This window comes from Meles meles, chromosome X (assembly GCF_922984935.1).
Source record: "Meles meles chromosome X, mMelMel3.1 paternal haplotype, whole genome shotgun sequence".
NCBI lineage: Eukaryota > Metazoa > Chordata > Mammalia > Carnivora > Mustelidae > Meles > Meles meles.
In genome coordinates, this window is record NC_060087.1 from 98,405,854 (window position 1) to 98,477,942 (window position 72,089).

The 72,089-nt window shown below is 41.8% G+C and overlaps 1 protein-coding gene across 1 annotated transcript; it reads left to right on the forward strand.

The window, feature by feature from the left end:
• Positions 1–7,061: 7,061 nt before the first annotated feature.
• Positions 7,062–43,933, forward strand: LUZP4 (leucine zipper protein 4). The gene is made up of 11 exons (XM_045994811.1): positions 7,062–7,089; positions 7,877–8,008; positions 9,355–9,470; positions 9,724–9,979; positions 10,022–10,138; positions 10,224–10,386; positions 20,429–20,534; positions 21,164–21,219; positions 32,862–33,024; positions 34,378–34,433; positions 43,861–43,933. The coding sequence occupies exons 1-11, from the start codon at positions 7,062–7,064 to the stop codon at positions 43,931–43,933; spliced, it is 1,266 nt and encodes a 421-aa protein (XP_045850767.1).
• The last annotated feature ends 28,156 nt before the right edge of the window (positions 43,934–72,089 follow it).

The following is a 72,089-nucleotide window of genomic DNA, read 5'->3' on the forward strand; positions in this document are numbered from 1 at the left end:
ATTCAGGGTAACTATTGAAAGATATGAATTTAGTGCCATTGTATTGCCTGTAAGCTGATTGTTACTGTATATTGTCTCTGTTCCTTTCTGGTCTACTACTTTTAGGCTCCCTCTTTGCTTAAAGGACCCCTTTCAATATTTCCTCTAGGGCCGGTTTGGTGTTTACAAATTCTTTTAGTTTTTGTTTGTCCTGGAAGCTTTTTATCTTTCCTTCTATTTTCAATGATAGCCTAGCTGGATATAGTATTCTTGGCTGCATGTTTTTCTCATTTTGTGCTCTGAATGTATCATGCCAGTTCTTTCTGGCCTGCCAGATCTCTGTGGATAAGTCTGCTGCCAATCTAATATTTTTACCATTGTATGTTATAGACTTCTTGTCCCAGGCTGCTTTCAGGATTTTCTCCTTGTCACTAAGACTTGTAAGTTTCACTCTTAGATGAGGGGGTGTGGACCTATTTTTTTTTATTTTAAGGGGTTCTCTGTACCTCCTGGATTTTGATGCTTGTTCCCTTTGCCATATTAGGAAAATTCTCTACAATAATTCGCTCCAATACACCTTCTGCCCCTCTCTCTCTTTCTTATTCTTCTGGAATCCCAATTATTTATTTATTTATTTTTAAAGATTTTATTTATTTATTTGACAGACAGAGATCTGAAGTAGGCAGAGAGGCAGGCAGAGAGAGAGGAGGAAGCAGGCTCCCTGCTGAGCAGAAAGCCCGATGTGGGGCTCCATCCCAGGACCCTGGGATCATGACCTGAGCTGAAGGCAGAGGCTTTTGACCCACTGAGCCACCCAGGCACCCCTGGAATCCCAAGTATTCTAATATTGTTTCATCTTATGGTATCACTTATCTCTTGAATTCTTCCCTTTTGGTCTAGTAGTTGTTCGTCTCTCTTTTGCTCAGCTTCTTTATTCTCTGCCATTTGGTCTTCTATATCATTAATTCTCTCTTCTGCCTCATTTATCCTAGCAGTAAGAGCCTCCATTTTGAGTTGCACCTCATTAATAACTTTTTTGATTTCAGCTTGGTTAGATTTTAGTTTTTTTATTTCTCCAGAAAGGGCTTTTATTTCTCCAGACAGGGTTTCTCTAATATCTTCCATGCCTTTTTCAAGCCCAGCTAGCACCTTGAGAATTGTCATTCTGAACTCTCGATCTGACATATTACCAATATCCATATTGATTAGGTCCCTGGCCTTCGGTACTGCCTCTTGTTCTTTTTTTTGCGGTGAGTTTTTCTGCTTTGTTATTTTATCCAGATAAGAATATATGAATGAGAGAATAAAATACTAAAAGGGTGGCAAAGACCCCAGAAAAATGTACGCTAACCAAATCAGAAGAGACCCCAAGTTGGGGGGAGAAGAAAAGCGGTAAAAAGAAATTTAAAAAGAATTTTTTTAATTAAAAGATATATATATATTAGACTGGTAAATAGAACAGAGCCACCCACTTGATTTTGGGTGTATTTTGGTCTTTTAGAAGAAACTACCTCCCAAAATTTTTTAAAGAAGGAGAAACATATATGTATACAAAAATAAAGGTAAATACGATGAAGGGATGGATTATGACTGTAAGGATGAAAATTAAAAAAAAATTCTAAAAAAACGAATTGGTAGATAAGTTGGTTGGAAAAAGAAAGAAAAAGTGGAGAGAATTTGCTCAGGCTGGAGAATAGAACAAAGCCCTGTGCTAGATTTAGGGTATACTTTGATCTATTAGAAGAAATTGTATCCCAAAAATTTTTTAGAAGAAAAAACCCTATATGTATACAAAAAATAAAGTTAGATACAATGAGGGATAAAATATGACTATAATAATGAAGGTTTAAATAGATTTTTTTAAGAAAGATATTGTTAAGATAAACTAGTTAAAAATGTTAAAAGAGGAAAGAGGAAAAGTTAAAAAAATTAGAAAAGAAAAAAATAAAGTTAAAAAAATTTAATTAACTTTGCAAGACTAAAGAATCATGGGGAGAAAGCCATGAATTCCATGCTTTGCTTTCCCCTCCTCTGGAATTCTGCTGTTCTCCTTGATTAGTGAGCTTGGTCTTGGCTGGATGTTCTTGCTGATCTTCTGGGGGAGGGGCCTGTTGTAGTGATTCTCAGATGTCTTTGCCTGAGGTGGAATTGTGCCACTCTTGCCAGGGTTGAGCTAAATAATCTGCTCAGGTTCGCTCCCAGGAGCTTTTGTTCCCTGAACACTTTCCGTAAAGCTCTGGAGGATGGGAATGAAAATGGTGGCCTCTCAATCTCCCTCCTGGAGGAGAAGAGAGCTCGGGGTCCCACTCCTCAGTGTGCCCTCGGAGAACAGCGCTTGAAACTCCCGTCTCCCTGGTCTCTGGCCGAGCTCTGAGCTCACCCGGCCTATGACCAAGCATTTCTGTCTCGGGCACACAGTTCCGTTTGGAGTCTCCAAACCCAGCAGATTCCTGCCTCCAGAGAAGGAAGGTGAGTCTCCCTGAATCTGCCACTTGTGGGGTCCCTGCTCAAAGAGCAGTGGCCTCACTGTGCCACAGATTACAGTTCAGGGTATCCCCGAGCTGAGAGCTCACTCTTTGGCTCCATCTCTGTAGCCGGCTTCTCCACTCTGATACTTGCGAGCTCTGCAGCCCCGATCCTTCTGTGACCCCACTGGACCTGAGACCATATTGTCCCGTGAGGACTTCACCCCCACTTAGACTCCAGAGTGATGTCCCTCAGTGGAGCAGACTTTTAAAATTTCTAATTTTGTGCTCCATTGCTCCACTGCTTACTAGCCGGCCCCTCCCCTGTGGTCTATCTTTCTGTCACTTTGGATTCACTTCTTCGCACGTCTTACCTTTCAGAAAATGGTTGATTTTCTGTTTCTAGAATTGCTGCTCTTCTCTTCGATCGCTTGTTGGCTTTGTAAGTGTTCTGAATGGTTTGATAACGATCTAGCTAACTCCTGCGGCCTGATGTCATCTCAGTCTGCTACTCTTCCACCATCTTGACTCCTCTCCCTCTTAGCATGACTTTAAAAACCCTTTGTGTTGAGCAGATCTCTGTTCTAATCCCAGTTCTGCCATTAGCTAACCTTGGGTGCATTGTTTCCCCTCTCTGGGCCGCAATTTTCTCATTTATAAAATAAGGGATAATTGCTTTTCTGCTCAGTTGTTTCCATTGCAGATTCAGGGTGATTCTGGACTTCTTTTTACCTTTATATTTTAGTGAATGTGGTATTTTAGTTGTATATCAGGAAAGCTGATTTAGGAGGCAGTTTTTTGGGGTTTTTTTTTTGGGATGCAGTTTATTTTATTTTATTCTTTTTAAAATATTTATTTATTTTGAAAGAGAGAGAGAACACGCACGCACAAGCAGGGGGAGGGCTAGAGGAAGAAGCAAACTCCTTGCTGAGCAGGGAGCCTGATGTGGGACTGGATCTCCAGTCCCTGGGATCACGACCTGAGGAGAAGGCAGACGCTTAACCGACTGAGTCACCCAGGCACCCTAGGGGGCAGTTTAAATGAAACATACATGTGGGTGATTATTTTCAAATCTAAAACATACTGATGATGTCCTTTTCAGCTTTTAAACAGTTTCATTTACGTGTGTTATAGATCGTCAGAACAAATTCCTGCTATGTCCTGTCTGTGTTTCCTGCATTCTACTTTGGTGTGCCTGTCTTCCCTTGCACGAGTGAGCCCTTTGACATGAAGTTTAATTGTGGGAAAATATAACAAAAATGGAAAAATATCAAAGCCAAAGTTGAATTTCCTATTAGTTAAGTGAATTAAAAAAAAAAAGATTTTATTTATTTGACACAGAGACAGAGAAATCACAAGTAGGCAGAGAGGGAGGGGAAGCAGGCTCCCTGCTGAGCAGAGAGCCCTATGTAGGGCCTGATCCCAGGACCCTGAGATCATGACCTGAGCTGAAGGCAGAGGCTTAAGCCACTGAGCCACCCAGGTACCCCTAGTTAAGTGAATTTTATATAGCAGCTATGGGTTTGGTCATTGAACCAGAACCCGTATTACAGCACTGCTGATATTTTAAAGATTTGTTTATTTTGGGGAGTGGGCGAAGAGAGAGAACATGCGAATGAGAGAAAGGGCAGAGGGAGAGAATCTTTAATCAGACTGCCCACTGAGAGTGGAGCCCAAAGGACGTGGGGCTTAATCTCAGAACCCATGAGATCATGACCTGAACTGAAACCAAGAGTGAGATCCTTAGCCCACTGAGCCACCCAGGTGCCCCAGGGCTGCTGATATTTAAAAAAAAAGCCAGTACTATCACTTATGAAGCTGAATTGGTGAAAGCAGTGACTATTTTTATGAAAATGTAAATGTCAGTACCATCACAAAAGACTTAAGGTCATAAATAACCTTGGAGTAAGGCTAAATAGGTGAGAAAATGATGTATTTTTCACCCAGAGAGTCTCCTGTTTGTAGATTTGGATGGATATCATAGTTTATTTCTACCTTCTCTCTTCTAGAATAATTACTCTAAGTCAAAATATCTTGATGCTGTTGGCCAAGTAACAGATATGAAACCTATACCTATTTGTTGAATGTGAACAATGACAGTTAATCTCTGCAAAGCCTGTTTGGAAATGGCATTTCTTATTAAAAAAAAAAAAATCTTGCCTGAAATGTACAACATTTTGCTTCCTATTGTACTCCCACTATTCACTAATTTTTCCCCCGGTCATTTGTTCATTCATAGTACTAGGGAGTTATATGATATTTGCGTTGGGTCAGATTGCGATGGGAAAATGCTTCCATGTACTAATATATTCAAAAGGAAAGGATTCAAAACATCCTGTGGCATTAATGTGGCACTGTCAGAGTGACACTAAGACTGAAGTCTTTATAATGTTATCTATAAGCACAAAGTAAACTGAGATGGATTTGCTTATGGGGGAGGAGGAGCCTTGGTGTTTCTAGAGCCATGTTATATATATTTCCCTCATGAATTAAAAAGGCTTATGTGAATTGCAGGGTGATTGGTTGGAAAGATCAATGGACTTTAGTCCTATTGTGCAAATGTGGCCACTGCCCAGATCTGAAGTCTCACCATAGCTATCCCATGGCACTCTATGGTTCCCAACAAGCCTGAGAAAGGTTGTATACCAATCTGAGACTGAACAAATCAAGGGGACAGGGCAAAGCGAGTGCTCAAATAACTGTGTTAGAAGTAGCCTTATACTACCTGAGTGCTAAACTTGATGTGTAATTAATTGGAAACAGAATTGAAAGGAGAATGCTATTTTAATAAGAATATTAATTCAAATGGAGGTTACTAGCCTAGGTGCTGCTCTCCTCATTCTTGGGGTAGCCAAGGGTTTTTTTTTGTTTGTTTGTTTTGTTTTTAAGATTTTATTTATTTGAGAGAGAGAGAATGTATAAGCAGAGGGGAGGGGCAAAGGGAGGGAGAAGCAGACTCCCTGCTGAGCAAGGAGCCGGAAACCAATTCCAACTCCAACTCCAACTCCAACTCCAACTCAGTGCTCTATCCCAGGACCCTGGGATCATGACCTGAGCTGATATCAGACACTTAACTGATTGACTCAGACCATGATCCTGGGGTCCTGGGATCAAGTCCCAAGTCAGGCTCCCTGCTCCGTAGGGGGGGCCTGCTTCTTCTTCTCCCTCTGCCTGCTGCTCTCCCTGCTTGTACTCTGCCTCTCTCTTTCTCTCTGTGTCAAATAAATAAATAAATAAAATCTTCAAAAAGAAAAAAAATAAAAAGTCATGTAAGTCTATTTCATTCTTTAAAAAGTGAGGATAATCTCTGCTGCCTTTTAAGGGTGGGGGTGCACTACCTCAGATCCGTGAGACCCTTGATAAACATCTGTTCATTCATTGTCTCATTTATTGAGTGTCACACGTATGCCAGGTACTGTGCCAAGAGATTTTATATGAAAACGTTTTATAAATTTTAAAGTACTATCCAACTTAAAGATGTTATTATGAACCCACATGGTTTATCCATTCAGCCGTCCCTGCAACAAGGTACTGGGTTGATGTTTCTCAACTGTAGCTGTAGTCCTGCATGAGCCCAAGACATTTTCCAAATTATTTAATCCTCATGGGATTCTAAGACAGAGCTTGCCTTATTTTGGGTGACTCAGAAGTCAGGAAAATGAAGTCACTGAAAATTGTCCGTGAGGACCACAGGACGGACTGGTCCTGGAGCACTTCCTCATGGCTTCATGGCCTTGTGAAACCATTGACTCAGGGAGGATCTTGCTCTTCACGTTCTCCTTTCTGAGGTTTTGCTCTCCTATTTAGGAAGTCACCCATCTCACCCACAAGTCTGGTTGGCCATCATTTCAGGGCTGACGAGGAGGAGGGGTTGGAGGTTAAAAATCCTTTGCTGTCCCAGCACCCAGCAGCACCTGGGCTAGTGACCCTCCCTTTAAACATGATATTCTTATTAAAATAGCATTTTCCTTTCAATTCTTTTTCAAATTCATTATACAAAATAACATCCTGAAAGATGTTCTGATTATACTGTAATCAGAACTCTCTTATGATGTAATGAGGAAGAACACTGTATAGAGATTTGCACAGATTTTAAACATCAAATACAGGGGAAGGAATAGAGGGGAAAAATAAGAAGGTAACAGAATGCAGAAGGAATACAAGGAACAGAATGTTAAAGGCTGTGTCTTTGCAAGATGTTATAACCATTGGCTGCCAACAGGCAGAAAGAACAAAGACTTAAAATGAGCTGGTCAAGAAATGGTACTCAACTGATTGTTGAGATTTACCCTGACTTTTACGTTTGAAGATGCCAGCCATTTCAAGATTTTTGGAGAACCTGAGGCAGGACTAGTAATAAACAAAATAATGAAGGAATTAGTTAATCTCTGGTGTAGAACCGTATCCTCTTTTATACCCTCCCCAGCTCCCCCTCTCTCTTCTAGTATTTCTAGCTCTTTCCAAATACCTAGCTTGTGCTTATCTCGAAGGGTCCCTTGACCTAAGTAAGCTTTCATCCATTGATAGAACATTAAGCTTTCATCCATTGATAGAACATCCCACCGTTAAATCTTCCCATCCCAGATGTTAGGAGAGGTGTTTTAAAGTAGGTTGTACATGTCTCTCATCCTTCAGATCATGCCATGTAAGTGTTCTCTGCATGAGTACATAAAAACATGCCTGACTACAAAGTCAAGTCCGATTGCTTCCTGCTACTACACTAATCTTACTTCCTTGCCTCTTTGTTATCTCCTCTGAGTGTCCATCACGACTGCTTCATCATCACAACTTTCTTGCAGCTCACAAAAATAAATTCAACTAACTGTCTAGCACTTACGTTTCATCAGGAATGACACAATTGCTCTATGTTTCTCTGAAATTACAACATTTAGTAAAATCATCTATTTAAATGACTTCCCCTTTAGGCTACTTTACTCTGAAAGTATTTTATTTATTTATTTATTTAATTTTTGCGAGGGAGAGGGAGAGAGCATGCACATGCAAGAGCATGAGCAGGGAGAGGAGCAGAGGGAGAGGGAAAAGCAGACTCCCTGCTGAGCAGGGAGCCCCATTTTGGACTTGATCCCAAGACCCCAGAATCATGACCTGAGCTGAAGGCAGACACTTAACCGACCAAGCCACCAGATGCCCTGAAAGTATTTTATTTTTTCAGGAATGAAGTTTCTATAAATCTGTTTAACAGGAATCTTTCTCCTTATTGCTCTGGGGATCTAACCCTAAACTGTCTGCATTGTTTGGTCTTTGTTATGGTTTTACAAGTTAATTATTATTACACTGTTATCATTTTTCAAGGCTACCAATTTTTACAATGTTCTGAAATATGATGAGGTAGAATATAGATTATTCACTTGAGACACGCTGTAACTTGGCTTTTTCTATTGTCTTTGTTTTTCATGTGTTTCCTAATACAGATGACATTATAATCCTTAAAAAGTTAGAAAGTAAAAACACTGAATCAAAGAAGAATGGGACACAGAACCGTAGAAAAAAGAAACCAATTTCAAGACAGCGAGCAAATGCTCGTAGGCATCGCAGGCAAAGAGGTAAAGTATACTAAAAATCAAACGGCGCAAAGAATCTGAAATATTTGTTAATAACTAGGTAAGCAAATTTGCAAACTTGGAATGTATTCAAAAGTTGCATTATGTTGCTAGTTTTATTTTTCTTGGAAATGTAGGCATATAAGGTCGGTAAGTATTTATGCCATGACAAATGAAAACAATTTTTAAAATTTATATGTGTTTCTTCCATAAGGGAGAGCAGGATGAGAATGACAAATGTTTTATACCTGTTCACAAGCCTGCCTGGTTAGTCCAGTTCCATCCTTAGAAGGCAAAACAGGAGGTGTAAGAGCATGGTTAATAATCTGGGCACCATGGCCTCCACGTTTTGAAAAAAACAAATACTGTACGGCAGAGTACAGAGCACGAAGAAAGCTTTTTTGTATTTCTAATCCGATGGGTCACTGCAGTCTGCATATTTTAACAACACTGTGCTGCAGACTGCCGTTGTAGAGAAGTCTTCCCAACAATTAAGGCTCTCCATGGTTTAGTCAGCTGGCTGGAATCATCTTGACAGTGTGCATTCTACTCCAAGTCCCTGCCAGTTGCGCCTTCCCTGCCCCCCGCCCCAGCTTCATTATAGTCCTTGTTTGAATCCTTCAGTGGCTTAGCGGGTTCTGAGAAAAGGAGGGATAGTAGTTACTATAGGAACAAAGCTGCCAGGAATGGTGAGGTGGCCTATTCTCATGTTTCTTTTTTTAAAATTTATTTTAGAGAGATAGCATGCAGTCGGGGAGGAGTGGAGGGAGAGGGACAAGCAGAGTCTGCTCTGAGCACATAGCCAGTGTGGGGCTTGAGCCCACACCCGGAGATCATGACCTGAGCCGAAACCAAGAGTCAGATGCTTAACCGGCTGAGCCACCCATGCGCCCCACCCCATTCTCATGTTTCTAACTAAACATAAATTTGATCTTTGTGGGCCTTTTGGAGATCCATCTTCTTTATTTCTTAAACTACCTTTACACCCGAATCAAAGCAGACAACTGAGGCAAATATTCACATGATTAATACAAAGTAGACAGTTTTTCTCCATCTCTTTTCTTTCTAGTAGATAAAAGATATGCCCCAACTTTGTTGGCATATGAAAACAAATTTGAGGTATGGTATACAAAGAAGACTACTATACTAAGTTATGCGAATAGAAACAGTATGGCAAAGACTTCCCTGGAATTTGGTGAGACTCTCAGATGATATCAGACTAATGAAATGTCAAGTTTGCAAAACCAGTGAATAGCCTTAAAGCAGTGAGATCACAGATAATACTTCTGAGAGATATGTTGAATTTACTGACATATTCTGAAAATACAGAAAATAATTATTTTTCAAAGGATACTCAAGATTCAGAAAGAACATTGAGGGAGGAATTGATACAAAACCGTACCAAGAACCTTCTGGATTCAAGCCTGGACAAAGCCCTTTAAACAAGCAGCCTGTAAATAAGCAGGTAAATAAACACTGAGAATTAACCAATATAAAAGGTCCTAAATTTAATATAATTCTTAATATTAAGTAATGATTATTTTAAATTTCATTGAGAGCAGAGGTTGTTTCTTAGTATTCCCTCCTGGTGCCTTGAACAGTTCTGAGAACTGTTTAGTTTATAAAAATAGGTGCAATGAAGTTCTAAAAAACATTGCCCATAGAAATGGCTTTGACAAAATATTTTATCTGTTTTGAAAAATTGTGATTCTTTGCAGGAGAAGTGCAATGAAAATTCTAAGTCCCAAGCAGAGAGGAGTGGAAGCCAGTCAGAAGGGAACCAGAATCAACTGGAAGGATCTCAAGGCCAATCATCAGAAAATCGACATCATTCAGAGAGATCTTGTGGCCAGTCAGAGAGTTCTTGTGGCCGGTCAGAGAGTTCTCAGGGCCAGTCAGAAAGATCTCATGGCCAGTCGGAAAGATCTCATGGCCAATCAGAGAGTTCTCGTGGCCAGTCAGAGAGATCTCGTGGTCTGTCAGAGAGTTCTTGTGGCCAGTTGGAGAGATCTCCAGGCCAATCTGAGAGATCTCGTGGCCAGTCAGAGAGATCTCCAGACCAATCAGAGAGATCTCATGGCCAGGCTGAGAGTTCTCGTAGCCAGTCCGAGAGTTCTCATAGCCAGTCCGAGAGTTCTCGTAGCCAGTCCAAGAGTTCTTGTAGCCAGTCCAAGAGTTCTCATAGCCAGTCCAAGAATTCTTGTAGCCAGTCCAAGAGTTCTCATAGCCAGTCTGAGAGTTTTCGTGGCCAGTCTGAGAGATCTCGTGGCCAGTCTGAGAGATCTCATGGCCAGTCCAAGAGATCCCAGGGCCAATCAGAGAGATCTCGTGGCCAGTCAGAGAGATCTCGTGGCCAGTCAGAGAGATCTCGTGGCCAACCAGTGAGATCTTGTGACCAACTAGAAAGGTCTCGAGGCCAACCAGAGAGATCTCATGGCCAATTAGAGAGAGCTCGTGGCCAGTCAGAGAGAGCTCATGCCCAAACAGAAAGATCTCGTGGCTACACAGAAAGATCTCGTGGCTACACAGAAAGGTCTCGTGGCTACACAGAAAGATCTCGTGGCTACACAGAAAGATCTCGTGGCTACACAGAAAGATCTCGTGGCTACACAGAAAGATCTCGTGGCTATAGAGAGAGATCACGGGGCTACCAAGAGAGATCTCGTGGCTATAGAGAGAGATCTCATGGTTACACAGAGAGATCTCGTGGCCACACAGAAAGATTTCATAGCCAATTAGAGAGATCTCATGGCCACACAGAAAGATCTCATGGTCACTCAGAAAGATTTCATGTCCCATCAGGGAGATCTCATGTCCTATCAGGGAGATCTCATGTCCTCTCAGGGAGATCTCATGTCTCATCAGAGAGCTCTCATGCCCCATCAGGGAGATCTCATGTCCCATCAGGGAGATCTCATATCCTATCAGGAAGATCTTATGGCCAATCAGGGGGATATCGAAGACATTCACCAACAGAAAGAGTCAAAACATCACCCAAAACTGAGTCTGATTTCGACAGGTAAAAACATAAAAAATACTTAATCATTAGTACAATGTGTTGAGTAATGTGGAAATGTAAGGGCTTGCTTCTTTTATAGATCTATATTTTAGTGACTAAATAGGTTTTTGTAACAGATGTTGTATTGAGACTGAGATATTAATAGAATGGAGGTAACATATACATGGCGTCAATTATCTTTCAACTTGCTGACTACCTCTCCTATCATCCAGTTTTCCAGTGGGCCCTCATTAACTTGTTACATCTAGGTTGGCTTTCCCTGGCGGAGCCCCATTTACTCAGCCTTTCCTACTGAGCCTTCCCCACAATAAAAATATATTGACTCAGTGTCCCATTCCCTTTGAAACTTCCAGCTTGGGGGCGCCTGGGTGGCTCAGTGGGTTAAGCCTCTGCCTTTCGCTCAGGTCATGATCCCAGCATCCTGGGATCGAGCCCCGCATCAGGCTCTCTGCTTGGCGGGGAGCCTGCTTCCTCCTCTCTCTCTCTCTTTCTGCCTGCCTCTCTCCCTACTTGTGATCTCTGTCTGTCAAAGAAATAAATAAAATCTTTAAAAAAAAAAAAGAAACTTCCAGCTTGTTAGGCTAGCTAATCTAACAACAAACTGTGCTAGATTCGATAGTACATCATCTCTGATAATGAATTTCTGTGCTTCTTTCCTCTGTCTCCTTCCTAAAGAGTATTCTGAGTTCTCAGCACACAAATGATTGTTGTATCTTTCGGCAGCTGAACTTTTCTGTTTTCTTCCAATCAGACCCTAGGAGAGCATGTTATTCTATGCATAGATGCAACACTAACCTTCTGAATATATTTTGAATATATTGTGTATATTTACTGTTACCGTATAAAACTGTTAGGTTAGGTCTGTCTGCCCTAGGTGGGGCCCATGGTGGGGAAAGTAATTTAATAGTATTGCAAATTTGTTGAGTTTTAAAAACCACAAGACATCTTTATTATGATTAACTAGGTAATTGAGTAAAAGTTTATTTTTAGTGTGAAGTCCTCAGTAATTGCTTTCAGTTTGCATTGCCTATAAACTTCTAGTCAAGTATTTTAGAACATATTAACAACTGCATGCAATTACTAGTTTTAGCTAAAAAACTAATTTTCCAAAATGTATGTGTGGGTTATTGTGTATATAGACAATGTCTGATGTAGGCACCACTTTAATGCCAAAGGCCCCATCCTACTTATGTTAATAGTATACAAATAATTTGCTATAAAAAATTAAAATTTAACCCTGATGACACGTAGTTAATATTCCTGCATTTCTCAGGGATTTTCATGTTTTACTTCATTTTATACAGTAATTTTTGTTTGTCAAATGGCATAATACTTCCCCTGAGGTCCAATGCCATATTTCTGCCATTTTACATTTTAAAATGCACTGAACAATTCTGTTCATTTTTTTTCTCCTTTATCTTCTATTATTATAAGTTTTTTTGTAGTCTCAGCACAAATAAATAGTACTTGATCAGTTAAGGTTGAAGTTATCAAATGCTGAACTATTATAGAACAGTAGAAGAATGCATAAAGTACAGAAAATTCATATACTTTTATAATTGATCCCTTAGAGATGAATTCTTCTACTTCGTAATTTTGCATTCTCATACTATACATAAGTTGACCAATTAGGTGTAATAATACTCTTCAGATCTGAAGTTGGCTTCTCCACCAGGTAGAAAATGAAGATTTCAGTGATTTCATGTCCTCACACCAAATCTTCCTCTCAGGCCAGCTTCACCAGGAGCTAAAGACAAACCAGAAGTTCTCCGTACATTTCTGCCTTAAACAAGCCACCAATGTAGCCACCCAGTGTGGTCTAAATAAAAGTAGTTGTGCAAATATCTGGTATAAAGAATGATAGCATATTCAGAATATTATTTATTCATGGAGATTTACAATAACTTTTTTCAGTTTTGAAATACCAGTATGATTCTCAAAAACTCCAAACAGAGTTTATTGTAAACAAGGTGTGGATTTGGATGTTTCACACCTCCAAATACTGGATTTCAGCTTTTGCTCCTTTTTCCTGATGCAGTAATGATATCCAGAGACAGATGCCTGCTGTGGCCAGGAAAGTGGTGTGTAAATAGAGAAGCAAAGCAGAACAAAAACTGTCTTTTGTACTCTCCACTAAATAATTTACATGAAATGAATGGCAAAATGCACATATCTTTACATTAGTTGGGCTGTCCCCCAGACCAAAGCTTTTCTAAACATAGATAGCAGCTTCAGAGGAAATGAGGTACTTAGTTTTGGAGTGCTTGCCATTTACACTCCAATTATAGAGTGACAACTGACATCTTATTACCACACCAGCATTCCAAGTAATTCTTGCAACAGATTCAAACCTAAGTACAACTGACAAATCAATTTTGGGTCTAAAATCTCTAATTTACTATGTATTGCTCTAAAAACAGAAGTCTTTTCAGACCGATTGATTTCCTTATCTGTATTCCCAAAATCTTCACTACCCCCTAGCTCTGTTTGTTACCCAGTTGTTAGTATTTTTCTTATTTCTTGAAAGAAGATGCCAGTGAGAATCTGATCTATGTTTTTTTAATGAAAGGTTCCTAATGGAGTATAAGTAGCATGGGTGAGTGGAAACAACATAAGAATATGAAGACATGACTTTGTGTCCCAACTCTGTCACTAAATATATCAAGCAAATTACTTCCTCTTTCTGGATCTCAGTCTCCTATTATGTGAAAGGAGAAATTTGGACTATGTGACAGGATCTATGGCAATTGGCAACATCTTAAGAGTTCATGAGTTTCATCTTTTTATTATTTTATTTTATTTTTATTTTTTAAAGATTTTATTTATTTATTTGACAGAGAGAGATCACAAGTAGGCAGAGATGCAGGCAGAGAGAGAGAGATGGGGGAAGCATGTTCCGCACTGAGCAAAGAGCCCGATGCGGGGCTTGATCCCAGGACCCCGGGATCATGACCGGAGCCGAAGGCAGAGGCTTTAACCCACTGAGCCAACCAGGCGCCACTCATCTTTTTATTTTAAAAAATTGTAATAAACAACATGAAGTTTACCATCTTAGTCACTTTCAAGCATACATTTGAGTGACTTTAAGTATAGTCACAATGTTGTGAAACAAATCTGTGCAGCTTCTTCATTTCACAAAATGGAAACTCTGTACCCATTAAATAATAACTTCCCATTTTCCCTCTACCCCTAACCCATGGTAACTACCATTTTCCTTGCTGTTTCTGTGACTTTGCTTTAGATACCTCCTGTGAGTGGAATCATGTAGTATTTATTTTTTGTGACTGGCTTATTTTACCTAGCATGATATTCTCAAGGTTCATCCGTGTGGTAGCATGTGACAGGATTTACTTCCTTTTAAAGGCTGAAAGATATTCCATTGTGTGTATATACCACACTTTATTTATCCATCAATGGACATTGGGGTTGCTTCTACCTCTTCAAATAAACTCTCTGCCCCCATCCCCTTTTGGGATTCTCGTAATGCGTATATCGGCCCTCTTGATAATGTACCATAAATCCCTTGGGCTCTTTTCATTTTTCTTCATTTGTTTCTGTTTTCGCGCCTCCAAATCAATGATTTCCAATGACCTGTCTTCCAGTTTGCTGGTTCTTTTTTCTGCTGAATCCAATCTCCTGCGGAAACCCTCTAATGAATTTTTCATTTTGGTTATTATATTTTTCAGATCCAGAGTTTGTTCGGTTATTTTTTATAGTCTCTGTTTCCTGGCTGATGTTCTTATTTTGTTCATGCACCATTTTCCTGATTTCCTTTAGTCATGTACCTGTGTTCTCTTTTAGCTCATTGAGCATTTTTATGACCATTATTTTAAATTCTTTGTCAGGTAGTTCATAGATCTGCATTGCTTCAAGGCTGATTTCTGCTGTCTTATTTTGGTCCTTTAGTTGGACCAGGTTTCTGTTTCTTTGTATGTCTTATGCTTTTGGCTGAGATTTGGGCTTTTTTGTGTGTGCGTGTGATTTTTTTTTTGTTTGTTTGTTTATTTGAGAGAGAGAGAGCACAAGCACAGGGAGACAAGGGCAGAGGGAGAGGGAGAAACAGACTCCCTTCTGAGCAGGGAGACGGATGCAGGGCTAGATTCCAGGACTCTGGGATCATGACCTGAGCTAAAGGCAGGCAGACGCTTCACCGACTGAGCCCCCCAGGCACCCCAAGGAATTTGGGCATTTGAAACAATAAATACCTTCCCTAGTTTTTTAATACTGGCTTCATGCAGAGGAAGACCACCAATCTACTGTCTGGGGGCTCTAGCACCTTTCAGACCTTTTACAGTCTTGTGCCGCTTGGCATCTGCCTACAGAACTGCTGCTCTACTGTGCTGTTTGCCTCTGTTTTCAGTAGCTTCCAAACTCTGGCACCGGTCCCACGAATGTTCTGAATCTGGTGAGACAAAAACCAGTCCCTCAGGCAGCCCCCAGAGAAACCAGAACATTGCAGACATGGTCCACTTCTAGTTTCCATCCCGCACAGGGGGAGGGACACAAATGGGCACATTAAATGTTGCGAATATTCCTACCCCATTCCTTGGAATCCCTTCTTGGTTTTATAATGGCCTGGGTGCTGTAGCTTCTCAGCTGGTCTCTAGAGTTCTCATAGAGGCATTCTAGTCAATATATAGCTTTTAATTCAGTGTTATCTCTCAGGCAAGGAGGGCCTATAGCTTCCTAGTCTGCTGTTGTCTTAGTCGGCTTGGGCTGCCATGATAAAATACCTCAGACTGGGCGATTTAAATGACAGGAATCTATTTCTTCCAGTTCTGGAGGCTGGAAGTCTGGCATCAGGGCACTAGCATGGCTGGAGTCTGGTGAGGGCTTTCTTCCTGTCTTGTATCCAGCCACCTCTCTCTGTGGTCTAACGTGATAGAGAGCAAACTGATCTCTTCCTCTTCTTATAAGGACACTAATCCCATCATGGGGCCCTGGCCTCATGACCTCATCTAATCTTAATTACTTACCAAACTGCTTCCGTTCCACATAACATCACATTGGGGGTTAGGGTTTCAATTCAGGAATCTTGAAGAAACAAAGCATTGAGTCTATAAGTATCATCTTGCTGACATCACTCCTGAAGAAAATTTAAACAAAAATAGTCACCCAAATGCCTGGTTAACTTCTAATCTTTGTTATGCATGTGGTAAGTAATAATTCACACCTAAGCTGAAAAATCACTTATCAAAACACTCTTTTGTATTTTAATTAAATCTAGTATTGTCTTAGATCAGATGTTGAAATATGTATAATAAAATAATATTGCTCGAAAACATACATTTCACATAACTTCTTTGAAAATAAAAGTTTGCCTTTTAAATTATCAACATTTATGATTTGTATCAGGCTTTTAGTAATGAAAAGAAGGAATGAATACTTCCAGAAGCAGACGCGTCAAAGACATGATCAAATGGACAAGAATCGAAGGGTAACTATCAGTGCTTTCAATTTTATAGCACAGAGTCTCTGTAGTTTTTTAATATCATTTTCATTTGAACAGGCTTTTCTTTTTGAAGTGGCTTTCCTTCTGGTAGTTAGTTTTGACATCTGCTTGTACTGATGATTACTTTAATACATTGTTAAAGCCTTTTTAAAGCTTTTTAAAGCCACGTATGCTACACAGGTCGGCTTGACATGAGTCAGGTATTTCTAGCCTTGTAGTATAATTGCTTGCAAAAGGTTTCTGCTTCCATTACCCTCATTCTACCTTACTTAATGAGCCTCTAAGTGGGCACTAGCCACAAGGGAGATAAGATGATACAGGTAAGACTTTTTATTTTAAAGATTTTTATTTCTTTATTTGACAGAGAGAGAGAGCACAAGCAGGGGGAGTGAGAGAGGGAGTAGCAAGGCTCCCTGCTGAACAGGGAGTCCAATGCCACACGGGGCTCAATTCCAGGATGCTGGGATCATGACCTGAGCCAAAGACAGATGCTTTACAGACAGCCACCCGGGCGCCCCACAAATAAAATTTATTAATAGAATGTATTACTTTTTTTTAAAGATTTTATTTATTTATTTGACAGACAGAGATCACAAGTAGGCAGAGAGGCAAGCAGAGAGAGAGAGAGAGAGAGAGTGGGAAGCAGGCTCTTCGCCGAGCAGAGAGCCTGATGTGGAGCTCGATCCCAGAACACTGGGATCACGACCTGAGCCGAAGGCAGAGGCTTTAACCCACTGAGCCACCCAGGCACCCCAAGAATGTATTACTTTTTTTTAAGTAGGCTCCACAACCACCATGGGTCTTGGACTCACGACCTTGAGATCAAGAGTCCCACGGTCTACCGACTGAGCCAGCCAAGTACCCCTATAGCATGTGTTATTTTAAATACTCTTTACAATCTTTAAATACTCTTTACTATCCCTAGGGTATTGTCTTTATTTTATTTATTATTTATTTGCTGAAGTTCTATGAATAGCAGTTACAAGAAATGCTGTCTATTGATTAAGCCAATTAAATCTATTTTGTGGGAAACTTCCATCTTTAATACAGAGCCCATGTGTTTCACGTAAATATTTATTTATTTATTTTTAAAAGCTTTATTTATTTAAGTAATCTCTACACCCCACATAGGGCTTGAACTCACGACCCTGAGATCAAGAGTCACATGCTCTTCCGACCGAGCCAGCCAGCTGCCCCTGACATAAGCATTCTGTTGAGTAGATTTAGCTCCTACATAAAATACCTAATATTTATTCTTACACATGGCACTCTGGTATTTTTCCCAATACCTCTTTACTTATAGGAAAAGATAGGGTAGCTTAAATGACAGCATGTAAAGTGTTCTAGCCTGGGTTTCAGGGACTTGGCTTCCCTTCCTGGTTAATCTACTTACTAGCTGCATGTACGACCTTCTACAAGTCACCTCCTCTGCTCTCAATATTAGTTTTCTCCCCCAAGAAATAAGATTAGAATGAAGGAATCTATGAGATAGCTAAAGAGATCTAGGTGGTATGGTATGGTGACTAATGACAGGAGCTTTGGACTCTTGTTTGGATGAAATCATATCTAATCAATTTCAAGATACACTTTTTTTCAGGTTTTAATATCTCTGAAATCAGATAGTGCCTTACATTCAATGATATACTATAGTTAAATTGAAAAGCTTTAAAGGATTTCTCAGTGACATGTAAAATGACAGCCCATTTTATAACCATGGTGTCAGATTGAATGAGACATCGTAGCTGAGGAAGCCCGAGGCAGTCACTTCGAGCCTGTTTTCTCAGCTATAAAATGGGAATAATATTGCTCTCCTACTTTGCAATGAGCCACTAGGTGCCCTATCAACAGATTTTCAACATGAAGTGAAAAATCTCCTCGAGGGACGCCTGGGTGGCTCAGCTGGTAAAGCGTCTGCCTTTGGCTCAGGTCATGATCCCAGGTTCCTGGGATCCAGTCCCAAATTGGACTCTCTGCTCAGTGGGGAGCCTGCTCTTTCCTCTCCTTTTGCCTGCTGCTCTGCCTACTTGTGTCTTCTCTCTCTCTCTGTCAAATAAAATAAAAAATTTTAAATCCCCATGAGAATATAGGGGCAAATACGAATATTTTAAAAATAGGAACAAAATCTCTAATAGGCTTCCAGTATAGTCACAGCTATAACCTCCTAAATGTTTCTCTTTGTCCATTATTTCTTGAACCTGACTTCAGTTCCTACCATTCTAATAAATTTTTCTATCAAAAGATTTTTACTGTTTCTTTGTTGTCAAATTCAGTGGCCTTTTCTTAGTCCCTTCTTTCTCTACTTCTTTGTAGTATTTCTTCATTTCATACTTTTGAGCTCTTATTATACACCAGAAATGTGCTATGTACTTGAGAAAAAATCTTTACTCCAAGAAAGAAAAAGAAGGAAAGAAGAGAGAGAAGGAAGCAGGGGTGGGGAGGGAGAGAGAAAGAGAGAGAGAGAGAGGGAGAGAGAAAGAGAGTATAGCAAAAACACCTAGATAGAGGTGGGCCCAAGGTACCAACCAGCTAGGGAGGTCAGGGAAGGCATCCAAGAAGAGAGAAAGTGCTTGCCTTGAGTCCTAGAGGCAGAGTAGAATTAAGCAAAGCAGAAAAGGTAGGAAAGGCATTCTAGTCAGAGGAAACATCATGTGCAAAGGAATAGAAGCGAAAGAAAGCCCTGTATGTTAGGCATACCAGCCTGCAGTAGTTTTCCAAACTTTGTACTGCAGCATACTAGCGTTTTCGAAGCGGTACCCTAGGGGCCAATGAAGGCAGTTTTGCTTTCCCGTATTTTGCATATCGGGGTACCAAAAAGACTTTGTTAGGACTCGGTAGTCTACCACTTAAAAAAAAAAAGTTTGAAAAAAATCACTGAGCTCAAGTGCCAAGTGTGTGGGTAGAGCTATTGAGAGGCAAGTGTGAAGAGGTAGAGTGTCAGGAGCCTGATCACAGAGGGCCTGTGTGCCATGCTAGAGTACGGATTTTATATTGAGGGCAATACGGAAGTATTGAAAGACCTTAAGGAAGGAAATGGCATTGATCAATTTATTTTAGAAATAATTACATGAACTCAAATCCCTTTCTTCTTTTTAACAGATTTTATTTATTTATTTGACACACAGAGAGAGAGAGATCACAAGCAGGCAGAGAGACAGGCAGAGAGAGGGGGGAAGCAGGCTCCCTGCTGAACAGAGAGCTCGATGTGGGGCTCGATCCCAGGACCCTGAGATCATGACCTGAGTTGAAGGCAGAGGCTTAACCCCCTGAGCCATCCAGGCACCCCAAATCCCTTTCTTCTAATAGCTTTGAGTTGTAATTCCTGCTCCTTTCCCCCTAGTTCCATGGCTCCTATTCTCATTTCTCCTTTTTTGGCTTCTCTACCACCTCGTTAAGCTCCTGGATAATCTGCTGTGATTGCCACTAGTTTGCATGTAAACTGTACCCCCATTCTAGTGGCATCCTTATCCTTCTTTAGTTCTTGTCAAGGACCCTATTAACTAGTGTGGCCATATGTGAGGCTCTGTTTAGCTCATGGAGTCATTGCCCTTAGACACACATGCATCTTGAATTCAGGGCTGCCTTTGTAATAGGTTTAGTTATGAACATTAATATGTGCTTCCAACTTGAACATGAACTTTCCAATGAGAACATATTTGACCCGTAACCACCAACACTGAGGAATACCTTCATGTGTTACGGTCCTTTTGAGCCTACTGGCTTGAGGGACTTTTTGACTGCTATTACATTGTTTGTAAGGCTCTTAGTACCAAATCTGCTTGCAAACTAACTATGGTTAGGATTGCATATAAAAAGAGCCGAACTACCAAATACCAGCTACACATAACTGGACGCACTGAAACCAGTTCAGTTGTGGAGTGATCTGGACCAATTAACATTTGAATGGAATGTTTTCATTATGCTTTGGTTAGTTTCATTGACCACCTACCTGTAGGTGTAACCTGTGTGGTCATTTACAAAGTCATTACAGGCATAAGCGATTTAAGCTAATTATTGGAAAAAATCCCAACTTGCCCATGAAATACCTGATTAGGATACAGGTAAGATTTTCTAAACTTAAATTATTAGGATAATACAGTTCTCTATCTCACTTAGCTATCTTTTTAGTTTTTTACATTTTTTTAAAGTAATCTCTATACCCAATGTGGGGTTCAAACTTACAACCCCAAGAACAAGAGTCACTGGCTACTGATGGAGCCAGCCAGGCATTTCCCTCCCACTCCCCACTTAGTTACCTTAAATACAGTCAAATCACAGGCTTATTAAAGAAAAGTTATAAGGACACATTGGTGTATTTTAGCAACAGTTATTATCTTTCTCCTAGATCAAGACAAGTACCATGGGGATCCAGACCACATCTAGATCTTAAAAATTTTCTTCTGGGTCTCTACGAGCTATAATGCTTTAGGGAAGACATCTGACTTTTCTGAATCTTCATTTCCTAATTTGCTATGTGAGGGGGATGGACTGCTTGATCTCCAAGGAACCCCTGGCTTTGACATTCTTACATCTGTGAATAGGGGAGGAAAATCTGCAATTGAATGGTAGACCTAGGATCAAGCGAAGATAATATTGTTTCAGAAAATGTTAATTGAAGATGTAGAAAATAAGCACCTTGTGCTGAGTACAGAAGGCTTTTGCATGATTTGTTTCAATTTTTCCCATTTAGAGGTCACCAGAAGATGACCGCAGCAGCGTCCGTGAAAATGATCGAAGACATGAAAGGTAATTGCTGATAGACATATGCTTAGGGGAAAAATGAAACAAAAACAATTACAGGTAACTTACAGCAAGGGGCCTCTAGAACCTGATTCTGAACAATCCATAACAATTTCTGTTAACGATCCTAATATAGAACCAGAAAATTCCCGAGTAAAACTGCCTGGCTTGATTTTATATTTATGTTTGAGATTTCCATGTTTCATTTTTCTATGGTGAGCATAAATGTCTTGAGGTTGTATCCTTTCTACTTAAACCATGCAGGAATTATCACCCTGAAGAATTCAGTGCCATGAAGATTCTTCTTCATTTTCAGTCTTAAGATTAAAGCCCTCTGCTCTTTATAATCAATACTAGACATACTAAGTAAATTTCAGTGTTCCACATGATTTGAGATGTAAGCATGGAGGACTTTGCCAGGTGAAATTATCAGGAGCATTTGCATAATAGGCACTGTGCTAAGCCCTTTCACGTTTGTGCTATAATTTAATCCCCAGCAATCCTGTGAAGTAGGTATGAACATTTCCACATTACAGATGAACAAAATAAGCTCAATAGGGTATTTAACTTCCTCAAAACAGTACAACTACTAACATAATTCAAATTTTGAATGATATATTCAAATTTGGTTTGTGTGGCTACAAAGCTGTGGGCATTCTACTCTTCTTTATTTTTTAAAGAGATTTTTATTTATTTATTTGACAGACAGGGAGAGAGCACCAGTAGAGGGGGGCAGCAAACAGAGAGAGAGGGATGAGCAGGCTCCCTGCTGAGCAAGGAGCAAGGATCCTGGGCTCATGACCTGAGCTGAAGGCAGATGCCTAATGACTGAGCCACCCAGGCGCCCCTCATAGTTTTTTTTGTTTGTTTGTTTTCTTTTTTAAGATTTTATCTATTTATTTGACAGAGATCATAAGTAGGCAGAGAGGCAGGCAGAGAGAAAGGAGGAAGCAGGCTCCCTGCTGAGCAGAGAGCCCGATGTGGGGCTCCATCCCAGGACCCTGGGATCATGACCTGAGCTGAAGGCAGAGGCTTTAACCCACTGAGCCACCCAGGCGCCCCCCCCTTATCTTAGTTTTGATCACACTTTTAACATAGGAATATTAACTATATGTTTCTTTCTTTTTTTTTTCCAAAGCAGAATTGTCAAATTTCTTCTTCTTTTATTTTAGGTCTTTGGGGTTTGTGTCATACTCAGAAAAATCTTTCTTTTTTTCTTTTTAAAGATTTTATTTATTTACTTAACAGAGAGAGAGATCACAAGCAGGCAGAGCAGCAGGCAGAGAGAGAGGGAGAAGCAGGTTCCCCGCCGAGCAGAGAGCCCGATGTGGGGCTCGATTCCAGGACCCTGGGATCATGACCTGAGCCGAAGGCAGAGGTTTTAACCCACTGAGCCACCCAGGCGCCCCTCAGACATAGTTTTTTAAAACTCTCTGGTTATATTTGAGTTTGCACACATCTCTGTCAGATATGACATTTCAAAACAAATATGACATTTCAGTCAAAGTCTTGGAAATATAACCGATGTTTCTAATTGTGTCCTCTTACAAGAAGAACAAATTTTTTTTTAAGATTTTATTTATTTTTTATTTTTAAATTTTTATTTAAAAGATTTTATTTTTTATTTTTAAATTTTAAAAAAGATTTTGTTTATTTATTTGACAGACAACACAAGCAGGAGGCACAACAGGCAGAGGAGGAGGGCAAAACAGACTCCCCACTGAGCAGAGAGCCTAATGTGGGGCTCCATCCCAGGCCCTGGGATCATAACCTGAGCTGAAGGCAGTCACTTAACTGACAGAACCACCCAGGCGCCCCTATTTATTTATTTATTTACTTATTTAAAGAGAAAGAAAGCCTGAGTAGAGAGTGGGGCAGATGGAGAGGGAGAGAAGCAGACTCCTCCTTGAGCGCAGAACCCTAGGGGGTAGGGAGGGTGCTCAGTCCCACGACCCGGAGATCATGACCGAAGTGGAAATCAGGAGTCAGATGCTCAAGCAACTGAGCTACCCAGGTGCCCCTCTACTCTTCTGTAGTGTCTCTCCACCAGTACAAGTAAAGACAAGGTTCAATTCTTTAAAAGCCTAGCATATTAGTTTTCTATTGCTGCTTAAACAAAACACCACAAACTGCTTAGAACAGCACTGCTTTATTATCTCAGAGTCCTACTGCTCAGATGTCCAGGTACGCTGGGCTGGTTTTCTACCTAGGGCCTCCTGGAACTGAAATCCAGTTGCTTGCCCTGGGCTGTACTCTTATCTGGAGGCCCTAGGGAAGAGTCCACTTCCAAGCTCACTTTAGTTGTTGGAAAAATTTAGTTCTGGAGGTTCTAGGAATGAGGTTTCTGTTTCCCTGCTGGCTGTCAGCCACGGGTCACCCTGCTTCTAGAGGCAGCCTGAATTCCCTTTCTTGAGGGGCCCTTTCCATCCTCAAACCAGCAACAACATGTCATGTCCTTCTCATTTTTTGTTGTTGTTGTTTTTAAAGATCTTATTTATTTATTTATTAGAGAAAGAGAGAGAGAGAGAGAAAGCACAAGCAGGGGAAAGGGTGAGAAGGAGAGGGAGAAGCAGACTCCCTACTGAGTAGGGAGCCCGATGTGGGGCTCAATCCCAGGACCCTGAGATCATGACCTGAGCAGAAGACAGAGGCTTAACCCATTGAGCCACCCAGGCACCCCCAAAGGCAGACATTTAACCAACTGAGCCACACAGGGGCCTCTTTGTTTTCTTTCTTTCTTTTCCTTCTTTTTTTTAAGAGATATTTATTTAGTTAGTTAGTTAATTATTTTTAAGTAATCTCTACACCCAACATGGGATTTAAACTCACACCCGAGATCAAGAGTCCATGCTCTACCACTTGAGTCAGCCAGGTGCCTCTCCTCTTTGAATCATCCTGACTTCTTCTTTTGCCCGCTTTTGTTTTTCCCATATGATTAGATTAGGCCAGGCCAGATAAACCAGGATAATCTCCCTCTTTTTAGGCAGTTCACTGATAACTTCAGTTTCAAGTACGAGGTCTCTTTTGCCATGGATGTGATTTCTCATCATATTCACGGTTCTGAGGTGACCCTTTGGGGGTTATTTTTGGAATTCCACCTACCATATCTAGACTATTACACTTACCCGCTTTTCAAATGAAGAATGTAATATATTTTGTTCAACAAATCAAAAAAAACATGTCCATGGTCTGTGGAATGTTGTCAAAGAAAAGGAAAGAGAAAGTATAACTAAGAGTTAATTAGCAAACCAGTATTTATTTAATTACTCAGTGCACTCTCTCTTTTTGCCAAATCAAACACAGGTTTTTGTCCAGTTGGGTCCTCAGAGCAATAGTATTTATAACCAGAAAAAAAGCCAACAGTGAAAACTACACCTGACTTACTTAAAACTGCTGCATACAGGGGCACCTGGGTGGCTCAGTGGGTTAAGCCTCTGCCTTCAGCTCAGGTCATGATCTCAGGGTCCTGGGATCGAGCCCCATGTGGGGCTCTCTGCTCAGCGGGGAGCCTGCTTCCCCCCCCTTCTCTCTCCGCCTGCCTCTCTGCCTACTTGTGATCTCTCTCTGTCAGATAAACAAATTAAAAAAAAAAAAAATCTTAAAAACTGCTGAGTACAGCAACTTAACTAACAATGTCAAGATAACCACACAGCAGTCAGGCTTTTGTTGTTCTCTACGTCTCATAGAGTATGACTACATGCTCTGGTCTGAGTGTTTGCGTGCCCCAGAAATTCATATGTTGAAATCCTGATGCCCCAAGTGAAGGCGTTAGGAGTAGGGCCTTTGGGAAGTGATTAGATCGTAAGGGCGGAGCCACGCTGGATTAGAGTTTTTATAAAAGAGACCTTGCAGAGCTCCCTGGTCCCTTCTACCACCGGAGTCCTTAGCTAGAAGTTAGCAGTCTCTAGTCCAGAAGGGGGCATTTATCAGAACCTGATCGGCCCGCACCTCAATCTTCGACTTCCCAGCCTCCAGAACCATGAGAAATAAATGTTTGCTGTTCATAAGCCACCTGGTCTATTTACTTACAGTAGCCCAAACAGATGAAGACAAGACACGTGGTCAACATTCTTCCTTGAACTCTTCAGCCATCCATTAAAAAAAAAATCTTCTGTCCTGTTTATTTTCATGAAGGTCTGTTATAGCAAGAACCACATCTACCATCAGCTGTTCAGGAGGGGCTAGGGAGAGGATACCCTTGCAACATGGCAGAATGAGAATTTTGGGATAGCCGAGCTGCTTTTTGTCTTAATTTCTATGTATCCATGTGTTCTGGCTACTTTTATTTATTTATTTATTTTAAGATTTCACCTAGTCACTTGACAGAGAGAGAGGGAGAGCACGGCAGGAGGAACAACAGGCAGAAGGAGAGGGAGAAGCAGGCTAAGCAAGCAGAGAGCCCAATGCGGGGCTCGATCCCAGGACCCTGAGATCATGACCTGAGCTGAAGGCAGAGGCTTAACCCACTGAGCCACCCAGGCACCCCCTGGCTACTTTTTAAATAACAACTGTATTTAGATACAATTTTCATACCATAAAGTTCACCCACTTAGAGTATCCAATTCAATGGCTTGTAGTATATTAACAGAGTTATGTCACCATCACCGTAATCTAACTTTACAATGTTTTCATTATCCCCAAAAGAAACTCCTTGTACCCATTAGCAGTCATTCCCCATTAACTCCTTTCCCCCCCTCCTCCCGAACCCAAGGTAATTACTAAAGTATTTTCTTTATATATGGATAATCTGGCTACTTTTTTGTTAATATTTTATTTATTTATTTGACAGAGATCACAAGTAGGCAGAGAGGCAGGCAGAGAGAGAGGAGGAAGCAGGCTCCCTGCTGAGCAGAGAGCCCGATGTGGGGCTCGATCTCAGGACCCTGAGATCATGACCTGAGCTGAAAGCAGAGGCTTAACCCACTGAGCCACTCAGGCCCCCCAGATCTGGCTACTTTTGTTCCAAAGTACTTATAGGAACGGCCATCCTGAAATAACAGTAAAGCTTCTTTGGCATTTAAACAGGAGCAAAACTCATCTAGTGGTTTTGAAGTAACAATATATAAGAGGCTAGATTAAGGCATGCAGGTGATCCTCTTGGATACTATGCAAACATCCCTAGTTTCAATACTTGGAGTCTCTCTCTCTCTCTTTTTTTTTTTAAAGATTTTATTTATTTATTTGACAGAGATCACAAGTAGGCAGAGAGGCAGGCAGAGGGAGAGGAAGGGAAGCAGGCTCCCTGCTGAGCAGAGATCCCGATGTGGGGCTCAATCCCAGAACCCTGAGATCATGACCTGAGCTGAAGGCAGAGGCTTTAACCCACTGAGCCACCCAGGTGCCCTTGGAGTCTCTCTCTTTTTTTTTTAAAGATTTTATTTATTTATTTGACAGAGAGAGAGAGAGAGATCACAAGTAGGCAGAGAGGCAGGCAGAGAGAGGTGGGGGTCGGGGAAGCAGGCTCCCTGCTGAGCCTGATGCGGGGCTCGATTCCAGGACCCTGAGATCATGACCTGAGCCAAAATCAAGAATCAGCTGCTTAACCAAATGAGCCACGCAGGTGCCCTAGAATCTATTTTTTTTTTAAGATGTCTTTGTTTATTTGAGAGAGAGAAAGTGAGAGAGGGCACAGGGAGTCTTAAGCTGTGGAGCCTCTGAGCATGGAGCCCCACATGGGGCTTGATCCTACCATCCTGAGATCATGACCCTGAGATCTCAACTTGAGACAAAACCAGGAGTCAGATGCTTAACCTACTGTACCCCCAGGAGAACACAGTACTTGGAATCTTAATACTAAAAGGAACTTTGAAGATTCTTGAGCATACCTTTTTCATTATACAGCTGGTGGAAAAGAGACCCAGAGAGGCTAAATTGAAGGGCCCAAAGTTGCTCATCTACTTCGTGCCTGTCAAATACATTTTTATTAAATATTATACTTAATTGACAGATGCATGAGACGGGCTAAAACTTCACTTCTAACAAGGAAAAAAACCTCAACCAAGAGTTCCTGGCAGCAGGCCAGAGGAAAACACCTGGAACTCAACTTTGGAGCGACTGCTAACCAGGTAAGTGTAATAGAATTGCAGCATAAGCTTGCCCATGAGATGTTCAAGAATCCATGTCTATGTTAAGTACATACAAGGGTTATCTTGTATGTATAGGAAAAAAATGGTTAATCAAAGCCTATCTGGAGCCCTTTAATACACAAGAAATGTCTTCCCTGTATTTCGCCTTTGTGAAAGACGTGAAGGTCAAGAAAATAAGCTGACCTCCATTACATTTTGTTAACGTGAACTCAAGTCAAACGAAGATTTAGCTCAGTCTACTGTGCATTTACATCTGCAGTGGCCTTAAAGCTCAACAGGGTTCCCACTTGCCAAGGAGACATTCTGTGCGTATAAAGAAAAAACAAAAGCGAAAATGAAAACAAAACTAAACAAGAAAACCAATGTATTTTTACAGATTTTCACAGCAGGGGCTGAAATCAAAAGAATGATCTGCCGACTTTCGACTTTTGGTTAGCAACAGGTTAAATTAACCAGAGCACCCTGTTCCATTCGTATTCTGATTAATTATGTTCCACATAAAACCAGATGACCCACACGTGGGAAATAGGCAATATATAATATTGGAGAGATGACCTTCGCCTCAGAGCAGTATCAGTCTGGCTTCTGACTTAGTTTTTGGGGTGGTGTTAAAAAGCTATTTCTTTCTTTCTTTCTTTCTTTTTTTTTTAAGATTTTAATTTTTTATTTGACAGAGAGACACAGCGAGAGAGGGAACACAAGCAGGGAGAGCGAGAGAGGGAGAAGCAGGCTTCCCACCGAGCAGGGCTGGATACCAGGACCCTGGGATCGTGACCTGAGCTGAAGGCAGACGCCTAATGTCTGAGCCACCCAAGCATCCCTAAAAAGCTATTTCTTAAGATAGAGAGAGAAACTTAGGCTCAGTGGCAGTCTATATAAGGAAGACACTGGAAGTTAAGTCTCCGGAGATCTCTGAGGTATTCCAGCTGGTTATGGACTAATAATATCAATTGGAAGTCACTTAGCCCTAGGGGGTGTCTTCACAAGGCAGATGACCAAACTCCCGGGCATAGGTGAGGCATTTAGTCTCCACTGCATAGAAGTAAGCCTGCCCCTCATCCCACTGTGCAAGCTTACCTGCTTACTCTGTGGACAAGTGTGTGCTTTCTTTTTTACCTCTTCAGTTAAAGCCCTTTGAGGACACTGTTTAGCCAAAGAACCCAAGAGCTGGTTATACCATAGATTAGGCAAACTCCTTCATGATTTTAGGGTCACAGAGAAGAGCTCTATGAAGTCCCTTCAAACTCATGGTCTTTCTCTGGTCACTCCCAGCCTTCTCCAGCTGTCCCCACCCTATCTAATTCAATAACCAAGTTCCCTGAGTGTTTTTTAACATTAACCCACTGAAGTCATAGCTTTTCTTTCCTTCACAGACTAAGCTTTCACTCAATGAAAGATTCTCTAAGCTGAAAATGAAGAAAATACCAGAATCAATCATCAGTTCTGAAGACCAAAAAGCCGTTTCCTCTTAAAAGTTTGCTGTTAACAGGAATATTGTAGTGAATTAATGCTAGAGTCTAGATGCATTGTTCCAGTATTTAACTTTTTGCTGCTCTTGTTAATGTATTTCTTAAGTAAGCTTTGATGAAGAAAACAAATGTTTAATTTGTTTGCATAAAAGAACAGAAAGATGAGTAAGAAGTAGGAAAGGTGATTTGGAAGGAGAGATGTTAGGAAGACAGCTATGTTTTCAGAACGACGTGTCTTTTGAATATTAGAGAATTTGTTTATTTGGTTTGATTTGTTCCTTGGGCTCTAGAGCCCACATATGAGTCCCAAGTAGACTCTCTTTCAACAATAGAGCAAAATTATTGATAAGTATCTTTTGTGATAAACAATCTCTGTCTCAAAAGTTAGTAAGATTGAATTCTACTCTTTATTAAAAGGACAAAATTGTATCCAAGCATTTTTTTTTTGGAAATTATGCTTTTGCTTTGGACATGAACTTGTAAGAATTTCAAATTGTTCTACTATCATTTTCCGTGAACACATTACATTAATAAAGTTTAAATGCAAATGTGACTTTTTTCCTTTCCATCTATAGTTGGGGTCCAAAGTATGGATCCTGATGCAGACGGGTGATCAAAGTGTAATCAGGATGTTAGCTGTCGTCCCGCCAAGCCCGTCATTACAATACCCTAAAAATACTGTTTTATAATGACTTGGTACTTCCACATAGGACTGGTGGTTTTCCGCTTAATTTAATAAATCCTGTCCTTATATGTAATAGTTATTTGTGCAAGGAACATGAAATACAGTATAGAAATACAGGAAGGAATAGGTGGATTCTAGTCTGGCTCATTTATACCATTGTTTTCTGAACCAAATTAACAAGTGGTAAAGACTCTCCCACTAATATCATCGTGTTGAAAAGCCAAGCAATCACGAGTTTGACCAAACGTCCGTATACTTGGAGGTAGTTTTGCTGCCAAATCCTAATCTTGAATATGGAGAACGACAATATGCAAGAAGCTTCAGAGCCTAATTTGTAGCAAGTGATTTGGGGAAAGAATGTCTCTTCAGATTGCAAAAACAATGCATGCTCATTGAAGGAATTTTAGAAAACACAAAATACCAAAAAAAAAAAAAAATACACACACACACACACACACACACAACACCTGTGAGCTCTACCTCCATATTTATTGTCCAGACACTGAGATTTCCTCAGTAGCAGAGCTTTCTTTCTGCAGTATGTACCCAGTTCCCCAGTGCTAGACATTTAGGCTGCATCTAGTTTGAATTTTTGTAAATTAAACTTGTGATGAGCATCTGTGTAGCTCTATCTTTGCAGTGTGACTCCAGTTTGTCCCATATGATCATTTTCTGGAAGTAGAATTGCTAGATAAAATAGTACTTATTTAGAATGCTCCACATATTGATAAAGTGCTGTACAGAATATCTACAGAATAGGAAAGGCTTGTTTTCTCATACCCTCACCAACAGAGAATATGGGATAGATATATTATTTTCAGTGTCTTGCCTGCTGATGGATAATGTTGAGTAAAGAGAAACAGCATAAGTCAACGAACCTCGTAATATCTTCCAAGCTCCAGATGGTCTCTTTTCTATTTTAAACGGTAGCCATGGTGTCTTTTCTATATTAAACAGCAGCCATACAACTCACACATCTCTCCCTCTCTACCTTGAATAGCGTAAGAAGTACAGGAGTGTAAACAACCAGTATGGTCAATGCCAAGAGAGAGACACTCCAGCTATTTGTCAGTACACGAACCAAGAAACAGGCTGACTGAATTTTCCATGTTTGCCTCATTTGGCACAGATCATTGCATAGGTTTTTTTTAAACTTTTTTTTTTTTAAGATTCTATTTATTTGACAGAGAGAGAGACAGCAAGAGCGGAAACGCAAGCAGGGGGACTGGGAGAGGGAGAAGCAGGCACCCCACAGAGCAGGGAGCCCGACGAGGGGCTCGATCCCAGCACCCTGGGACCATGACCTGAGCTGAAGGCAGATGCTTAACCGACTGAGCCACCCAGGTGTCCCACCATTAATTTTTTTTTTTTTACCATTGTTTATTTATTTATTTGAGAGAGAGAGAGACAGAGAGAACAAGCAGGGGGAGCGACAGGGAGCGGGAGAGGGAGAAGCAGGCTTCCTGCTGAGCAGGGAGCTCGACAGGGTGCTCGATCCCAGGACCCTGCGATCATGACCTGAGCCAAAGGCAGACGCTTAATTGACTGAGCCACCCAGGCGCCCCCATATAGCATTCATTTTTGAAGTGAGGTCCTTAAGACAGTGTCATCAGCATCACTCAGGACTCTCCAGGCTCAAACTCTCCAGGCTCACCGCAGCCCTACTCAATCTGAAACTCCGGGTGTGGTCCCAGCAGTCTGTGTGATGCAAGCTATAGTGTGAGATTGTGCACTACCTGGCTTCTCGGTGGCAACTAAAAGTCACACCCAAGACCAGGTAGAAATTGTAGGGCCCACCCTATGTCCCTGTCTTCTGTTTCAACCTCTCTGCTTACTGCTTTTTACGGATGTCAGGATGTGCGCTCTCCCCCCTCCATCTCTGCTCTAATGCTCTCTCCACGGGATGAGAGTGGGTGTTGGAGAACCCCTGCTTGTCTGTATCTGCGGTCCTCCCTCCATGTGGCCACCCTCTGATCCTAGGTTTTTTAGAGCTAGGGCCAGGGATGTACCAACAGATCCCACTCTGTTTACTGTTCGGGGTGGGGGTCGTCGTGGAACCGGACATGGCAGGGCTGGCTTTTGAACCCACATCTCTTAGCACGCCTTTGCTTCAGTCACGCCTCTCTCTGGGATATTCTTTTGCTCCTTTGCGGACTTTGGATCCTGCTCATCCCTTCAAGAAGCAGCTCTGCTATGTCACATGCATTTAAATGCGGGAAAACTACCAAGCTGTCTGTACGTGATTTGGCCCCTTTGTCATTTGATGCCTGGCTTCGTCCTCTTCTCTTCTTTACTTCCAATTTTCTTCTCCCACATGCCTTTCCAGCCACACGGGCCTCCTTATTGTGCGTCTAACCAGGATGATGCTCCCGCCTCAGAGTGTTTTGCAGCTGATTTCTATCCACCTGGACGCTTTCCCCCAGAACACACTTCCTTCAGACGTTTGCACGGCTCCCTCCGATCATTCAGGTTTCTGTTCAAATGTCACTTCTCAGCGGCCCCTCTCCTGTCACCTGTCATGCAACTCACATTCTTTCATGGGGAACCTGGTGCCAAACCATTCGTAGACAACCTGCTTCTGGGTCAGGGGATTTTGTATGGGGCAGAGCAGCTGTCTCCCTGCGATCTGTTGAAAGTCAGCCCTCAACATGAGGGTTTGTCCAAAATAAATAAACAAACAAACAAACCAAAAAACTGAAGACCAATACCACTTCTATCACCTCAGAGACTGTCCATGACTACCTACCTAAAAGAATACTGCAATCCCCTTACCATGCTTTTTTTTTCTTGACAGCATTTTTTTAAAGATTTATTTTATTTTATTTATTTCTCAGAGAGAGAGAGCACAAGCAGGAGAAGGGGAAGAGGGAGAGGGAGAAACAGAGCACCTGCTCGGCAGGGAGCCCTAAGATAGGGCTCAAACTCAATCCCAGGGCACCGGGGCCATGACCCAAGCTGGAGGCAGACGCTTAATGGACTAAGCCGTCCAGGTGCCCCTTTCTTTACAGCATTTATCATTCTATAGCATTTGGTGCTATCTTAATTTGTTGATTTTTGTCCCTACCCTTGACTGTAAGCCCTATGAGGGCAGGGACCTCCTTGATTTTTTTTCTTCGGTGTTTTAATCTCCAGTGCATAGCAAAATGCCTAGCATATAGAAGGTGCTAATCAATATTTGTTGACTGAAATTCAGAGTGTTGCCAAAAAAAAAAAAAAAAAAAAAGAAGATTGGGAAAAAGGCACCATTGTGCACTAGAATTTGAGAACTATAGGAAATGGGTGTTTTCCCACACCAATCTTTCCAGACTTCACACATTTTCTGAAATAATCACATTTTACTTATATATGAAAAAAATAAATCCATTTGTGAGTGAAATAAGTCCTAAATTTGCTTTTTGGATTGTACAGCCAGTACCTTGAGTTGTGTGGGGTTTTTGTCTGTCTGTCGGCTATGCGTCAGGAAGATTTCCTTTCTCCAGCCGAGTGCTGCCCCTCGGCCAGCAGATGGCAGCATTCAACTTGTAGAAGAGCCTTCCACCAACCGACCAACACGCATTACAAGAACAAAAAGGTAGGAGGAAGGAAGGGGAAGGGAAACGCGGGGGGGGGGGGGCGAGGGGAGGGAAGAAGAAAGATATTTTCTGGTTAAACAGTTGTGGAGTGTTTGCATACTTCAGAAAACGGACAACTGTTTGAAGCTAAAAAACAGCCTTACAGCAGTTTTCCGGTTTAATTCAGATGGGTTATCTTCAGGCTAGTTACCTGTTTTCTGATGAAACATTTTATTTTGAAATAGCTAGAGGCACCTGCAGTCGTTAGAGGCAGTACAGACCACATGTGCCCTGGACCCGGTTTCCCTGGTGGCACCACCTGCGGAGCTAGAGTCTCGACCTGGATCCACAGGCTTTTGTAATGATCAGAAGTGCATCGTCACACCCAGCAGATTTAAGTTACAGTCAGTGATAGAAAATGTGCAAGTACAATCTGTTAAGTTCTTTAAAGGCTAATTTCCTCAAGCTCCCTTCTCACTGCCCCCCAAATATTTGGCTAAACCAACATGTGAGTTGCTCATGCATGAATGGAACAATAATAAAATCTCCCTCGCTTTCATTTTCTTCACAATATCCTCATTAAAATAATTTCAGGGTGCCTGGGTGGCTCAGTAGGTTAGGCAGCTGTCTTTGGTCTTCATCGCAGGGTCCTGGGATCCAGTCCTGCATCAGGCTCCCTGCTCATCAGGAGTCTGCTTCTCTCTCTCTCTGTCTCTCTCTCAAAAATAAATAAAAATACTTTAAAAAAAAAAGATTTTATTTATTTATTTGACAGACAGAGATCACAAGTAGGCAGAGAGGCAGGCAGAGAGAGAGGAGGAAGCAGGCTCCCTGCTGAGCAGAGAGCCCGATGCGGGGCTCGATCCCAGCACCCTGGGATCATGACCTGAGCTGAAGGCAGAGGCTTTAACCCACTGAGCCACCCAGGCACCCCAATAAAAAAACTTTTTAAAAAAGAATATATACCTTGCCATCTAGTATTTGCTTTAACATATTCTAGCAATAAAGAAACAAGGAAGGGATAATTATATGTAATTTGTAAATAAGTAAAATGCACGAATATTCTATAACAAAAAGGTTTTTAAAAGATTTTATTTTTTATTTATTTAGAGAGAGTGCTCATGCGTGAGCTTGGGAGGAGGGGCAAAGGGAGAGAAAGAGAGAGAGAGAATCGCAAGCAGATTCTGTGTTGAGTGTGGAACCCAACTCAGGGTTCAATCTTAGAACCCTGGGATCCTGACATGAGTCAAAATCAAGAGTCAGACACTTAACTGACTGAGCCACCCAGGTGCCCCTATAATAAAAAGTTTTTTTTTTTTTTTTTTAAGAATACCTCGGTTTATATAAGTGTACTAGATATTCTCTTCTTAAAGCACATCCAGACTGGAGAACTGAGCAAGAAATACAAGAAAAGGAAGAGTGGGAAATGGTGAGGAGGTTGAGGGTGAGGACAAACTTCTTCCAGTTAACTTCCTTATCTAGTCTTGGTTCTTGACTGAACCAGCTATGTGATCTTACACAAGTCACTTCTCTTCTAGAGGCTTCAGTTTCTTCATCTGGTATGGTCTTTAGGAAAAAAAAAAAGGTCTTTTACATCCCTAAAAGTAATACACACCTTGGCTCCCTACAAAACCTGAAATATTTATTTATTTATTTTATTTTAATTTTTATTATTTTTTAAAGATTTTATTTATTTATTTGACAGAGATCACAAGTAGGCAGAGAGGCAGGCAGAGAGAGAGGAAGGGAAGCAGGCTCCCTGCTGAGCAGAGAGCCGGATGTGGGGCTAGATCCCAGGACCCTGGGATCATGACCTGAGCCGAAGGCAGAGGCTTTAACCCACTGAGCCACCCAGGTGCCCCCAAACCTGAAATATTTAAATTCCTCTTTGAATTTTCTGAAAAAGATGCCAAAGGAAGCCTCAGATCAGAAAAAGCTCCATGGTCCTGGCTTCATCATTTCTTTCTTTTTTTTTTTTTTAAGATTTATCTACTTATTTTAGAGAGAGAGGGAGAGAGGGCACAAGCCAGAGGGGTAGGGGGGAGAGGGAGAGAATTGTAAGCAGACTATGTGCCCAGTGTGGAGCTTGACGCTGATCCCACCACCGTGAGATCACGACCGAAGCTGAAAGCAAGAGTACCAGTCTCAACTAACTTTGCCGCCCAGGCACCCCTTGGGGCCATTATCATTCTTTACAGCTAAGCATCCTTACAGCCCCATGGTTCTTCAGAAGGCCTAAGGCCACCCGCTCTGGAATGGGACTAAAGTCTTGGGCAAGCAGACATACTCACCGTTGAGGTCTCCCCATGGCCCGGGGGTACCCAAGGAACATGGCTCTGTACCACTCCCATGGCTACCCTCAGCTTCCACTGACTGTAAGAGCAGAGGCTGGCGTAGACCGAGTCCCATCTCTGGCACTTCCGAGCTATGTGTGATCTTGCTTGGTTTATTCCTAGTTCCCAGTCTCCCCACAGATAAAATTGTTGTGAGAAGCAAGGTAATAATCAATGTGAGTTGGAAGATAGAGAGGTGATGGAAGCATACATTTGAAATACTATGAGCTTTCAGGGTTTACCCTTCAGGGTTTACCCCCTTTCCACTCAAGTTGTTAGTCATGGTCTAGGTGGTAGCAATGAGGGTATCAGAAGACATGAGCAGTGGGATCTTCCTGAATTTAGAGGAACAAAGTTTTTGGGCAGTGGTGAGCTAGATCCAGCTCCAGATGGCTCTTGGTGAAATTAATATAGAATTAACCACTTATTTAATTAAAAAAATTTTTTTAAGAGAGAGAGCACAGGGATGTGTGTGCGAGTGGGGGAGGGGTAAGGCAGGGGGAGAGAGAGAATCTTTTTATTTTTTTTAAAGATTTTATTATTTATTTGACAGACAGAGATCACAAGTAGGCAGAGAGGCAGCCAGAGAGAGGGGGAAGCAGGTTCCCTGCTGAGCAGAGAGCCCAATGCGGGGCTCGATCCCAGGACTCTGAGATCATGATGGGAGCCGAAGGCAGAGGCTTTAACCCACTGAGCCAACCAGGTGCCCCGGAGAGAGAGAATTTTAATCAGGATCCCCACCCAGTGCAGAGCCCAATGTGGTACTCGATCTCATGACCTTGGGATCATGACCTGAGCTGAAATCCAGGGTCTGATCCTTAATGACTGAGCCACCCAGGGGCTCCTAGAATGAACCGTTTTGAATTGAACAGTTCAGTGACATACATCTAGTGCCCAAACATTTCCATCACTCCAAAATAAAACCTCATAGCCATTAAGCACTTACACCCCCTTCCATTTACCCTCACCCTGGCCTCTGGCAACCACCAATCTGCTTTCTGTTTCTATGGACTTATCTATTCTGGATATATTAGAAATGGAATCATGTGACCTTTGTGTCTGCCTTCTCCCACTTAGCATCATGTTTTCAAGACTAATCCATCTTGAAGCATATATCGGTATTTCATTCCTTCTTGCGGCTGAATAATACACATCACGTACCACATTGTTTGTCCATTCACCAGTTGCTGGATATCTGAGTGGTTTCCACTTTTTTGGTTATTATGAATAATGCTAACTTGAACATTCCTGTGTAATTTGTGTGTGTGCGTGTGTGTGTACATATTTCAGTGCTCTTGGGTATGTACCTAAGAGTAGAATTGTTGGGTCATATGGTAAGTTGGTGTTACCAGGGTTGGAAAAAAAAATGTCTATAATCAGCTTTCATGGCCAGCTGGAAATAAGCACATGAAAAGGCATGCCACATCATTAGCCAGCTGCGAAACGCAGGCCCAAACCACAATGAGATACTGCTTCACACCCGCTAGGATGGGTATAATCAAAAAGACACAGGGGGTACCTCTCATCAACCTGGCTCAGTTAAGCATCCAGCATCTGACTCTTGGTCTGTGCTCAGGTCTTGATCTCAGGGTCGTGGAGCCTACTCAAAAAAAAAAAAAAAAAAAAAGACAAGTGTTGATGAGAATGTGGAGAAATGAGAGTCCTCATACTTTGCTGGTGGGATTGTAAAATGGTGAAGACGCTTCAGAAAACAGTCTGGCAGTTCCTCAAATGGTTAAACATGGAGCTTGTGCATTTGTGAATGTTTCCTGGGCCCGGGGAGGGGGCAGTGGTCAGAGTCTGAATAGAACAGCTTGAGAGCCTTTTCCCTTTCCCAGGGGTGGGCTAAGCATTAAACACATGCCTCTTGGAGGAATATATGGAGATGACATTCATCTCCTTGGTCCCCTTGTCATATCCCCCAACCCTACCTCCACTTCTCACTTCCCCAAATGATGGGATCCTATTGCAATAGGAATTCTTCTCTCCTAGACAACTGGTACAGAAAAGGCCACTTGTGGTTTTCCTTTTTTGGTGATAACGGATTTTTTTTTTTTTTTGGAAGGGCTGGCAGAGGCTTACCATGTAATCCACATTATGTATTTCATACATGCAGTTCACATTATGTATTTTCTTGATTCTGGATCTTACTCCCACTGTCCTACCTATGCAAATGACTGACTCATTCCTTTCAGCCTGTCTAGATCATTCCCACCCTGTGAGGTCCCAGCCACATCCCACTCCCACCCCCTTGTAAACTCTTCCCTCCATCAAACTCAGGAAGAGTCCAGTGACTCTGGAGCAGAACTCCTCAATATCATTATACCCTTAACCAAACACTGTAAAACGCTGTTGTATTTTAACTGGATACTGTTACATACATCATTTTTTGGTATATGTAATGTCATCATGTGCTATGGAAACTGAGGCAAGGGCAAATAGTTGAAGAAATAATTAAGGTGGGTAAATTTCAGATGGAGCAAATGTGAACTAGATATTTAAAAAAATTTTTTACTTGGAATGGTTTGATTTTAGTTGGAGGAGCACTAATGCTTTGTAGCTGTATCATGTCACTTCCTTTGGGTGGCCACATAAGGGCCACCAGAACCCAAATGAGAAATTGACAGGTTTTGGTTCTGGTCCTAGCTTTCATTGTTAACTAGGTATGTAATCTTTGAGCTACCTTAACCCTCCCTAGGGATCAATTGGAAAGTGGGGATAATACACCTACTGATAAAGAATTTCTGTAGATTCTACCTTCCTTTCTCTGCTACTCCTTTGGTCCAGTCTTTCTTTCCTGGTTAAGGTCTCATCATCCTCAGGCCAGGCCCTCGTTAATCCAAACATAGTCTGTGGCCAAGCAGCAGCATGTTAGACATGCAGAATATCAGGCTCCACTCCAGACCTACTAAAACAGAATGTGTGTCTAACAAGATCATTACGTGACCCCTATGTCCGTCAAAACTTGAGAAGCAGTGGCCTTATGTTCACTGTAGTCTCTTAGCTGGTCTCTCTGTGTCCACTCTGGCCCCTTCCGGTCTCTCCTCTACATTGCACTTAGGAAGACTTCTTAAGTGGGCCAAGCAGATTTTATTACTTCCCTATTTCAAATCCCTCGGGGGGTGTGCCTGGGTGGCTCAGTCGGTTAAGTGTCTGCCTTCAGCCTCGGTCATGATTTCGGAGACATGCGTCATGCATCAGGCTCCCTGCTCAGTGGGGAGCCTGCTTCTTCCTCTGCCCCCACCCTGCTCGTGCTCTCTCTCAAATCAATATATAAAATCTTAAAAAAAAAAATTCTTTAAAAAAATCCTTCAGGGACTCCCAGTGATAAAATAGCAATATGGAAAGAGCATAGGTATAGTTTAGAGAATGTGGCATGCTGTTTTATGCCTCTGAGCTACTATCTATGTTGCTTTTTCTTTGGGGGAGTATTTACCTAATGTCGTTTCCTTACACTCTTAATATTCGGCTCAAGTGTAGCCCCATCAGGGAAGCTTTTTCAGTCCTTCCTGTAGTCAGGCCCCTATGCTAAACAGACTTTTTTGAAGGCATAAAAAGGCACTAGTTTATTATGGTGGTGTGTGTACCTGTCTGTGTCCCTTTCCAGGCTGTGAACTCTACCCCCACTGTGCTATGTGTGGGGATTCCGCGGGGAACAGGACAAAGTCTCAACCCTCCCGAAGCTCCCAGAGTAGGCGGGGAAAGGAGACAATAAACAAGTAAATTCTTAAATTAAATTGTGAGGGGCAGCCGGGTGACTCAGTCGGTTAAGCATCCAACTCCTGATTTCTGCTCAGGTCATGAGATCGAGTCCCTCGTGGGGCTTCATGCCCAGCACAGTCTACTTAAGATTCTTTCCTTCCTTCTCCTTCTGCCCCTCCCCCTGCTCTTTCTTTCTCCTCTAAGTAAATAAGTAAAATCCTAAAAATAAATAATAATAATAATAATAATAATAATAAAATAAACTGTGCTAAGTCCTATGATGGATTCAACTGGGTTATGGTAAGAGTTGGGGGGTGGGGAAGCAAAGTCCTTCCTGAAAAAGTGACATTCGCATTGAGATTGAAAGGCCAAGTAGGTGTTACCCTTATTCATATGCTTATGTTGAAGCCTAGCATAGCACCTGGCATGTAGTAGGGTGTGCTAAATATTTAGTGCATTGATGCAAGGGGCCTAGCTCACAAGATTCTTGAGAGGGTCAGGTGTGGTAACATCTGCAAAAACTCTTAGGAGAGTGCACAAATATAACTATTACAGACTCTGTCTTCAGAGGATGGGAAGCAGAAGTGACTCTTTTACTGGAGGGAGCTTTAGGAAATTTCTATAGACCTGCCGGTTCTGCCCCGGCCAAGTGAACTCAGGCATACAGTCTTCTCCCTAAACATAATTTTCCCATTCTGTTTGGATCATCAACATGGCCTTAAATAAGATAGAGGAGGGAGCAGACCCATGGCTTGTGTGGGTGTAGTTTTGGATGAAGTCCTGTGGTGGGAAGGCAGCCAGCTCTGGCGTATTGACTTGAAGATCAAACTGGATGACCTTCAAAGGGGATGGGGGGATGCTAAGGGCAGTGGGAAGTGGGGAAGTGATTAAGAAGAATATTCATGGTGTTTTGGCCCCCAGTACAATCGGATTCTATGTTTAAGTGCTTGAGTTCCTTTCCTTTACTTCCCTGACTTATGGCTATCCAAATATTTCCCATTTCCAGCAAGACCGGAAGAGAATTAACATAAATTTAGCATCTGCTGTGTGAAAGACACTATAGTATGTGCTCTTTTTTTTTAAAGATTTTATTTATTTGACAGAGAGAGAGATCACAAGTAGGCAGAGAGGCAGGCAGAGAGAGGAGGAAGCAGACTCCCTGCGGAGCAGAAAGCCTGATGCGGGGCTCGATCCCAGGACCCTGAGATCATGACCTGAGCCGAAGGCAGCGGCTTAATCCACTGAGCCACCCAGGCGCCCCTATAGTATGTGCTTTTAAAATATGTAGAACATGGGCTCCTGAGTCACTGTCTAGACTTGAACCCCCTCCCATTCCATCGCTTTACGCTAACCATCCAACCTTAGTCATAATGCACTCTCTCTCTGAATCTAGTTTCCTCCTCATTGATGGGCATAATATCTTGTAGAGTTGTGAACAAGACTCAGGTAAGAATGAGATATAAGATCTACTGAGTATCAATACTTAATAAATGAGCGTTCTTATGGCAGCTATTACTTGTTGATTGATTCCTGGATTGAGCCAAGGTCAGGGTCAGGACTCCCAGTGACCGCTAACAGTGCTGTTGTCATGGAGTTAAGGCACATGATTTAGTGAAGTGATATTGTAATAGCTCCTTAAGACTTTTGTTGGTTACCTAATGAAGGATTTAAATCTTCGCTGACTGTGAAGTACTATTGAGTACCTACTACATGCTAAGTCCTCAGAATCAAAGAATAAGATAGTCTGGGGCCTAGTTCAACAGTTGCTTCTTAAAGATTAAGATGGGGCCCTTTTTTGGGGTCTTATAGAGGACCAAAAGTTTAGCATCAAGGATCTCAATCTTGGGGGACCAAAAAGAGATAGAAACAGAAAGAACACTATGGTATGGTAAATGTAGCTAGCCACTGTTGCTTGTAAGCTCTTGTATTTCAGAACACAATGAACATAGCGATCCAAGGTAGTTTGATGCTGACCTTGGCTCCATTCAGGAAATACAAATAGAAACTGAAAATAAATTGCTTCTAAGGAGTTCGCATGGGAAGAAAGATTTGCTTTTCTTCACAAATTCTTTAGCGTGCCTTGATTTGTTACTGGGTGCACATAGTATTTGACCTTACTTTGATAAAGTTCAGAACAAAATTAACAAAATATGAAACTGACTCTAAAATATGAGAGCCTAACACTTGCTATTTCCATTTGGATTAGCCATTGGATACAACTAGGGCTTGGGATGAGAGAAGGCTTTGGAAAAAAAGATATTTATTGGGCAGGCTGCTTGACAATGTTTTATTTAAGCTTGAAAGGTTGTTTCTTTGTTCTTATGGCCAAAATATTTTCACATCAAAATAGCTGAATCGAAACAACCTACTTAGTGTATGTACCCTACTGTCAATACTTGACGTCTAGTACAGTATCTCTCTAGTACCTACGGAAAATATATTGCCAGGTTGTATATGTCTCATGGGTTTTCTGGTCCCAGCTATTCCTCCTCTGAGTTGGATGGCACTAGGCAAATTCCTTTCCTCCTCTGGATCTTAGGGCCGCCTGTTCATGGGGGTGTGGATTGTATAAGTAATTTTCACCGTCACAAACTTGAGTTTCTATGGTAATTGAGCAGGAACTTCACAGGACTTAAGGAGGGTGAAGAGGAGCAGAATTGCCAAGAACCGAGAACATTCACTTTGGCTTCAACCAGAGCAGCTAAATCCTGCTTCCATCTTTTATTTATTGCTCTTTCGAATCAAGTTTCTACTGAAATAAGGGTTTTATTTATATAAAGTATTTTTCTTTTTTCTTAGTTTTTTCTTGAAAGTGAGAGCCTGCGAGCAGGGAGGGGCAGAGGGAGAAGGAGAGAGAAAATCCTAACCAGGCTCTGCACTCAGTGCAGAGCCCAGTGTGGGGCTCGATCTCAGGAGCCTGAGATCATGACCTGAGTCAAAAATCAAGAGTCGGACAGTCAACCAACTGTGCCACCCAGGTGCCCCTATAAAGTATTTTTCTAACCACTGAAGTAGATATCTAAAGTCGATACCTATTTCTATGCTACAGTTCTATGGTCTTAAAGGACTGCTCTAACTAGTCAAATTTTGAAAGCAATAGTGTATTTCCAAAGGAAAATAACTTGAAAATCACTTTGACATCATTATCTCATTTGCTACCCAGAATAACCCTATGAGGGTTAAAGAAGGAAAGACCAAGAGAAGAGGAATTCTTGGGACACCCGGCTGGCTCAGTTGGTGAGAGTGGGGCTCTTGATCTGGGGGTTGGTTGTGAGTTCGAGCCCCATGTTGGGTGTAGAGCTTACATCAAAAAAAAAAAAAAAAAGAAAGAAAAGAAAAAAGAAAAGAAAAGAGACAAAAGGGGGGGAAAAAAAGAGAAGAGGAACTCCTTACCTCAGCTTCAATAGCTGGAGAATGGAAGAACTATGATGAACCCAAGTCTTCTGACACTGATTGCTTATCTAGTCCCCACTGCACTACACCACAACACTTCTCAAAGTTTAGTTCTAGTACAAAACAATGAAAAGTCCCTCAGAGGAAATGCTGGGCACCATAGACACTGAAGTCAGAAAGTTCTTTAGTGCCCTGGAAGTTCAATACGCTCAACTCCCATAGGCCACAGCTGTCAGTACCCAGCCGGAGTTGTTGTTTATGTCTCTTTCCCTCCCTGCTCCTACTTTTAGTCCCCTTTCCATCACACCTGGCTACTTGAGCAGAAGAATCTAGCTTCTCCCTCATGTGAATTGCATAAATGATGTTTGTCTTCCTCATTTAAGAATTTTATTTGGGTTCCTTATTTTTTTTTAAAGATTTTATTTATTTATTTGACAGACATATCACAAGTAGGCACAGAGGCAGACAGAGAGAGGAAGGGAAGCAGGTTCCCTGCTGAGCAGAGAGCCTGATGCAGGGCTCGATTCCAGGACCCTGGGACCATGATCTGAGCTAAAGGCAGAGGCTTTAACCCACTGAGCCACCCAGGTACCCCCACATTTTGAAGTCCTGACCTTTCAGTGTAAAAATATTTATACTCCAATGATTTGAAATTCATATTTCCATACCCTCCAGGTGGCCATGCTAACTATTCTAAGGGTACTATCCTAGAGTACCAGTGAGTTTGCTTGACTCATATTAGAGGCAAAGGTTCCTCTGTCATGTGAGAAGAATTAGGTCTCTTAGAAAAGAGCCCACTTCAGACCTAGGCCTGGCTTTAAAAGATATAAACAGGGGCACCTGGTTGGCTCCGTCAGAGGACCGTGGACTCTTGGTCTTGGGGTCATGGGTTCAAGCCCCATGTTGGGTGTAGAGATTACTAAAAAAAAATAAACTGCAGAACAAAGATATAAACAAAGTTGTAAATAGTAAGGAAAAAGATGCTTACAGACCTCAAGATTTACAAATTAGTAACTAAAATAGCGCCTAATACTATGGTCAAAAAATAGCTGAGGAAGGGGGTGATGAGAAAAAATGATGAATAATGTGTAGCTGTGGTGGATATGTTTTAAAAAGGAATTAGCGTGACGCCTGGGTGGCTCAGTCAGTTAAGTGTCTGCCTTTGGCTCCGGTCATGATCTCAAGGTCCTGGGATTGAGTCCCTCTCCCACCCCGTTGGTCTCCCCAGTGAGCAGGGAGTCTGCTTGTTCCTCTCTTTGCCCCTCCCCTCTGCTTGTGCTTGTCCTCCTTCTCTCTCTCTCTCTAATAAATAAACAAAATCTTTTAAATAAAAATTAAAAAAACAACAGTGGTTCTTAACGACTGTTCCTGTAGGAAAGAGGCAAGTCTTCCAAAAGGACTTAACTGTCTGTGTCTCTATCTTTTTAGGCCTAGTGAAGATGCTAACGATGAACGAGGTGGGGGGCAGAAAGCTGAGAAGGGCCCGAGGAGGGCAAATTGATCAGACATCTGGAATTCTCTTGAAGCTGCTCTGAAACCACCCGAGGAATCAAGGAAGAGAAGGGAGAGAACAACTTTGGGTGTTGCTGAACCACAGCCACAGGCAAGGGTGTTCCGTGCCCGGACTTATGTATGCAATTCCGTAGATTCAGGCAAAAAGTCAGGTCACAATACTGCGTAGACGAGTTCTCCAGTGACACGTGAAATCATTCGTTGAGAATCTGTCGATTTGGATGTAGTTTCTTTTTATGCCCCAAGATGGAGCTAAAGCAATGGCGTCCTCCTGAAACTCCGTGTATTTAGTGCTGGAAGAAGAGGGGAGATAATGGAAGCTTCTGCCTGGCCACTGGCCACCGGGCAAGTGCAAGAGAAGGGAGGCATCGGGTTTTCTGCTCCTAAAGCATGATGTTTCCCAGCTGAGGAACATGCAGGAGCCTGAGAGAAGCGCAGAATCACTGTAACTGTTCGGGCTGGCTCCTTTTCTCCACAGCATCACACTATTTTCTCTGGGAAGGGAAGCCCCCTTTCCACGGCAGGCCACAGGTGAGGTGTTGCAGACAAAACTGTCTGCCCGAAAAAGTCCTGTTCCCAATTCTAGCACTGAGAGGTTTGGGCTGGACTGCCTCCCGGGCCTTAATAACATCAATACTTAACACTATTAGTGAGGGCTTATCACACGCTAGGCCCCATTCTAAGTACTACACGTATCCACTCATGTCTCACAAGCCTGTGGAAATGGTACGATGACAAAAGGGGAGTACGGAGAACAAAATTTCTGACGTTCGGAACTGGTAAGCGGTGCTGGGCTACCCGCTCAGGTGGTCTGACTTCAAAGACCATCCTCTCAACCCCTAAGCCCTGATGAAGGTGATCTGCTCATCTCTGCGGGAGGCCGCCTAGTCCACTTGGAGCATCAGTTTTCTGGTCAGACGGTTGGGCCTGTAACTTAACTTCTCTGAAGTCAGCGGTAGAGTTCAAGAGGCCGGACTACAGCTGAGCCTCTTGTTCAATTCCTTCCCTGAATGCTTGTCCCCATTACCCCTGACCTCGTGTCTTGGAACAAACTGGTGGATGGGAAGATGGGCAGGCAACGGCAGTTCTCCGCTGTGCCTGTCGCATCCGACGAGTCCGCGAGGGCGCCATATTTTTCACTGGATCTGAGGGAGCTCTAATGAGAGATCATTTCCTGATAACACATGGTCTGCTTTCCACATCACCAGGAAAGCACTCGGCAGCAAACAATCCCCATTTGGGCATAATTGCCTTTGAAGGGGGTGCCCAAAGAAGTGGCAGAAACACCGCCTCAGAGTTTGGGTCTGATTTCCTGAGGTGTTCCATTTCAGAAGAGGCCCCTGACAACAGGCAGAGAATAAAAACAAGTGTGGTCTGGGGCAGACAGTGTTTTTCAAACAGTTGGCCAAATCTCTCCTGGCAGCCGGGAAGCAGCTGAATCATCAGACGCCAGGCCTCTAACGACATGGGGGCTGGGCCGCACTGCAGAGCATTCCAGACAGACTATGACGCCCGCCCCAAGCTGCTGCTTTACCAACGCTGGCACCCTTCCAGGGGGCTGGCCAGGCCCGCACGGCGCGACACGGCCCAGGTTTCATCTCCTCTCTCGCTTGATTTTCCTCCTCGTTGTGATTTCCCATCCAGCGTTTACCTGCCTTTGGGCGGAATATTTGAATGACTTTTGCAGGGGGCGGGTCACCCCAGGTCCAGCCTGGGCTCTGCAAGCTGACGCTAATAAAATCCATTTCCTGGTCGGGAAGTCACTGAGATGGAGCACTCAGGGACTGGACAGTCTTTTCCAAGACGCAGGAATGACCTAGGCATTCCAAAATTGCAAGCCAGATGTTTGGACAAAACCCTAGACCCCACTAGAATCTTCAAAGTGCTGAAATCCCTTAGGAAATCCTTTGATTAAAGCTTCAGAGTGTGGAAGGTAAGGAAGGAGACCTAGGTAGGGTCATGCTCCTTGAAAAGAAGTAGATCCCTCCATCTAGATCCTTCCATCTAAATCAGAAACAAAACAAGTGTTTGGCCTTATTAAGCATGAAGAATGAAGAATGCACGATATTTTCTGTCTTGTACGCTGACTACCTGCAGCTTGCACTATCCTAAGCCTCAGTCTGAATGAGCACAAAAATTGCGGGCTTGGTTTCTCCATCTCTGTGACGGTGCATAGAACTATTGTTTAATTACATTTGTCCCTAATAAGTAAGAGGAAAGTAAGTCATAAATATATAGGTATAATCAGGAATAGGTAAGGGGAAAGATTCAGGGCCTTATAACCCACAGTGCCATCCCGGGCACTGATCACAACCTGCTCAGACAGGGTTCTCATCTAAAGGAATATAGTGGAAGAGAGGCGCCTTCTTCTTCACTGTTAACAGTAAACTGTGAATGCGTGAACGTGGGGTGGGTAGGGGGAGAGGGAGGTTGTGACTTGGAAAGAACCTTGAAATTCCACAAAACTATAATCCATTGTCTGGACTCTGATGGGAAAAAGTAAGAAACTGGATTCTCCTCCCTTCAGTCCCTGCCAACAGCATTCCTCCTCCAGTCTGTTCTCCCTGACCCCACCCATAATAATAATAATAATAATACTGTGTGTTATTTTTATGAAACTCTAAATAACTTTCACACACGTTTGTATTTGGCCTTTATAACTTTGAGGGGGTGGAAGGAAGAGATCTTTCCCTTTTCTCAGGTGAGAACACCAAGGTCCAGAGAGAAGTTACGGGACTTGCCCAAAGTCACCCACGTAATGAGTTATAGGGTCGGGTCCCCTGGGTCGTCAGTTCTTGATGCTATTACTTTTTTTATGTACCAAGCCACATTTGTTTGGAGTGCTGGTCCTCAAATTGTCAAGTACCTCAGAATCACTGGGAAGTATTTCACAACTGCTGAATTCTAGATTCTACCCTCAAAATCAAAGTAGGTCTGGGCTAGGGGTCCAGAATCTACATTTTTCACTCTTTTATTTTATTTTAAGGATTTTATTCATCTGAGAGAGGGAATGAGCTGGGGGGGGGGGTGGGCAGAGGGAGAGGGAGAAGCAGACTCTCAGTGAGGGGGAGCCCCACGTGGGGCCTGATCCCGGGACCCCAGGATCATGACCTGGACTGAAGGCAGACGCTTAACCACCTGAGCCCCCCAGGCATCCCGAGAGAGCTATTCTTACGAGGACTGTGAGATGAGGGAGTAGAGGAGAATTGATGTTGACTTTGGCAACGTACACTTGCTCTCCCAGCTCCCTTCCTCTAAAACCCCATTTCCACACGAAGGTGGAGCCAAATGAGCATCAAAGGAAGCCTTGAAGATAAGGATATCTTGCGCACCGGCCCCTAGATATGTGGCCAATGGCCAAAGCAAGGGAGTTTGCCAACCTGGCTCAGGGGTGGTTTTGCAAGGATAGAGGTACTTGAGACTCGGGCCTTTTTTTAGCCTAGTTAGTAGGGTTTGAATCCTCCCTCCGCCAATTATTGGCTGAATAACCTTGGGGGAATCACTGAAATTTTCCATGCCTTAGTTTCCTTATCTGCACAATGGAGATAACATTACTATATATTTCCAAGAGGCGTTGTAGGGATTAAATGACCTAACGTTCCTCCACTGCGTTAGCAAGCAGTAATCTTATGACGCTAATTACAGTTTCCCTGAGTCATTGCTGAGCTGCAATCAATGAGGGATGGCTTGTGCCTAGAATTAAGCATTTCTGTGGTTTTTGTGTCTCTGCCTTAGTGAGCGAAGAAACAAAGGTGCCCTGAAGAGCCATGGATGGAGGCTTTATGGCACTCCAGGAAGTCCCTTCTCCAGGCTAGAAAGATGAATCGTGATGGTGTTTTCTGTGGCAGCACCATGGGGCAAAGAGATATGTGACGACCAAACACGATACTTTTTCTCTCCTCTTAAAAATTATTTAGTGGGGGCACCTGGGTGGCTCAGTTTGGTAAGCGTCTGCCTTCAGTCAAGTTCATGATCCCAGGGTCGTGGGATCAAGGCCCACCTTGGGCTCCTAGCTGAGCAGGGAGCCGGCTTTTCCCTCTCCCTCTGTTGCTCCTCCTGCTTGCACTCTCTCTCTGTAAAATAAATACATTTTTAAAAAGTCTTAAAAAAATTATTCAGTGGGATTTCATATAAAATCTGGTGTTGGTGTATAGCAAAACACCCAGTGAAAACATCATAGTGCAATGCTATCATTCGTCTTTTAACTTTTTCTCAAGACTGCTCCATACATGATGAAGGATGATGATGATGATGATGATGGTGATGGTGATAAGGATGGAGATACCAGGGGCCTGCAGCTCCTTTAAGAGTATCAGGAAGGCCTACGGGGACACAGGCTCAATGCACTGCATCAGTGGCATGGTGGCTGGTTATAGAAGGTATACTCAGGGACTGGCTTCCCAGAATTTGCTCACGGGCGACACTTTGGGATTTTGGCAGGGTTTCAAATTTGGTAGATTTATTTGGAACATATTAGGATACATATTTGGAACATATTGGAACACACCTAGGATACAGGTGTGTGCGTGGGGGGGGGGATGGTAAGATGGGGGAAGGGAAGACTAGAGAGACAGAAGTTGGAGGAAAGAGAGAAGTTAATAGAGACAGGGACGAGGTTGAGGATGCAAAGCAAGAGAATTTTTGCAAAGGGATTGTGGGAGACAGGGAGGGGTCTAGCACTGTGTCTAGAATCTCCTAGAAGCTTCTGAGCACATCAGGTCTCACTGGGAAAGCAGAGTTTCATTCCAGCCTGACTCAGCCCACCTACCAGCAGCTTTGTTCCCTGCTGTCTGTACTGTCACTCAGGTCCAGGCACATCTGTTCCGGTACCCCCAAGCCATTTCGTGGTAGATTCATCTGTACCTTTGCTGGTCGTGTGACCGCCAGCCAGTGAGGTGTCAGAGTACCAGCAAGTAGCCGAGGTGGGAGTGCAAAGGAAACACTGACAAATATAAAATACCTACATGCAGACGTGTCTGGTACCAATTACAGCCAGTTAGCACTTAAAAATTCAAGCAGGGGTATCAATACGGAGGCCCAAAGTCTTGTGCCTTTGATTATGTGCATGTGTGCATCTAAAGAACACACTTGCACTTAGAAATCTTTCAGTAACTGGCAATTTTCATGAAAATGATGTAAGAAGGGTAAGTCCATTCCTGGCTTTCTCTTTCAACAGGTTTAGTTACATAGTGCAAACTGTTTTCAGATCAGACCATTTATTCCCCGATGAGTGTCTGTTTGGCCTGGGCCCAAGGCCTGCTAGGCTGGGGGGCTCTGGAGGCTGCGGGAGCAGCTTTGGCTACTGGGCTTTTTGTGTGCAAGCAGCCCCCACATATTGCCCTTGGAATTGGATAGCCCCGTGCAGAGTACATTGAAATTGGAGGACTCTTTCCCACGTATTTTGCAGCCTCCAAAAACTCCTAAGGCCAGTCTTTCTTTCTTTCCTTCTTTCTTTCTCTTTCTTCTTTTCTTTCTTTCTTTCTTTCTTTCTCTCTTTCTCTCTCTCTCTTTCTTTAATTTTATTTTATTGTATTTCAGTTCAATTAATTAACATCCCAAGTCTTTTCTGATCATCACAGTTCACCAGTTTGTATACAAAGTTTAGTTGAATCCATTAAACAGAAGGACATCAGGAAATATGTTTTCATTCTGATTATTTTGCATCTACCTGGGAGACAACCACCAAATAAAAAGGCTTTCAGGATTTTTTTTTTCCTACTAGACTATAAAATCTCTTTAATTCTTCCATGGATGTATAGTTTGGATGAACTAAAGTCAGGGTTTATAGGAGGTCAGGAAAGAAGCCTAGAATTAATGGAAATTAATGGTTTTGTCTTTTGGAAACAAACTGAATCAGACAGAACTATTTATCCAGAGCCAGGTTCTTAAAAAATACCCAATGAAACAGAGAATAGAGGCATATCCTTTCACACTTCAATGTAAAAACAATTAAATAAGTGACTTTGGTGATATACACCATTGAGATCATTTCCAGCAAGTTACATGCACCATGGTGGTTTGGAAAAGTAAATCATCTGTGTCCTGTGTTCCAGACATACATTGTCAAAATGTCAACCACATATCTTAGGGCAGTCACGAAGATACACCTTGGCCCTGGTTTACAGACCTTTTTAAAAAGCTGGCAAGGCTTGAGTTTTGGAAAGCTTTCTCTCATCTGTACAATGCCCCCCGCCCTGCCCCGAGTTGGGTAAAATGTCTGTCAATATGTTTCCAAGTATTTAGCTGTTTAGATGTCTGTGGTTCACAGCGCGTGGTGAGATCCTTGAGGGCAGAGACCATGTTCTACTTGTATTTATTTTTTTATTTTTTAAAAGATTTTTATTATTTATTTGACAGACAGAGATCACAAGTAGGCAGAGAGGCAGGCAGAGAGAGAGAGGAGGAAGCAGGCTCCCTGCAGAGCAGAAAGCCCGATATGGGGCTCGATCCCAGGACCCTGGGATCATGACCTGAGCCAAAGGCAGAGGCTTTAACCCACTGAGCCACCCAGGAACCCCTCTACTTGTATTTAAAACACAACTACCAACATCCGCATGGTCTAGAGTAGGTGCTAAATAAATACTTGTTAAACTGTTGGTGGAAGTCAGGCAGGGGGACAAGTGAAAATTGGGCAAGGGAGTGGCCTAAAAAGAACATTAAAAATATGGCCTACTTTCTACTCTGAATTCCTTGATTTGTTTAAAAATGTATACTTCTGGATCTGCATGAAAGCTGGGTTTATATAACATGACTAAAAAGCTCATCTCACTAAATATTATTTTATTCTGCCATTTTGCCTGCAATCTTAGGAGAACGAGATCCCGTTTGTAAAATCTGAGAATCCTTGAGGGACTTCCCGGTGATCAATCCTTCATATCTTAGTATAAAACTGTTGGAGTGGGTTGCTCTACTTTTAGCACCTAGCTGACATTAGCACTGAGGTTAAAAGAAAAAATTTTGGCTAAAGAGGTAGGAAGATGAGAGAGGGTGCCCAATTAAGAGAGAGAGGGCAAGTGGGGGCATCTGGATGGCTCAGTTGTTTAAGCATCTGATTCTTCCCATCCAAGTACTAACCAAGCCTGACCCTGCTTAGCTTCTGAGATCAGAGGAAATCGGGTGCGTTTAAGGTGGTATGGCTATAAACAAGTAATTGACACTTGATTTCAGCTCAGGTCATGATCTCGGGTTTGAGGGATCAAGTCCCTTGTGGAGCCCCATGTTGATCCCCACGTCAGGCTCCGAGCTCATCAGGGAGCCTGCTTCCTCCTTTTCCCTCCACCTCTGCCCTCCCCCAACCCTGCACACCCCTCTTCCTTCTTCCTTAAATAAATAAAAGAGAGACAGAAAGAGTGCTTTGGAGCGTGCAAAAATGGAGGGAAATCCAGTCAGGGTCGTTCAAGGCAGATCCAGGTTCTGGGTGAGGTAGGGGCTAGAAGTGAAGCATAGGTACAGAAAAGAATTTGATGAATGACAAAGGCAAGTTTATAATCCTCAACTCATAGACTATGAGAGTTAGAAGGACGGCTACACGTTCTTAATGCCAACAGGATGTGGAGAGACAGAAATGTTAAATAACTTTCCCAAGGTCACATGACTATTTCTTGGTTGAGCTAGCAATAAAAACTTAGTACATCAACGATTAAATTCAGCTCAAATACCTGTTAAGCACCTACTCTCTGCTCAGGACTGTGCTCCACGCTGCGGGAAGTTCAAGTTCTATTCAGGCCTTTTATCATCAAGAAGTCTTCCGTGTTCCTTTTGTAATAAGGACTTCCTATTGTGAAGGCCACAATACCTGAGCACTACTGCCTCATTTGTGCTGGGATATTCAAATTTAAAGACAGTAAGTGAATGTCTCTGTCTCACAGTAGATTCAAATTGATCAAGGAAACAAATACAATAAAGTCAATCATAAGGGACTAACTTCTTTCTTTGTTGTGAAATTCAACATCTTTCACTCCAGATGCATGTAGTCACCAAGGTTCTGCCTTCATAATCTCTCCCAAGTCTGCCTCTTTACTTATATAGCATTCATTGTCATCTTGGTCCGCATTCTCATCACCTCTCACGTGGATTATGACAATAATCTCTACATTGGTATTCCTAGACCTATTGTCTCTTGTCCTCCAATCAATGTACACCTGTGACAGACTAATATTCCTAAAACATCACTTTGGGTACATAAATCACAAATCTGTCCAAAAGCATTTTGTGCTCCTCATTGATCGAGAGGAAAGGTCAAATTCTTATGCTGACTTCACAATCACCCCTTTGTTCTCCTTTGAAGTCAATCTGGATTTGTCTTGTTCCTGACCCTAGATTCTAAATTCATAAGGGCAGAGACTCTAGCCTCTTGTCTTTCAATTCCCATATTCCCATATTCCCATCCCTAATTCCACAAATTAGGCCCTCAGTAAATGCTTCTTCCTGACAATGATCACTTCCTACAATATAATATTAAAATATTTTCATTTAATGTCCCATAATCAAACTTACAGAAGATGTTTCTGCATTTGCTAAAGGCTGATGTTACTAGTTATTTGATTTAACCTTTTACCATTAGTTTTCAGAACATTTCATACTATGTATTATTTTATACACACACTCACATTCATGTAGATTTAAGTTAGGCTCTGCTACACTGTTAGGATTTGACTGCCTTCCATTGTTTAGGCTTAAATTTTGTCTTATCACTACTAAATATACAACCCATTCTGGGCAAGAATGCCAGGAGGGAGCAAATAACTCTCCCTTCTTTTTGTGCTTTGTGTTTGTTCTTTGTACTGGTTCCCACAGTAGGTATATTCCCAATGGATCCACAGGGAGTCAACAAGAGTTTAGCTGAAGGCAAATGACGGATTATGCTCACTTGGAGAAATTCCATACTCATTTTTAACAAGCTGGGAAACAAGATGTCATGGAGAAATCATTGACTTGGCAATCGGAGTAACAGGGATCCAGACTTAGTTTTGCCAGGAATTAACAATATAATCTTAGAGTTGTATAAATACTTGCTGTGAATGTATTTCCACATCTGCCGAACAAAGGGGTGGTGGATCTCATTCATTTGTTTTACAAATCTCTGATGTTCGCTGAAAACATGACAGGCATGGGGCAAGACACTTTAAAGAAATGGAAAGATGGACCAGACATGAGTTTCTGTCCTTGAGAAGATTATAAATCTGGATTGCAGAAGGTACACACTCAAGGGACTGAAATACAAAGTGCACAGAACCACAAAATAGGTACCAAGAAAGTATGTAATGATCTCACAGTTCCCTTCAGCTTCAACATTCTATGATGTATAATTGCTTTTTCATGGAGAAAACTCTTCTCTTCCGAAAACAGAGATATTATCCTTATTTATTAAAGTGCTTTCTTCATTAGCATTACCTCCCACATCAATGAGAATGTTAGGAAAGTCCAACTGAATGATTTTGGGCCTTAATCCCAGGGAAATGGAAAAAGGCCATGTTGCAGAGTTAATACTCTATGACAAGTCAGCAAAAGAAAACAACAGGAACTTTAAAAAATGTAACTCATTTACATTTTTTAAAGTAACATTTTTTAAAGTAACTATTTTATAAAAAAATGTTGAAGACAAAAAAAAATCAGTCAGGCATTACTGAGTCCCTGCTGTACTTCTAGCCTTCCTCAAACAGTTGCAGGAGTTAAAAAGTAATTTCAACATCTGGTGCCACCCCTCAATCTAGTTAGCATGTAAGTAGGTAGATAAGGACTAAACACACAGAGGATGATCTTTTTTTTCAAAGGTTTTATTTATCTATTCCAGAGAGAGAGAGAGGAAAGAGAGGGAGCGGGTGCATGACTGGGGGAAGGAGGAGAGGGAGAGAGATAAGCAGACTCCCCACTGAGTGTGGAGCCTGATACAGGGCTGGATCCCAGGACCCAGAGATCACGCCCTGAGCCCAAACCAAGAGTCGGACACTTGACTGACTGAGCCACCCAGGTGTCCCCACAGAGGATGATTTTTAAATAGTTCAGTATAAGATTGCAATGACAGAGAAGGATCTGTCTTTGAAATCTGTCAGACTAGGGTATCTGGGTGTCTCAGTTGGTTAAGTGTAAGCGTCTGCCTTTGGCTCAGGTCATATCCCAGGTTACTGGGCTTGAGCTCCTAGTCGGCCTCCTTGCTCAGCAGGGAGCCTGCTTCTCCCTTTCTCTGTGCTTGCTTCTCCCCCTGTTTGTGCGCTCTCTCTGTCAAATAAATAAATAAAATCTTTTTTTTTTTTTAAAAAGAGAGAGAATCTGTTATACCTAGGTTTAAAATCTTCTCTGCCACTTAACTGGTTATACGATCTTGGGCTCACTGCTTAGCCTCCTTCTAACTCTAACTCAATTTCCCCCACTGTACAGTGAGGGTAGTTATAGGACCTGCACGCAGCTTCGTTGGGAAGATTAAATGAGCTAATGCATGCTAAGTGCCAAACACAGTGTCTGGCCCACAGAGAGGCTTAATGGTTATTTGTTGATTTTGACAATCAAGGTCAGTTAATACCTGAGGAAGAAGTTCAAACCCAAGATGGGCATTTATACATGGCAGAGAAAAGGGAGTAGGAAAATATATAAATGAAATCTGGTTGCAATTTTGATCTGTAAGGACAAAAAAATCAAAAGAGAAGACTATACCCTATCTTACACAATTCTGCAATATATGTGCCAAGAATTTAAGGTCAGCAAATGCCAGCTAATAGCTCATGATAATTAACAATCTAGTACTGGTCTGGTTGGCATGTCTCTTATCCACTTAGTCACTAAATGCTCTCATCAGTGGATCTCTAAGTGTCATTGCCCTTTTGATTATGAGATTATCAATTATGAGAATAAACACCAGCATAGGTTATTATTTGCTAAGTTTGACACGTTTTCTTTTGATCCACTAGCAGTCCCAAATGACTAAAGCTTTGAGAAATATTTCCAAGTAGCATAACTCTTTCTTACATTGACCTTTCTAAAATTGTCAAAACCAGATGAAGTATTTGACTAGCCTTACAGCCTTTTTTTCTTTTCACATAGGTAATATTATGATGACTGGCAGACCAAAAATATCTCAGTGCTTTGGGATGAAATGTGTTGCTGGAAACAGAAGATACAAATCAACAAAGATAATATTTGGAAGAAAGAGACTTATCTACAGAATTCAGATCCAAGGAAGAACACCAAGCACATTATTGAAAACAAGTTGTCTTCTGAGTTTGATATGAACTACAGACACTATTTACTCGGAAGCATGAGCAGACCACAGTCTTGTGGCCTTTGACACACTGGAATTGTTGTGAAAAGATCACATCTCACTTTGTTTCAAGAGAATTAATTTGGAAAAAGCCAAATTCTTTCTTTTTTTTTAAGATTTTATTTATTTATTTGACAAAGAGAGACACAGCAAGAGAGGGAACACAGCAGAGGGAGTGGGAGAGGGAGAAGCAGACTCCCCACGGAACAGGGAGCCCAATGCGGGGCTTGATCCCAGGACCCTGAGATCATGACCTGAGCTGAAGGCAGACACTCAACGACTGAGCCACCCATGCGCCCTGCCATTACTTGACTTTGAATGGAGGTAACCATACTCTTCCTATGGCCCCTTGTGAGTAAAAAAACTCACAGCAGCACTGGCTATAGATTAGCTTAGCCTGACCCAAGCAACCATCCCTGGGATCCCAGTAAGACATATTTGCAGAGGTTAGAAGAAAGCCAGTTTCCAAGGAATCGATGGCATTTTAGAAGAGAGGAAAAAAATTCATACAAGTATTTGCAAAGACTGAACATTTTATTTATTTATCTTTAAAAGATTTTATCTCTAAGGAATCTCTATACCTAATGTGGAACCTGATACCACAACCCTGAAATCAAGAGTCACACGCTCTATGGACTAAGCCAGTCAGGTGGCCCAAGTCAGAACAACTTATTTTTTTTAAGATTATGTTTATTGATTTGAAAGAGAGATGGAGAGAGAACATGATCAGGGGGAGGGGCAAAGGGAGAAGGAGATTCCCTACTGAGCTGGGAGCCTGACATGGGGCTTGATCCCAGGAATGCTGAGATTGAATTCTGAGCCAAAGTTGGATGCTTAACTGACTGAGCCACCCAGGTGGCTCAAGACTAAACACTTTATTTATTTAACCTTCTCACCTCTATTTTTTTTAAATTAACATATAATGTATTATTTGTTTCAGGGGTACAAGTCTCTGATGATTCATCACTCTTACACGCTTCACAGCGCTCCCCATAGAACATACCCTCCCCAATGTCCATCACCCAGCTACCCCATCTCTTCCACTCTCCTCCCTTCCAACAATCTTCAGTTTGTTTCCTGAGATTAAGATTCTCTTGCACTTTGTCTCCCTCTCTGGTTTCATCTTGTTTCATTTTTCCCTCTGTTCCCCTATGGTCCTCTGTCTTGTTTCTCAAATTTCTCATATCAGTGAGATCATAGGATAATTGTCTTTCTCTGAATGACTTATTTCACTCAGCATAATACCCACTGGTTCCAGCCACATTGTTGCAAATGGCAATATTTCATTTTTGAAGGCTACATAATATTCCATTGTAGATATATACCACATGTTCTTTATCCATTCATCTGTCAATGGACATCTAGGATCTTTCCATAGTTTGGCTGTTATGGACATTGTTGCTGTAAACATTGGGGTACACGTGCCCTTTTGGATCACTACATTTGTATCTTTGGGGTAAATACCCACTAGTACAATTGCTGGGTCATAGGGCAGTTCTATTTTCAACTTTTTGAGGAATCTCCATACTGTTTTCCAAAGTGGCTGCACCAGATTGCATTCCCACCAACAGTGTAGGAGGGTTCCCCTTTCTCTGCATCCTTGCCAGCATCTGTTTTTTCCTGACTTGTTAATTTTAACCATTCTGACTGGTGTGAGGTGGTATCTCACTGAGGTTTTGATTTGTATTTCCCTGAGGCCGAGTGATGTGGAGCACTTTTTCATGTGTCTGTTGGCCATCTGGATGTCTTCTTTGCAGTTATGTCTGTTCATGTCCTCTGCCCATTTCTTGATTGGATTATTTGTTCTTTGGGTGTCGAGTTGGATAAGTTCTTTATAGATTTTGGATACTAGCCCTTTATCTGATATGTCATTTACAAATATCTTCTCCCATTCTGTCCATTGTCTTTTGGTTTCGTTGACTATTTTCTTTGCTGTGCAAAAGATTTTGATCTTGATGAAATCCTAATAGTTCATTTTGCCCTTGCTTCCCTTGCCTTTGGTGATGTTTCTAGGAAGAAGTTGCTGTGACTGAGGTTAAAGAGGTTGCTGCCTGTGTTCTCCTCAAGGATTTTGATGGATTCCTGTTTCACATTGAGGTCTTTCATCCATTTTGAGTCTGTTTTTGTGTGTGTTGTAAGGAAATGGTCCAGTTTTGGGCACCTGGGTGGCTCAGTGGGTTAAAAAGCCTCTGTCTTTGGCTCAGGTCATGATTTCAGGGTCCTGGGATCGAGTCCCGCATCAGGCTCTCTGCTCAGCAGGGAGCCTGCTTCCTCCTCTCTCTCTGCCTGCCTCTCTGTCTACTTGTGATCTCTCTCTGTCAAATAAATAAATAAAATCTTAAAAAAGTAAAAATAAAGGAAATGGTCCAGTTTCATTCTTCTGCATGTGGCTGTCCAGTTTTCCCAACACCATTTGTTGAAGAGACTGTCTTTTTTCCATTGGACATTCTTTCTTGCTTTGTCAAAGATTAGTTGACCACAGAGTTGAGGGTCTCTTTCTGGGCTCTCTATTCTGTTCCATTGATCTACGTGTCTGTTTTTGTGCCAGTATCATACTGTCTTAATGATTACAGTTTTGTAATAGAGCTTGAAGTCTGGAACTGTGATGCCACCAACTGTGGTTTTCTTTTTCAACATTCCTCTGGCTACTTGGGGTCTTTTCTGGTTCCACATAAATTTCAGGATTATTTATTCCATTTCTTTGAAAAAAGGTGATGGTATCTTGATAGGGATTGCATTAAATGTGTAGATTGCTTTAGGTAACATAGACATTTTCTCAATATTTGTTCTTCCCATCCATGAGCATGGAACGTTTTTCTATTTCTTTGTGTTTTCCTCAATTTCTTTCATGAGAATTCTATAGTTTTCTGAGTACAAATTCTTTCCCTCTTTGGTTAGGTTTATTCCTAGGTGTCTTATGGTTTTGGGTGCAATTGTAAATGGGATCGACTCCTTAATTTCTCTTTCTTCTGTCTTCTTGGTGTATAGAAATGTTACTGATTTCTGTGCATTGATTTTATATTCTGAAGCTTCACTGAATTCCTGTATGAGTTCTAGCAGTTTGGGGGAGGAGTCTTTTGGGTTTCCCACATAAAGTGTCATATCATCTGCAAAGAGTGAGAGTTTGACTTCTTTGCTGATTTGGATGCCTTTTATTTCTTTATGTTGTTTGATTGCTGAGGCTAGAACTTCTAGTACTATGTTGAACAGCAGTGGTGATAGTGGACATCCCTACTGCATTCTTGACCTTAGGGGAAAAGTTCTGTTTTTCCTCATTTAGGATGATATTCAGTGTGGGTTTTCATAGATGGCTTTTATGATATTGAGGTATGTACCCTCTTTGCCTACACCATGAAAAGTTTTGTTCAAGAAAGCATGCTGTACTTTGTCAAATGCTTTTTCTGCATGTATTGAGAATATCATATGGTTCTTGTATTTCTTCTACTATTGCATTGTATCACATTGATTGATTTGCAGATGTGGAACAAACTTACAGCCCAGGAATAAATCCCACTTGGTCATGGTGAATAATCCTTTTCATATACTGTTGGATCCTATTGGCTAGTATTTTGATGAGAATTTTTACATCCATGTTCATCAGAGATATTGATCTATAATTCTCCTTTTTGGTGGGGTCTTTGTTTGGTTTTGGGATCAAGTAAATGCTGGCCTTATAAAATGAGTTTCCTTCCATTTCTTTATTTTGAAACAGTTGCTTAAGAATAGGTATTAATTCTTTAAGTGTTTGGTAGAATTCGCCTGGAAAGCCATCTGGCCCTGGACTCTTGTTTGTTGGGAGATTTTTGAAGACTGCTTCAATTTCTTTACTTGTTATGGGTCTGTTCAGGTTTTCTATTTCTTCCTGGATCAATTTTGGTACTTTATACGTCTCTAGGAATGCATCCGTTTCTTCCAGATCATCTAATTTGCTGGCATATAGTTGCTTATATGCTCTTATAATTGTATTTCTTTGGTGTTGGTTGTGATCTCTCCTCTTTCATTCATGGTTTTATTTATTTGGGTCCTTTCTCTTTTCTTTTTGATAAGTCTGGCCAGGGGTTTGTCAATCTTATTAATTCTTTCAAAGAACCAGCTCCTAGTTTTGTTGATGTGTTCTACTGTTCTTTTGGTCTCTGTTTCATTGATTTCTGCTCTGATCTTTATTATTTCTCTTCTCCTGCTGGGTTTAGGCTTTCTTTGCTGCTCTTTCTCCAGCTCCTTTAGGTGTAGGGTTAGGGTGTGTATTTGAGACCTTTCTTGTTTCTTGAGAAAGGCTTGTATTGCTATATACTTCCCTCTCAGGACGTCTTTGCTTTTTTCAATTCTTCTTTAATTTCCTGGTTGACCCTTTCATTCTTTAGTAGGATGCTCTTTAGCCTCTGTGTATTTGGGTTCTTTCCAGCTTTCCTCTTGTGATTGAGTTCTAGCTTCAGAGCATTGTGCTCTAAAAATATGCAGGGAATGATCCCAATCTTTTGGTACCAGTTGAGACCTGATTTATGACCCAGGATGTGATCTATTCTGGAGAATGTTCCATGTGCACTAGAGAAGAATGTTTATTCTGTTGCTTTGCGATAGAATGTTCTGAATATATCTGTGATGTCCATCTGGTTCAGTGTGTCATTTAAGGCCTTTATTTCTTTGTTGTTCTTTTGCTTGGATGATCTGTCCATTTCAGTGGGGGGAGGTGGTGTTAAAGTCCCTTACTATTATTGTGTTATTGTGGGTGTGTTTCTTTGATTTTATTATTAATTGGTTTATATAGTTGGCTGCTCCCTTGTTAGGGGCATAGATATTTAAAATTGTTAGATCTTCTTGTTGGACAGACCCTTTGAGTATGATATAGTGTCCTTCCTCATCTCTTATTATAGTCTTTGGCTTAAAATCATATTTATCTGATATAAAGATTGCTACCCCAGCTTTCTTTTGATGTCCACTAGCATGGTAAATGGGTTTCTACCCCCTCACTTTAAATCTGGAGGTGTCTTTGGGTCTAAAATGAATTTCTTGTAGACAGCATATTGATGTTTTTTTTTTTTAATCCATTCTGATACCCTGTGTCTTTTGATTGGAGCTATTTAGCCCATTTACATTCCGGGTAACTATTAAAAGATATGAATTTAGTGCCATTTTATTGTCTGTAAGGTGACTGTTACTGTATATTGTCTCTGTTCCTTTCTGGTCTTTGTTATCTTTAGGCTCTCTTTTTGCTTAGAGAACCCCTTTCAATAATTCCCGTAGGTCTGTTTTGGTGTTTGCAAATTCTTTTAGTTTTTGTTTGTCCTGGAAGCTTTTTATCCTCCTTCTATTTTCAATGACAGCCTAGCTGGATATAGTATTCTTGGCTGCATATTTTTCTTGTTTAGTGCTCTGAATATATCATGCCAGTCCTTTCTGGCCTGCCAGGTCTCTGTGGATAGGCCTTCTGCCAATCTACTGTTTCTATCATTGTACATTACAGACTTCTTGTCCCAAGCTGCCTTCAGATTTTCTCTTTGTCTCTGAGACTTGTAAGTTTTACTATTAGGTGATGGGGTGTTGACCTATTTTATTGATTTTGAGGGGGGTTCTCTGTGCCTCCTGAATTTTGATGCCTGTTTCCTTCCCCAAATTAAGGAAGTTCTCCACCATAATTTGCTCCAATACACCTTTTGCCCCCCGCCCCTTTCTTCTTCTTTTGGGATCCCAATTATTCTAATAGTGTTTCATCTTATGGTATCACTTATCTCTTGAATTCTCCCCTCATGATCCAGTAGTTGTTTATCTCTCTTTTTCTCAGCTTCTTTATTATCCATCATTTCGTCTTCTATATCATTAATTCTCTCTTCTGTCTCATTTATCCTAGAAGTTAGAGCCTCCATTTTTTATTGCACCTCATTAATAGCCTTTTTTGATTTGGTTACATTTTAATTCTTTTATTTCTCTAGAAAGGAATTCTTTAGTATCTTTTATGCTTTTTAAAGCCCAGATAGTATCTTTATAATCATCATTCTGCATTCTATTTCCGACTTCTTACCAATATACATATTGATTAAGTCCCTGGCAGTCAGTACTGCTTCTTGTTCTTTTTTCTTTTCTTTCTTTTTTTTTTTTTTTGAGGTGAGTTTTTCCATTTTTTCATTTTGTCCAGAGAAGAATAGAAGAATGAGAGAACAAAATGTTGAAAGGGTAATAACGACCCCAGAAATATATACACTAAAGAAGTGGGAAGAGACCCAAAACTGGGAAGAAAAGGAAAAAAAAAAAAAGAATATGATCACGCTGGTAAATAGAACAGAGTCACAAATTAGTTTTTGGGTGTATTTTGGTCTGTTAAAAGAACTCCCAAAATTTTAACGAAAAACTTATATGTATACAAAAAATAAGGTTAGATATAATGATGGGATAGAATATGACTGTCAAAATGAAAATTGAAAGACTTTAAAAGAGAAATTGGTAACATGTTGGTTGAAAAAAGAAGAAAAATTTAAAAACACAGAAAAGAAAAAATAGGGAAAATTTTAAAAATTAACTTTGAAAGACTAAAGAATCATAAAAAAAAAAAAGCCATGAAATCTATGTGCTATATTCCCCTAGCACTGGAGTTTTGCAGTTCTCATTGTCTGGTAAACTTGGTCTTGGCTGGATGTTCTTTTTTTTTTTTAATTATATTAGTCATCATACAATAAATACATCATTAGTTTTTGATGGAGTGTTCCATGAGTCATTGTTTGCATATAACACTCAGTGCTCCATGAAAAACATGCCCTCCTTAATAGTCATCACAGGGCTAACCCATCCTCCACCCCCCTCCCCTCTATACCCCACATTTGTTTCTCAGCGTCAATAGTCTCTCATGGTTCATCCCCTCTGATTTCCTCTGCTTCATTTTTCCCTTCCTTCTCATAATATCCTCCATGCTATTCCTTATGTTCCATAAATAAGTGAAACCATATAATAAATGACTTTCTCTGCTTGACTTATTTCACTCAGCATAATCTCCTCTAGTCCCAACCATATTGATGAAAAGTTGGGTATTCACTCTTTCTGATGGCTGTGTAATATTCCACTGTGTATATGGACCACATCTTCTTTATCCATTCATCTGTTGAAGGGCATCTCAGCTCTTTCCACAATTTGGCTATTGTGGACATTGCTGCTATGAACACTGGGGTGCATATGGCTCTTCTTTTCACTACATCTGTATCTTTGGGGTAAATATCCAGTAGTGCAATTGCTGGGTCATATGGTAGCTCTATTTTTAATTTTTTGAGGAACCTCCACAGTGTTTTCCAAAGTGGCTGTACTAGCTTGCATTCCCACCAACAGTGTAAGAAGGTTCTCCTTTCCCCACGGCCTCTCCAACATTTGTTGTTTCTTGCCTTGTCAATTTTTTGACTGGATATTCTTGTTGATCTTCCAGGGGAGGGGCCTGTTGTAGTGATTCTCAAATGTCTTTGCCTGAGGGAGAATTGCACCACCCTTGCCAAGGGCTAGGCTAAGTAATATGCTTGGTTTTGCTCTCGGTAACTTTTGTTCCCTATACACTTTCGGTAGAGCTCTGGAGGACGGGAATGAAAATGGCGGCCTCCCAATCTCCAGCCCCATAGGAGCTGAGAGCTCAGGCCCCACTCCTCAGTGTGCCTTCAGAGAAAAGCAGTCAGTCCCTCCCATCTCCCTGGTTTCTGGCCATACTCCATGCTCACCCAGCCCATGACCAAGCATTTCTATCTCTGGTGCACGGCCCCATTTGGAGTCTCCAAACCCAGCAGATTCCTGCCACACACTCCCGCACATCTCTTCCCAGAGGAGGAAGATGAGTCTCCCTGGATCTGCTGCTTGTGGGGTTCCTGTTGGAAGAGCAATGGTCTGACTGTGCCTCGGATCACAGTTTAAGGTAATTCCAAGCTGAGAGCTCCTCCTCGGCTCCATCTCTGCAGCCAGCTTCCTTGGCTCCAATACCTGGGAGCTCTGCCACATTCAGACACCCCTGGTCTTTCTGTGACCCCACAGGTCCTGAGACCACACTGTCCCCACGGGGGCTCCACCCCCCCCACCCCCCGCTTAGCCTCTGGAGTGACATCCCTCAGTGGACCAGACTTCTAAAAGTTCCGATTTTGTGCTCCTCTGCTCTCTCACTTGCCGGGAGCCAGCCCTTCCCTCTGCACTCTATCTTCCCATTGCCTTGGATTCACTTCTCCACATGTCCTACCTTCCAGAAAGTGGTTGCTTTTCCCGTCATAGAATTGCTGCTCTTCTTCTCTTCGATCTCCTGTGGAGTTTGTAGGTGTTCTGAATGGTTTGACAACTATCTAGCTGAATTCCTGGGACCTGATGAACTTAAGATTCCTACTCCTCTGCCATCTTGCTCCTCCCTCCACCTTCTCACCTCTAAACAGTAAGACTGAATGCTTTAAAATGAAGTTCTTTTCAGAGAGTTCATCTTTCCGTACTTCTGAGAAGTAAACATCACCTCCCCAATTCTCCATAACTGAAAGACTTCTGTCATTTAGAGAGATCACCCCCAGAGAGGTGCATTTATTGTTAGAAGGTGAGGCATAAGTCTTATTATTAAAATCAATTATTTAAAATCTCTCAAGTTGATCAGGAGTCAGGCAGCAGTTTTAGGAGTTAGTGATGCAAGTGTCCTTAAATAAACTTGAAGCTTGAGCCACAACCAGGAAGTATGTCATGTTCCTGTGGGGGACAAGCTCATTATTTCCCCCAAAAGACTTTTACAGAAATTTTAAAAATTGTCAAGTGTGTCTTATAATAAAAATAATGAGACATATTTTGAATAAACAGGTAATAAGATGCAGGCACACAAAAGACATAATAAAATTGTAATATCCTTCCAGTGGTTAACATTAATAGATATTTTTCACAATTAAAGATTTTACAGTGTTGTCTTTCCATCTGGAGATGGTTTTAACATAAAAATATGGTAAATGAAATGGATAATTCAGGTTGCACATCTCTGAATTTTATATCCCTTTCCAACTGCATGTTGTTTCCCTCCCCAGATACCGTCTCAGAGGTTTGCCAATTACAACAGTGTGACTATTTTGAAAGAATGTTCATTTGAGTTCCCAGCAAAAATAAGTTTGAGGAGACACTGCCATTCAAAACATTCACAAATGAACTCCATACTTCATTACCTCAGTTGCAGGCAAAAATATAAAGGCAATCTGTTTTGGACTGAAACAAACAAAAAATCACACTCTCCATTGGGAAGAGATGCCCCGGGAAGGGGAAAGGTAGACTGTCTTTGCTGCTAATGGGAACTTGAGCTTTGTGTTCTGTTACTGACAATGACACATACATTTTGTTCCCAGTGGAGCCTGTTTTACTACCTCCGACCATTTTATGACTGTTTAGGTTTGTAGGCTGTCTAATATCTGTGCCCATGGCAAACCACTGGAGATCAAATGTGCAGAGGAAAGAGAATGTGGTTTATTGGATGCTAAACTGAACTGAAAGCCAGCAGACTTCAGGTCTATTTCTGGTCTCTCTTTGGACAAACCATACCTTTCTTGACCTTGAGCAAGTCATTTACTATAACTCCACCCCAGATGGTGCAATTAGGCCTCATTATGAGACAACTCCAATGCCACAGTTTTTCCATAGCATAATTTCTAAAGTAGGGAATAAATGTAAAATGCATTCATTGAAGAATGGCTCATTCAAAATACTTCCAAGCCCCACTGCCTAACGGTACCATCAACAGCATAGCTGTCCTCTGGTGAGGTCTGAGGGGCAGTGAGGGGGAGAAAAGGAGAAAACCAGGACAAAGATGTATTGTTTTTCTCCCTCCTTCCCTTCCTTTTTTTCTAGTTCTTCCTTCTGTGGTTCTACTGGAAAAGGAACGGGAATCACTGAATGTTGCCTGCACTGGGGACATTCACAGTGATGACACCACTGACCAGAGTTTTATAGGTGAGAGGAAGGGGGATCGTCCCATCATTGACACCTCCAATAGTAGACTCAAAGTTTCAGAACAGGAAACCAAAAGGATTGCCAGAATATCTGAGGTTTTTAAGCAACTAGACTATAAACCAAGGTGCTCTTTTGTGGCAAACTTTTTTTTCGAGTCTGGAAATGTGACTTAAAAATGTGGTGCCGTGCTCTACCCCCCCCAAAAAAAATTAAGGATGCATTTATTTTGCATATTGAAGAATAGTTAGACCTGGTGATTGTAATTCCTGTTCCATTTTATGGCACCATCTGTATTCAGTATAATAAAATAATAAAACAGTGAGTTTGGGAGCTTGAAAAGCTGTATTAGAAATAAGCCAAGGCAAGTAAACTGAGGCACAGGAAAAGAAAGTGAGTTGCCCAAGAACACCGCTTAGTAAACATTGAGATGAGAAATCTAATATTCTGAATCTTTTTTTATCAGTGACTATTTCATTGCTTCAATTTGACATCATATGAAATGACAAGTTCCTAGAAGTAGTACCAATTTGAATTTTCCTTCTTTCCGTAAGAGGTCCAACGACTAAATGTGAAACTAGTTGCTGAAACCATAATTGACTTTAGTTGGATGTTCTTTAGTTTTCATTTTGGCTTTAATTTTTCTACCCGTATGGCATAAGTTATTGATTATTATGGTTGTTATGATTAGTCCCCACAGAAGAAAGGAAGAGAAAAATATTAAAAGACTAAAATGTGTTGCCCAACAAAGTCAGAACACCTCGTACAGAAAAGTTTTAATAAGGAAAAAATTACTGATTATTTACTTTTCTGCCTAAAGACAGCAAACAAAACTAACCTTTTCTTTCTTTCTTTCTTTCTTTTTGTAAGTAACTCTACACCCAGTGTGGGCCTTGAACTCACAACCCAGAGATCACACAGTCCACTGTTCAGTCCACTGACTGAATCAGCCAGGTGCCCCCAAATTAATCTTTTCTGAAGTGGCACTTCCTATAGGCAGACGAATTGAAAAAGAAAAGAAAAAAAGAGTCCCCTCTCAGCAGAAGCTTGTGGAACTCCTGTGCCAGTGGGATTTCCCTACTTCCTGCCCATCCACCCAACACCTTTGTGCAGTGTGCAGCCTACACAACCTTAAGCAGAGACCCTGGGCATTGTCCTCCTTATTCCAAATGCTATCACTCCTGTCGGCATCTTTCCTTAGTAATAAGTTAAAATTCAACTGTGGACAACACACAGTCTTGAGTTTCCTTAGCTTGACTTCAGTATCAACAGGGACAGGAGCCTCAAGGCTCTGTAGTGTCCTAACAGTAAGCAACTGTAAGCAATGATGTTAGTGAACGCATCGACCCATTCCCACCCATTTACCCACTGCCCTGCCCACCCCTTCTCTCTATCCAAACCCCACTGATGTTTTAAGGCCTCCTCTTCTCTTTCAAGTCATCTTTGCTGACTCATTGCAACCTTCACTGATACTTCTTCCCGACATCAACTAAGACTCATTGTCTGCTGAGGGATTTGGCATTGATTAATGTGGTGGGGGCTGGCATTTGGGGAGAGGACCCCGCAATGCTTAAACCACGAGGCCACATGAAGTTGACCGTGGCATTGCTGCAAGAGAGGTTTCAGGGCAAGGCACAAGTCCATCGCAGGCTGTCTAGTAGCTCTTGTGCGGAGTAAGGTAAACTTAGAAAACAAGCACCTGGCTGCCCATTGCACCCAGTACCAGTATATGCTACCCAGAATGCCCGCACCCTGCCTGGGCTTCTGAAAACAGGGGGGAGCGATCCCTCCCTGTGACAGTGGTAAATAATAATTGAAAGTATGTCTCCTAAGTCATGGAGGCAGGGCTTTTGTATCTCCATTACCTTCAACAGGAGAAACTTCTACAACCTATTTAAAAATGTGAAGAAAGAGGAGCGCCTGGGTGTCTTGGTTAAGCATGGCATGCTTGATTTTGGCTCAAGTCCTTGAATTTGGCTCAGGTCCTTGATCTCAGGATCTTGAGATCAAGCCCCACCTTGGGCTCTACAGTTAGCATGGAGCCTGCTAAGATTCTCCTTCTCTCCCTCTGCTCCTCTCCCCACTCTCTCTCTCTCTCAAAACAAAAACCAAAAACCAAAAACCAAAACAAAACAAGAAAAAACCTGAAGAAAGCTACTAAATTAACTGTCAGAGTAATGAAGTTTATTTTCATAATGTAGCTAATCCCCTAAAACAATTGCCTCCAGATGCCCCCTTTCTTGAACTTGGTGTATGTTTGAGTTAAACAAATACAAGCATTTCAAGTCTACTTTTTCAACTAGGAAAGGGCTGAGCAGAGAGTGGAAGGAGTAATAGTAATTGATGGGACACCCGCTGATAGCCTTATCAAATGTGCCTGCGTGCTTATTCTTTTCTACTGGCTTGTATTATGGTGCTAATGACTCTTACTTTTGAGGTTGCTTTGAAGTATACTTGCCTATTTATGAAATAACAAAGCAATCAAAAAAGGGGAAAGGGAGACCATTGTTGCTCTCTTTCCATCCCAAAACCCATTGCAAATCTGAGCACTTCAATTGAAGAAAGGCCAAACAAGCAGTTGAAATAATGGAAGAAAAACTCCTACTCAGTAGATCCAGTGCCTAGATTGTGGGGTGGGGGGGCGGTTGTCTTACCTAGCCACCTGCAACTGAACGCAGCGTGGTAGGATAGCACAGCTTGCTCAGAGCGGTCCTTAGGCTCTTAGGGAAGGGAAAGAGCCCCCCTTACTCACTTACTCTAATCACAGCAGAGTGAGCAACCGCTAAAGGCTATAATTATTTTGGGGGCACTTGAGTATATTCAATGCAATGCACATATTAGAACCTAGGGTGGTCTCTCATTGTTTTATAAATGTTTGCCTTGAAATCCCCAGAAAGATTCAAAACTCATTCACCGAAAGCCAGGCTAAAAGCTACACCATTTCTATTTTCTAAAGGGCTGAACTGAGACACATACTAAGTGCTCAGTCAATAGGTGTGTGATTTAATTTAAAAACAAATCTTGGGGCGCCTGGCTGGCTCAGTCGATAGAGCATGAGACTCTTGATCTTGGGATCATGAGTTCAAGCCCCATGTTGAGTGTAGAGCTGAATTAAAATATAATAATAATAATAATAATAAATCTTTATTTTTGAAACTCAATATAACCTGGTTTTATAGATATGAGGATCATGGCATGGCATAGTCTATTCAGAGGTAGAAAAGAGTTAAGAACTGGCAAAAGAGTTTAAACCATCAAGAGTAGTTCCAGTGGATGAAAAAAGCATACCCTCAAACCTTCTAATTATAGCCTGGGCTCTGTGAGTTAATGACATTTCTTTATAAGACATGTGATTTTTTTTCTGTCTGGAAGCAACACACAGTCAGGAATTGAGACAAACATCAATAGAACAAAAGCTGTAGCTCAGCTGTTTGGAGGAAATCAATTCAAACAACTCATAATTTGCCGGGTGACACACCATGAAACATGAAGCTAAGTGGCGGCACCTGGCTTCAGAAGCGTGATCTCTAGGACAGCTACCAATTTATTCATCCTGAAAAGGAAAGGCTCCCCCTCCCTACCCCTTTCATGTAAAGCTTATAAACCAAAATGAGAATGATATCAAAGGGCTCTAAGAAAAAAAATAAAGGCTTCCCAGCAGACAGTTATCTCTTTGTCAGGTTACTTCACCCAACTTTCTCAAACAAAGTGAACAATGAGTTTTACTAAGGAAATGTTTTGAGATCAACAAGCTGCGAGCCGAACCGATGAAGCTCAGTAGGGAAACGAGGTGTGCAGGGTGAAAGAATGTTGGTATAATGGAATAACGGTATAACGGAAGTCTGGCTCACAACCTGCGAGGTCATCAGTGAGGACATTTTCATTGGTACCTGGGTCAGAGAAGGGAAGCACAAGCACCAGCAGACAGAGACATGGGCTCTGGTTCATCATGATTAGTTACTTATTGTTTCAGAGAAACCAAAGAAAGTGGAGTTCCCAGAAGGGAAAAGGGGTGGAAGGATGACCTTAGATAGACTGAGAATGATGGTCAATAGGAGTACAGTTCGTGATGAAGAAGGTATTAAATGTCATGGAGAAACTTTGGGGACCACGACACCATGACATCATTGGCCCCAAGTACATGTTGAATGAAGACTTACAATATGGTGAGTTTGAGCTAGTTGAGATGGGGGATAGAGAAGAAATGTAGCCACTTTCCTCAAAGAATATATCTACTGGAAACAAGATTAATAGTGACCACTGAGTACGTACCATGTGCCCAATAGTGCTTTATATATGTTCTCTTACAATGTCATCCTCACAAACGTCCCAGTGAGGTGGGTACTCTTACTGTCTCCAATGCATAGTTGAGGAGACTGAGTTCAAAAGAGTTACGCATCTCGTGCAAAATCATTCATCCCGTAAGTGACAGGGCCAAGAAGTGAATCATGGCCTTACTCTAGAGTCTCTGCATTCAGTCACTAGAGCCAACTGTAAAGTAGGGATAGAAAGGTTGTCAACCACAGAGTTGTTAGGAGAATAAAGGAGTTAACACACAAAAATGACAAGGAGAGTGATTGGCATGAAGTCAATGTTCAAAAATGGCCCGCTGTCATCAACTTTAATGTCAGCAGTGTTTCCCTACATCTTTATGCATAAACCCTTTTTACAACATCTTTGACAGATAGCTCCTAGCTCCTGACTATACATCTCCTCAGGGACAGGAAGCCCAGGACTCGAGCAAGATGCTTCATTGGGCACTAGCTCTTATTGTTTAGAGGGATTTCCCTTGATTAGCTGAAACAAACCTTCCTATAACGTTTGCCTACTGGCCCTAGTTCTGCCACTGGGAATAACACAGAATAAGCTGACATCCTTTTCCATTTGACAGGAGAGATTACATATGGGAAGAAGTAGAAAATCATTTAAGATTTTTGAGCTGGAGAGCAACATAAGGGAAGGCAGGTCTAAGGAAGATGTGTCTGATGAGGATAAGCAGAGCTGGGCTGGGAGTGGTGAGAATGGAGAAGGGGGGACCAGTGAGGAGTGGCAGGGATCCGGATCACACGGACCAGGGCAAGAGCCATGGCAGTGAGGATGGAGAAGCAGCACAGACAAAGGAAAGGGTAACTTTTCATGGGAAATTTGACAGGGCTCGGGCCTTGGCCAGGTATGGGGTTGGGGGCAATAAATAAAATTGCACTGATGGTTCTAAGTTTTCCAGTCTAGCTATTGAGAGTAGCCAAGTTGTGGTGTTGTTTGGTCCTTTTTTTTTTTGGTTTTGTGTGTTTGTTTGGGATGTAGGATGCCTTTGGAGGGTGGAAAGATGATGAGTTTGGGTTTGAGTTGACAATTAGATAAGCCAAAGAGATATCTAGTAAGTAGAGATCAGTGACTGGCAAGAGATATCTGGGTAAGAGATACTAATTTTTAAAAAGATTTTATTTATTTATTTATTTATATTAGAGAGTGAGAGACTGAGCAGGAGGAGGGGCAGTGGGAGACAGAGAATCTCAAGCAGGCTCCGCTCTGAGCATGGGGCCTGACGCGGGGCTCAATCTCATGACCCTGAGATCATGATCTGAGCTGAAACCAAGAGCCCAGTGCTTAACTGACTGAACCACCCAGGCGCCTGGAAATAGTAAATTTACTAATTTTAAAGTCATTATACTAATTTTAAATACTAATTTTACTAAATTTACTAATACTAATTTTACTAATTTTAAAGTCATTAGCCAGAAGGGTTAAATAGGTTACACAAAGTGTTAATTCAGGGCTTTGGATGGTAGGGTGAAAATGGGAATGTGGTCTAGTAGGTAGGGTTGGCTCCGTGTGAAACCCTGAAGGACCTGACATTCAGAAGCCTCTGGCTGCCCTCCCACTCTTGGCTGTCCTTTTCTTTTCTTTTGTTGCAGTGTTTTATTGTTGTTGTTTTGTTTTGTTTTGTTTTAAGTAGGTTCCATGCCCCACGTGGGGCTTGAACTCATGACCTCGAGATCAAGAGTTGCATGGTCTACCAACTGAGCCAGCCAGAAGCCCCTGTCCTTTTCTTTTGATGGTGGCTGCTTCCGTACCACTTAGGTCTCTGATACTCTTATCTCCTTCCACTTGCTTTCCAATTAATATCATGATAAAGGCAAAACTAATCTTAGTGGGTCAAGGTGGTCATGCGGCAAGAACATAAACTAGTAGTTGAGAAACCTGGGTTCTCATCTGAACACTACCATTCCTCCTGAATCCCAGAAGGGCCCAATTGGCCCCTACAGCTCAAAAAGAAAAAAAAAATCAACATGTGTCCAGCCTGCTTGTACTGAACATTGCCCCCATTCCCTGGCTCAGTGCCATGAACCTGTTTCCAGATCCTCCACTCAACCTAAGGTGGAAAAGACAGCACACAGCGTAATGCATTTGCTGGAAAGAAAGCAATAGATAATATGTTTACTGGACAATCCCAAAATAATAATTTCTGGTCTTGAAAGGCAGTCTGATATAGATGTCCAAACACATGCCTTCTAGTACAACCACTCATTCACCCTCTCCTGAACTCAAGTGGATGGGTCACTGCTGGGGCTGGGGAAGGTGCAGATGAGCAGGCAAGCAGTTGAGTTAACTAGACTTCTCATAGGGAAAACCCAGAGTTATCTGTTATATCTCATTCCTGGGTGAACCTGCCAATAATTGTAAAAAGGCCTGGAGGGTTAGAGATGGAATAATTAGCAGCAATTCCCTCTGGGGACCAGAATAAGATCAGAATGAGAGTAAAGGGAGACACATTTCACACAAGATTGTTCAGTTTGTGAACTTTCACAATGAGAATGTATTCCTGCATTACTTGTGTAATACACAAAACAATCAAAATGACCTTCATTTATTTATTTTACCATTTTATTTTTAAAAAAGATTTTATTTATTTATTTGAGAGAGACAGAGAGAGCATGAGAGGAGAAAGGGAGAAGCAGACTCCCCATTGAGCAGAGAG

Excerpts from the sequence above, each read along its gene's own strand:
- LUZP4 (XM_045994811.1), top strand. The coding sequence starts at position 7,062 with ATGTCTCTCATCCTTCAGATCATGCCAT. Across the intron at positions 9,471-9,723 it reads AGCAGCCTGTAAATAAGCAG|GAGAAGTGCAATGAAAATTC; the intron begins GTAAATAAACAC and ends GATTCTTTGCAG. Across the intron at positions 33,025-34,377 it reads CGCATTACAAGAACAAAAAG|CACATCCAGACTGGAGAACT; the intron begins GTAGGAGGAAGG and ends CTCTTCTTAAAG.